We start from the raw sequence: 72,089 nt of genomic DNA on the forward strand, positions 1-72,089 counted from the left end.
CCATGGTACCATCCCATAGGTCAGACCTGCAACATGCCTGGAGGAGGTGTAAGCAGGCTTGAGGCAGCAGCTGATTATCACTGGTTGAGCCAGCCTTACAGTTCATATCAGTAGCTGGTACCCTTAAAACTGATGGCACAGATTGGAAGAACATAGGACATAACAATGTAGTGCTTATGGGACCAGATTGGAAAAGAAAGCTTTAATTGGGAGAGAACTATGCTGGTGAAAAAATGCTAAAGAAAAATTGGAATGAGTGAAATGTGTTCAAACTAAAAAAAAAAGAGAAATGTTGCTTAACCCAGTGAAAGCTGTTTACACTGGTTCTGTGTGAATTAACTTGTTGGCTTTTGCAGACTGAGCATATTTTGTTTTAACACTGATCAAGATTGTCACTTTGAAAGATTGTGTATTAGCACAGATACTGACATCTGAACCTGGCTGAATAGAATAATAGATATCACAGCACTGAAGGCCAGTTGATCCATTCTGCTGGTGTGAGCTCTTCAACTTTAAGCATCTCCCCGTTACCATTTCTCTACCTTTTCCTCGTACCCCTTTATACTCTTTCTTTTTAAGCACATATCCAATTTCCTTTTAAATTATATTATAGCCTGCCTCAATGATCACTTGTCGTAAAATATTCCATGTTCTAATAAACCTTCATGTGAAAAAAATCTTCTCGTGATAATCTTGAGAAGATGAAATAAACATTAAAAGGGAGTGTACTGAAATAAGTATGGCGAAAGGAGGAAAAATAAAAAAATACCGGAACAGACTTTTTATTCTCACTACTTTGATTCCATCTAGTGGCAACCACTGTCTGTTTATAAATGCATGGAAAAACACATAAGCTCTCCATTTACTTTCTTCTACTTTTGTGCTTTCAGTATTTGGAAGTTTTAGTTCTGAAGTTTCCTAATAGTTCCTGCTAACATAAGATATTTTAATGGGTTCCATCTGTTTTTGCAAAGCTGATGGAGAACCAGAATTAAAATAAAATTCAACTACAGTTGCCACATAATTGCAACAATTAATTTGCAATCAAATTTGTAGGAATCATTTGTTTATAGTAAGTGGTATTTGAAACTTGTTCTGAGGACAGCTGTTTGACAGTGGTAACGACAGAATTCTTTATTTGGAAGAAATAAACTTAGCATGCAGTATAGTGACCAGAAATTCAGTAAATGGATTACATATGAGAAAATACAACTAATTAAGTTAATTTAAGGTTTAGTTTTTTTTATTTTGTGATTTTTAAAAATTTTGTCCACCCTTTCAATACTGGCTCTTCGTTGATCATATACTAATTTCTGTGCTATTGTTGGAGTACTTTTAAACGTAATGATTGAATATTTGCCGAGAAAGCAAAATAAACAGAATGCATTTATTTGTATTAATACCAATGTTCGTGACAAACTTGAAACAAATTTTTAAAATTATTTTGTAGACTCTCAAATTTAGAGCTGAATCTATTCTGGTAATGTAGTGTTAAATTACTAGCATTTTCATCCTGCACAAATCAGGAAAAGATTTATTACACTGGTACGGTTAAGGGGAACATGAATTATCTCAAATTTAGAAATATGTTGGGTATTACTGAACCATTACTGTTGGGAAGATAATCTATAATACAATTTCAACTTCTGAAATAATAAATTGTGACCAAAACATTCACACATAATATTGGACTGATCTAAACTTCATTGAAAACCATCATTTGTCTTTAACGATAGCATAATTTAATCTTTCTGATAAATAACCACACTACTACAGTATGTTGAATGAAAGAGTGATACTGGTGAAAAGATGTGGCCGTGTTAATGTAATTAGTTTTCTTATTTATCAGGCAGGCCGATTTGGACAGTTAACATACATTCGAGTTTACCAGGGTATGCTGAAAAAGAGTGAGAACATCTACAACACACGAACTGGCAAGAAGATTAGAGTGCAGCGCTTAGTGCGATTGCACGCTGATCAGCTGGAGGTACGGCTTTTAACTGGATGTATTTTATATTCACATCCTCTTTCCATCCAGTAAACTTTGCAGGCAGATCTTTTTGCATCCATAGTCTGTCCATCCATCCCATATCAGTTATTTTGTGATAGCATTTCTAGATACAATGTAAGCATGTCAGAAAATGGGATCTGTTGTTCAGAAAGATGACTAAAACTTTGTGTGGAGTTTGGTCTTTGGGTGTAACTTGATGCAGATGTAGACATAACATTTTATTTATGAAGTTGTGATTTTTATTTATGAAGTTGTGATTTTTTTTAAAGTAAGGACTTCTGACTGGTACGTTATATTTGGATGTAATGCTCGGCATCCATCTTATAACCATGTGCGAAATTAAATGATGATGGATGGTTTATTCTTGTACTGGGAAACTGAAGTAAGGCCAATTGATGTTCATATCTTCAGTACAGTACATGCAAGTATTACTATTTGATCAAGTGATTGAATTAGAAGAATGTTGACAAAGCTAAAGCAAGATAGACCTTCATTTTTGTCACAAGCGATACCTCCAACAGTGCAGCATTCTCTCACTACAACAATGAAGCTGAATTTTATGCTTGCACCCATGGTGGGGCTTGAACCCACAACCTTCTAAATCAGCTGTGAAACTGCTACCAGCTAAGCCAAAATTTGAGTCATAGAAAAATTTTGATTTAAAGTGGATGGATAGGCATTACATTTAGCTTTATTTTAGTGGATGGGTATAAGGTGATCAATGATTAAGAAACTATTTCAGTTCATGTGAAAAATGTTACTATTTTTTTTGTCTTCCGCAGGACGTTGATGAAGTTTTTGCTGGTGATATTTGTGCTTTGTTTGGCATTGATTGTGCCAGTGGTGATACATTTACTGCAAGAACAAACAGCGACCTTTCAATGGTAAGAAAGAAACATTTAACAAAATCTTAAAGTATTTACAGTTTCTCCAACAGTAATAAAAAGTCTCCCTCTTTCCCAAGAAAGGCCCACTTATCTTTGAAACTTTATTTCAACCAAGCAGCATGGAAAAAGTAAGTGTCCAGGTGCATGAAAATGTGGGTGTACGAGTCTGCTGTCAGATCAAGCACCTCTCATCATGGATTTCTCTGTGACTGAATCTTTATTACCCACTGGAGCCCTATTGGCTGACATGGATCGGTACCTGACAATTCCAAATGGGAATGACTGACACACTGAGGTTGTTCTCATGGAACATGGACACCACATTGGCCTGTGTACAATCTACCTCTCTGTTGCCCAGTGACTCCCTCATAATGATTGTCTGTGCCTCACTAGTTTCTTTCACCATCCTACCTTGGTGATTTATTTGTTTTGAGTCCCTTGAGCTTGTCTAAGAAGTCACCTCATTCATATTGATATTACTTTGGGGAGGATATGTTGCTCATGTCTTCTTCCTTTGTGAATACTTAAAGTAATATTTCAGCTTTGTACTCATCCTCAGTTTCAACCATGTTTGCATCATTTATGGTTCTCACATTTTCTCTGACTTTTTATTGCTGTAGCACTGAAAGAGTTCTTCATTATTATGCTCCTAGAATTCATGTACAAACAATTTATTGTAGATTTGCTACCTTTCATGTCTGCCAGAGTTTGCTTTTGCCTAGTATGTATGTCAGGATTTCTGTGGTCACACCCACCTGTTTGATGACCTTCTGCCTATGGTCTACCTCATCTGGGACCTGGCTTTCTTCCTGCCCCTTCCCCTACTTGTCTCGTTTAAATGATTTTTAGTTGCTGCCTCAATGTTCCTCAAGTGTCTTTGTTCCTACGTGATTTGGGTGCAGCCTTTTCCTCCTGTACCAGTCCTTTTTACTCAAAATTATTCCTAGTTTAAAATGAAAGTAGCATTGTTTGTTGAATCAGCAAGTTGCAGCCCATCAATTCTGTTTCAGTTAAAAGCTTCATTTGGGGAAATTGTTAAGAATTTATGTTGCAGAAACTGTTAATTTATAGTTTTTTAGCATCAAACAATTCATACACATTTAATTGAAATTTATAGTTGTACCTTTCTTCTGCTAACACGTAACCAGATGGAAAACTGCTCACATTGTAGGGTAATAAAATCTGGCAACTATTAAGAAAATAAATTTATTTTGCGTCTCCCCACAGCTGTTCACTCTCCTAGTAAGCTAGCTCTATGACAGTGAAACTCAACAAGATTATTTTGATTGACAGGAGAACCCAGTACTGTATTACAAAGTGCACTTTATATTCTTCTGATCTTGAAAACTATGATATTAGGAAGGCCAAGTTTGATGCTTTTAAATCATAGTATTTTAAAATATTAGCTCTTGTGGACAATGCAGCAACAAAATAGTTAAAAGATTCAGGGCAGCAATGTGATAAAATAACATGGAAATATAAGAATGTCATATGTGAAATAGTATATATTTATGCTAATTGTTCTGCTTTTAAATACAATACAGGAATCTATTCATGTCCCTGAACCTGTGATATCAGTAGCAATAAAACCTGTCAACAAGGTACGTGTATCTGGATTCTACCTCCTGAAATGTATTTTTCTCCTCCTTGGGTTCCATCCTATACATTATATTTTGACCAATGAGGCAGGCAACACTATGTTTCCAGACCTTTTCAGTGTTACTGTTGAGCTAATTGTTAGAAATGCACGAGAGTGTAAAATTTAAAAGATTTGCATTTATTTGTCATATCACAACTCTGAAACTTCTCAAAATGCTTCACGTGATGAATTACCTTTTGAAGTCTTGTAAAGTGCCAGTGCGCCACACCCTCAATATTTCCTCCCACTTTACTGTAAAATCATGCCGAACCTATCCTTGGTGCTCTCCTGATTATACAACTAAAGGCAGGCATTCATCACGTAGGAACTCGTGTGAACTCCTATCACTCGCACCCACCCTGACACATCACCATGATGTACACTGCAGTGACCAAGATATTCCGTGATTTGATTGAAATATTAAAATTGGGGAGATAGAAATTATACTATTTAGATTTTGTACTGTTTGGTATTTTTTATGCAATACCCTTTGGCATAGATTGAGAAATTCAGATTGAAATCTCTACCTCCCATAATTTTTGCATTCTGAATCTAAATGAAAGATTGAGAAGCTCTTTCCTCAACAGGGTGCCTCTGTTGAGGTACCTGAAAGGAGAAGGGGCGTACTTTAAATTGGGAGTCAGAGAAGGAGGCAGAAATAAATAATAATATACAGAATCTGTACTCAAATTAATAGTTTGTCGTCTGAAGACCCTGAAGGCAGATACAGTTGCCAAAATAATTTGAAATTAGAGCTATAATGTAAAAAAAACATGGGCAAATAAGATGTGAATTAGGACCTGTTTTCGAGAGTGAGCTGAAGTAATAATTTAAGTTGAAGAAGTACTCTAGCAATATATTTACTGAGGATTTTACCCTTTTTTGTTGGGAACACATATCTGTTGTGATTAAAAATATATATTTGTTTCAAATATGATCTAAAATATTTGTTTCAAATATGATCTAAAATATTTGTTTCAAATATTGGAGTCACCCAAAGGTGATTTGCATCAGAAAAGATGATTGTAGTGAAGCAATGAACATTGTTAATAAGTGGTTTTTCATGGTTTCATGATTTTTAAGAAATTAAATAAAATTCATAGATAGCTTCCCAAGTTCATAGATGCAAAACTCTCAAAGCATTTCCCTGCATCTCACTACAAATCTCTCATGGTTGTTCAGGAATACAAATCACACATTTCCAGATGTAGCAGCTATGTTGAGATTATAAATGTACTGTTTTGACGGAATGAAAATATTTTTCCATGTAAGATGTTAAGAAAAACACTTCAAAGTGTACTATATATTCTGTTTCAGAATGATTTGGATAAATTTTCCAAAGGAATTGGCAGATTTACGCGAGAGGATCCCACTTTCAGGGTTACTTATGATCCTGAGAGCAGAGAGACAATTGTATCCGGAATGGGAGAATTACACTTAGAAATTTATGCACAGGTATTTAACCGATTGTAACTTAATTTTATTTTTATGGTTTGAATTTTGGTGTAGTTCATTAAGTGTTTGGTGAACATTAGGGCCTAGAAATTCACTATGGCCCCGCCAGCTGGCTAGCGCCCAAAAGTTAGCGCTGGGCGCGGAGCCAGTTGCGACCGTCAGATATTCAGTTTTTGCGCCCCAAGTCGGAACCGGGCGCTATTCCAGGGTGTGCCCGCCCCCGCTTGGGGCACTGAAACTGAATTTCAGCGCTCTAGGCGCCGCTGCGCCACCCACTGCGGAGCGGCAGGCTGCGGTACTGCAGGCCTCCTCCTCTTAAGGGGGAGGTGCCTGCCACAGGGAGATCGCCGCTGGATAGTGCCGGCAAATGAGCCCGGCACCACGGAGAAGTGCCGGGTTCGCGGAAAGCAGCTGGCAATGCCGTGGGGGGGGGGGTGGAGGAGGCCGGGGAAGGAGGTGCGGGCAGGCGGCCGCCAAAAAAGCGGCCGGCCGCACCTCCACCTTAAAGCGCCCCACTAAGGCTACAGTACGGCCCCGTTTAATGGTCGCTGTTTGCGGCCGCTGCGGAAGAGGCGGCTGCAACTAAATATGGGGATCGGGGCGGAACCGGGGCACTGCGCATACCGATGACGTCATCGGTGCCGGCGCAGCGCTAACGGCTACCGCCGCCATTACCGCTGCGCTGAATATCCGCGCAGACTCCTGTATTGGCGCAGAAGCCCTCTTTAGGCGGTAACTGGCCGCAAAGCTGCCGGCGCCTTAATGAATTTCTAGGCCTAGGTTTCAATATGTATGCATTTCAAGTACCTTTCAGATTGAGCACAAATGTTTATTTTGCCATTTGAATAGTGATGTTAATACATGAATTCATTGAATTAAAGTCATCTGTTGAGGGAATGCTCCAGACTCAAACTATATTTAATGCACAAAACTCCCAATAACTGCAGAAAGGCTCTGCCAACAATGATTTATTTGCTGTAGTCCTGTTTAAATTCTATCTGTTGCACATCTTTGACAAGTTATTTCACTTTTTTTTAAACTTAAAAATAGCTACCAGCTTAAGTTCAATTACAAAATATTGGGCATTGCTTTCTCTCTCCCACTCTGCCCAAACCTCCTTGTTGCTGCAGCAACAGTTAAGTGGAAACATAAACCGTCTGCCATAATCACTGCATGTGTAATATACATTTCTACACCTGTTTTTTAAGGTGTTAGATATTGGAATATTGATGGTAAAATCCACTGCATAAATTACACCATCCTATAGATTTTTATGGCATGCTAATATATGGTGCGATTTTATGTACTGGTATGATTTATCTTGACACCAACCTGCCTCATGTAAAGCAAGGCAGTGCAACCTTCATACTTGTAAAACCATTATACTGGAATTTATAGTAGCTTTTCTGTTTTGCTAAGCTGGTTTTATGCACTGGAAAATAACCATTTTTACATTGGGTGAAGTTTGCTTCATTTAATTTGAACAAGTTGTATTGGGTTTGGCAAAATTATTAAGGTAATTGGTGAAGCGTAATTTCCTTAATTTTCTGTGATGGGGTTTTCTAAATCTGTTGAGTACCTACATGGCAGTTTTTAAAACAAAGGCTGCAATTTCCTGCATTTTCCATCAAAAGTATTTTGCGATTTTAGTACTGCCCTGAAATTTAACACACTGCTTTTTTATACTGATTCACAGATGTGTTTCAAGTCCAGCTTTACTTTTGCCTTGATTTTGTTTTTGTTCACCTATTAAATGCAGTTGTTTTGCACCTATAAGGGAATAGGTCCAATACCTGAGTTAGCCACTGAATTGTACCTTTAATACTGACAGCAACCAAATTGCATTTGTATAGTGCCTTTAAAGTAATAGTGTTCCAACGCATTTCAACGCAGGAGAGATGGATTGAGCAGTAGAAAATTTTGGAGAATTCGCTGAAAGCACAGTAAAAAAATATATATATATAGGTTTCAAGGTCTTTTTTTTTTAAAGGCAATGAGGGAAGTAGCAAGGCTAAGAGCTTTACGGTGGGGCCAAAATAGCTAAAAGCTCTGCTAACAAGTGAGGATCCCTGGGAGAGAGAAACAGGAGCCCAGGGTTGAAGGACTACAGGATGTAGAGCTGAAGTTTGGAGAGATAAAGTGGAGGGATGTGTAAACAATGACCAGAATTTTGATTTTGGTGTGTTGAGAGTCAGGAGGCCAGTGGAGGTCAGCAGTGATGGTTGAGTGAGACCCAGTGAAGGTCAGGACGTGGGTAACGGAGTTTTGGACAAGTTGGAGTTTGTACAGGGAGAACTTCAGGAGATGGCAAGTCTTGAGGTAACGAGAGCAGGGTCAGGGTTCCAGCAGTGGAGGCAGTGAGATTGAAGCAAAGGCAAGCAATTTTGCTGTTATGAAATTTGGGTCTGTCTCTGGTTCATCAGCAGTGGACACTTCCCGAAGCAGTCCTCTCGCCTTACCTTTTAGAATTGCTTCCACCCCACCCAATATCTGATAGCATGATAGGAGAACCTGGAAGCATAACAATAGTGTACCTTGTGATCTTAACTGAATATAGTATCTTTCGCGTGTGCTTCTCCAATCTTTCAGTGGGCGAACTGAAAACACTTAAATGAGCAAGGCCAGATATAAATAGTTGAGCTGTTTTATCCTACAGACAGCAAGTAAATGTACAACGCGAGGGTCATAATGAAAATTTACCTCACTTAACTTCAAACTCCTCAGCTATAATCAGCTGTGCTGCCTTGGCCTGCGTTAGTGGGATGACTTGTACTTTAATCAGCTTAACATTGAAACTGGCCAAGGCGTACACTAGCTTGGTCGGCACTAGTCCTACAATAAACTACCTCAGCCTTTCTTGCCTTTTTCAGACCATACCAACTAATTGACTGACATTGAAAATTCTATTTCTTTTATCTTTTTGTTACTTCTGACCACAGGAAATGGATGGGCTGTCCCTCTGATGACTTCCCTGTTCAGTGATTCTCCAGTAGGCCTGTTCCTAAAACTAGCTACCTCCCTACCAAAAGTAGATTCTAACCAGACTACCTTGGCAACCATCCTTACTGAGTTTACATGATTTGGGCCAGCCCAACAATAATAGGGGTGGATGGTCGTTGGAATATCTAAATTAACTTCAGTTGTCTAAAGTATTCTGTTTCAGATCCTTTATCTGAATCCTACTCTACATTTCCTAGCTCTGCTATTTTGTGAATTTGACCCCTTGAGAGTTGTCTGTAATTAATAAAAGGTAACATTCTTAATATAAATCATACCAAGATACTTTCTGTAGTAAATTGTCAATAATCCCAGAATGTGACATTTGTCTTGGTGATGGATAGCTTATGGGGTTTGAAGCTCAACTCAAATACAACACTGAGGTCGTGCACTGTCTGGTTCAGCCTGTGTGAATAGCTTGGGAGAGAAATAGAATCAGGATCACGGGTAGGAGTCGAATAAGATAGCTTCAATTTTCCCAGTGTTCAACTGGAGGAAGCTCTGGCTCATTTGTGACTTGATGTCAGTTCGGCAGTCTGACAACATGGGACGTAATTGTGGAATTGAGTGTGATGGTGGGTAATTAGTGCTGGGTGTGTTTATAGGTATGGACACTGACCGCTTTTCTGCGGATAATATTTCCAAGGTACAGCATGTAAATGAGGAAAAAGAAGGAGCCCAGCAAACTTTGAGGTATTTTTAATGTAACCATGGGATGGGCGGAGAGCTGTTGCTAGAAATATGGTGGCTCTGTTGGAACAAGTAGGAATGAACCTGTTTCAGGGATGCCCCCCAAAGGTAGATTACAAATAATATGGTGGAGAAAAATGTAGTGATCAACTGCATCGAATGCTGCTGAACATTTGAGGAGGGATAGCAGACATACTGGATGCCATCAGTGACTGATTAATGCTGTCTCTGTGCAACGGGCAGGACAGAAACAAGATTATGTGGATTCAAACAAGAAACTTTGGGTGCGGGCAAAGAGGTGGCTAGCAATGATGCGTTCAAGGATCTTGGAGGGGGAATAAATACTGCCAAATTTGAAAACCTGATATTTTCACTGGGAAGACTGCTGACTAAGGTTTATAGAGGTTCTTAATTTAAAATGGGACAGCGCGCTCACCTGCTGATTCGTTTAGTGAAAGCATACAAATGAAAAGCCCCAGTTTGTTTCTGAATTTAGGCTGAGTTTGCTGATCTTAGCCAAAGTGGCAGTAGAGGTGTTACTGTGCTCCTGGGTGAGAGAGAAGGTACACTGGCCACTGCTCCTGCTCCAAATCACTATTCCTTGCTGGAAAATGCACCTGTATGGGCATCAGGTGAGGACAAGATCAGGCTTAGCTGTAACATTGCCCATAGAGAAATAGCATGCCAACAATAACATTCTCTGCTCACTAATGAAGAATGGCCAATCATGGGTGAGTTGCTGAAGAGCAATCACTGCATATAGATCCACACCTCAGCAGAATTCAGAAGAGGAGGAAAGGAATAAATTGGCAAAAAAATAACTCTTTAGGATTTCTGCCTGATGGCCCAGTTTAGGTGAGTTGATATTCATCCAACACATTTTGCTGTAATGCAACAAAATAATTGCCAACTTTTGATGAGAAAATATCTTGAAGGAGAAACCTGCCCTAGTTTTTGTTGACAATTGAAAGGCACTTGCAGGGTATAGTATGTCTTTGTATATAAAAAGGTATGGAGGGGGTACCCTTGATTATTTAGGTACGTTGTCAATGTTAAAACTGTATACCGATTAACAATGACAATACAATGAGCTAAAGTTAGGGTCTGCTGCCGTGTCTTCTGCTTGTCCAGCAGTATAGGTTTCTAATGCATGTTATTTATCTGTGGAATCATAGAAATGTCAATACAAAGTAATCCATTTGGCCTGTCATGCCTGTGCTGATGTTAGATTTCGTCCCCCCCCCCGCCAAAAAAAACAATTTCTTGTAATCCTGTTTCCTTAATACTTTTAATATTTCCCTTTCCAAGTGTTTAGCTGTGGAATCCTAGAAGCAAACACACACAAGTTAATATCCTGCATTTGTACAGGATTGCTGTTCAAAGCCAAAGTTCAAGGGTTATCTTGTATTTCCTGCAGTTTACCTATTGTATTGTCAAAATAAAAGCTAAGTTACTAAAATAAATTAAGCAAAGTTGCTGGTGTCATAAACTGATGATACCTAAGTTCTGAAATGAGGGTTTGAGCATTTTATTATCTTAGATACAAAATACTTTAGTGAAGGAATGTGAAATATTTTTATTATTGCCATTATCTATATTGTGATATTGGTGCAATTAAGAACTTAGTTCCGGATGCATGAATCCGCCTCTTTCTACAATATTGTGCAACTTGGTAACAACTGTAGATGTAATGCATTTGAACTTCAAGAAAATTATTGGCATTAATAGATTAGGAGCAAACGGTAAAACGCTGAAAATGGCACATAAGGAGAAGCTGGAAATGGCTATTTAGTCTATTCAGCTCGCTCTCATGACCGACAAAAAACAATTTTACTTTCTTCCTTACCTAATGCTAAGTCCATATTCTTCCACTCCACTTATTCTGAATCCTTCCCATTTCATTGTTAAATATTTCAACTGAGTGTACGTGCAGTGCAAAACATTATTCTTTACAGCAAAACTTGATTTTTGGTGAACACGGAGCTTGTTCCCATTTGTGGGGAAGAGCAAAACTAGAGGCCATCAATATAAGATAGTCACCAAGAAATCGAATAGGGAATTCAGAAGAAACTTCTTTACCTAGAGAGTGGTGAGAAGTGGAACTCGCTACCACAGGGAGTAGTTGAGGCAACTGGGATAGATGCATTTAAGGGGAGGTTAGATAAGCATATGAGGGAGAAGGGAATAGAGGGTTATGCTGATAGTTAGATGAGGAAGGATGGGAGGATGCTCGAGTGGAGCATTAATGCCAGCATGGACTGGTTAGGCCGAATGATCTGTTTTTGTGCTGTATATTCTATATAATTCTACATATAATTACATGGAATATACAGCACAAAAACAGTTTACCAAAGCACAAGATTGTATATATTGATACAGAAGTTGGCTGGGCAAGTCATTTGACAATGCACATTCACAGGGTATTGTTTTAAAATTAATACATCTTTTGATGAATTGTATTCATCACTTTGAAGCGAGTCAAGGCAGGAATGCAACAATTCTACTTTTGTAAACATAGCCCTTAGTTTGGAAAAATCTGTTCCAGGAATGGCTGGCTGCCCACAATGCACTGAGATGACTGTGCCCAATTTTGTAATATCAGTTTATTTTATTTGAAGAATTAGCAAGCTCCCAGCATAGCTCTGGCCTTGTACAGACAGCTGACCAAATGGATGATGCTCAGAATCTGGCCAAACTGCAGGAAATTGCAGCTCATCTAGGTCTGGATGTCAGACAAGCAGGCTGGCAATACAGAGGCATGGGAAATGTGGTAGAGATGTAGTGTTGGATGTCATCAGCATACATGTGGAACCTGATGTTTTATACACTTAATGAGTGAGCTACAGTTATACCTGCCCTCAAGAACTGCTCTTCCTCCTCCAAATCTAGGAGTGCCCATTTGCTGCAAGTGAATACAGGTAGACTATCCTTTATCCGCACTTCCGAAAACCTCTAAAAACCGAAAGTTTTTTTGTGGAGCATAAGTCGTGCGCACGACATGACCCGAGTGGCGCCAAACATGACCGGAGTGGTCCGGGAGCTCTGCCTTTCCCTGTGAGCAGGGCAGAGGGTCACAGAGTTCCCTCCTGGGTAGGAGATTGCAGGCCGAGCCGGGCAGTGTGAAGGAGGTACCGGGAGAGTGAACCCAATAATACAGCGGCCCGTCCGATAGTCTTTTGTTCCCCCCCCCGACCCCGACCTGATTTGCGGGCCAGCTTAGTGTAGGAGTCAGCCGATATCTGGCTTTCCCACAACTGGCGGCAGCAGTCAAGCCCCAGACCCCCGCTAAGTCAAGGAATTCAGATACGGAGCAGGGGGAGCCGGAAACCTCGATCTAACGGCAGAAATCAGCAGCCATTTTGTTAGGTTTATTTTCTTCCCCTAGCATTTTTTTTCTTCCCCCTAGCATTTTTTTAAACAGTCAGGCTGTGGAAAGAGTCTCTGTAGCTTAGCAACAGCTTCAGAGACACTCCCAAGGCAGGGCCCGAGTGTTTACAAGCTGTTGCTAAGCAACAGTGTTTGTTGTCAGATACGGAGATGAAAACCTTCTGAAATCCGAAAAATTCCGAAAACCGAAACACAGCTGGTCCCAAGGTTTTCGGATAAAGGATAGTCTACCTGTAGTAGCTGGATCAAGGCAATTATTTTTTTTTTAATTGGAAATAACAGTTTTGCAGTGCATAAAATCAGACCTAAGCAGAGTGAAGACCCATGTAAGTACTGAACAGACAAAACTTCAAGCATTTTATGGAAAGGCTATTTAGTAATCAATAACAATGATACAAGTCAACAACACTTCACCTTCTACTGTATATGTACCCTCTTTTCCTCTGCACAGCCTTCTGGGTTTTGCTGTCTATGCCCAATTTCCCCCTCTCCTCCTTCAGGGTTGGGAGGAGCCCCAACTCCACCTTACCACAAGATCATTACAACAAATATTAAAGCACAACTGAAAATGCATATAAATCAGTATAATAAGTTAAAGAAAAACTTCCAAACCATAAAAAAACTAACCGTTAGTTTGTAAAAGGCTACTTGTGCAGGCTTAGGCTATCCACACACTTTCGGTGCCAGCAGGAAAGCAATGAGAAAGCTGCAAAATCCATCAGGGGACACATTTACATTTTTTTTTAAAACCTGTATTGAGGTTTGTGCAGACCATTGAAATTTGCCTCAAAATCCCAGCACTATTTTTCTCTACAATTTAAGGCTCCCTGCAAATTGGCCACACTAGCCTGTGTGGCTGATTTCGTGAACCGCACTCCTGACCACCAAGGTTCAGGGCTACCAGCGGGGTGTTGTAAAATCAACTTTTAAGTGTCATGATTGAGCACTCACAAGTCGGTCATAGAGTGGCCAAATGAAAAATGAAGCTCCTTCAATTTTTTTCAACAATATGCCTCTGCCCCAATTTCAGAAGTACTTAATGCACCAACATTGGAGAAATTCCAAAGTCGTCATTATAACCTGTCTGAGACTTATTTGTGCTCTGGGCCAGTTTGTCCTATATGCTAAGGCCTTATAGGAACTTCGTTGAAACTGCCCAAACTCGTTTCATCTCAGTCCTATGGGCAGCCATGAAAGCAGGTTTTCTTTCCATCAGTACTGGAGTGTAACGAGCACTAAAGCTGAACTTTTTTTTAAATTAAATGTCAGCTCTCAGTTAAGCAGTAACAGCTGAGTTGATAAAAATCACATCCAAGCTATTTTATGAAGTGCCTTTGTTCTGTCAGAAAGCATGAGCGAGCTCTCATTATATTAGAGCAGACCTAAGCTGAGCAAAGAAGCTGGTTAAAGCTTAAGCTGTTGCCGTAGTGATACAATTGGCTTTGCAATGCCCAAGATGGCAACAGAATACTGGTGCACTGCAGTCTTTGCAACAAGACATGATTTTCTTTTGAAAATAGTATGTTTAAACTCCCGAAATGTTAAAACTATGTATTTCTGTTTTGTTAGTATCTCTCTATCTTTTTACGCCAGAACTTCTATTTTGCAAGTCATAAATTTGCAAATATGCCCCTGTATTGCTTCACTTGAGTGTAAATTTATATGTTTGTTTTGTTTGTGGTAGTTCCATTACTTCAGTAATAAGTACATTTGGTGCACTTATTACGTTATATTCTCTCTCTTACAAATTTTCATTGCCATTAATTGACTCCTGTAAAGAGGAATCTTGACAAGCTGCTAAAATATGCTGAATGGGCCCGTTTGCTGTCACTAATTCTTGTTGGCCAGCATGTGTCTCAAGCATAAAGTTTTAATTCTGAACATCAATGGAAAGCATCTATTTGTTTTGCTGTTGTTTTGTTGTGAGCACAACTCAGCTCATACTGGTTGAGAAAATGAGCTGAAACGAATGAATCTTGGCTGTACACATCTCTGCATGTAACATTTTATAAGCTGCTTTTATACCGGCATTATTTTCATTCAGATTCCAAAAGAACAGCATCCTATGAGCCTTGAAAAATTGAGCTGGCGAGTCTGCTTCCAGGATAAATGAACTGATGAAGTAGTGTAAATGCTAGGACTCAACTTATGAATACCGGTCTCCCAGAATCAGAACTAAAACAGGGCCAGTATAAAAGTGACTATAGAGGACTTACGGTAGGCCCTGTGTGACACCTTGAAAGAGGTCATAGATGGTGTTTAATTATTTTATCTTTTGTTCATTATTTAGAGACTAGAGAGAGAATACAATTGTCCCTGTGTAATGGGAAAACCTAAAGTTGCCTTCAGAGAAACTATCTCTACATATGTTCCGTAAGTAAAGTTTCATAACTATCAATTTACTAGACTTATGTTTCATTAACCACTTAGCAATTTAAGCTGTATTACATTTTTGAAATAAGTGAAGATCAAGAGATTTGATTTTCACATTTTGCCTGAGTTCCACATTCAGTGCTTAACATTTTTACTTGAAGTCCTTTTTAGAGAGCAATTCTTTTTATTAACCAAATCTTCCCAATCCTTCATGTGGCACTAAACAGCAAGGGAACATAGGAGCAGAGGTGTGCAATTTAGCCCCGAGAACTCATTCCACCATTCAGTGAGTCATGGCTAATCTGTATCCTAACTCCATCCACCCAGCTTGGCTCCATATCCCTTAATACCCATGGCTAGCAAAAATCTAGCGATCTCCAATTTGAAATTAATAATTGAGCTAGCATCTACTGCTTTTTGTGGGAGAGGGTTCCACACTTCTACCACCCTTTGTGTGAAGAAGTGTTTCCTAACTTCTCTCCTGAATGGCCTGGCTCTGGTTTTAAGGTTATGTCCCCTTGTCCTAGACTCCCCCACCAGTGGAAAAAAGTTTTTCTCTCTCTACCCTATCAATTCCTTTCAAAATCCTAAAAACCTCAATCATATAACCCCTTAACCGTCTATATTCCAGGGAATACAATCTCAGTTTATGGAATCCTCCGAATCTAACCCCTGAAGCCCTGGTAACATTCTGATCAATCTGTGCTACACTCCTTCCAAGGCCAATATATCCTTTCTAAGGTGCAGTGCCCAGAATTTTACACAGTGCTCCAGATGTGGTCTAACCAGGGCTTTGTATAGCTGTAGCAAAACCTCCTCCCTTTTATATTCTAGCCCTCTAGTTATAATGGGCATTCTGGAATTTGATTAGTGTAGCACCACATTAACATGCTGATTTTTAATAATCATGATTTGTTCAGTTGGTGGAAAAATGGATCTTGATACTGGGAAATACATAGGCTAAACATACCAGTGAAATCTTTACTTTGCAAAAAGCTTCAGTTAAGTGGCAGTGCAGGGGCACTGTGCATTCCAGCACTAACACCTAATGCCCCGGATTTTGCGGTTGTAATGACGACGAAACTGTCAACGTTCGTTACTCTCTGAAACTGACGGCAACTTCTGGCACCCGCACATGTGCAGTTAAACGCGGAAATCTAGAAGTTGCTGTCATTGATTCCCCTTTCCTTCGCAGGGTGCGCTGTTAAAGGCCTCGCAGATGGAAATCTTACAAATCACTTGAATTGATGTGAACTTCCATTTTTTACGCTCTAATCTCGCTGTAAAAATCCCATAAAAAGTTGAACCTTGTTGAATGAGGTGGAACTGGGTTTTTAACGGCATACTAAGTCGTAATTAATTCTGAAAAACCTCTCTGGCCCTAAAAAAAAAAACCTAAATTTTTATTTGTGAAATGTCAAATTTCTCCATTTATGATCAAAATTCATAGATTCTTTTTAAAAATTAAAGCCCGTATTTTCCGATCGGAGGCTTCCTGCGTGCGGAGGCCTCCGATCTGGAAAAAATCTACGCCCTTACCTGAGGGCTCCAGAGATCCGGCCATTTCTGCTCCTGGACCTCTGCTCTATGAAATGCGCAGGGCCTACGTATCCCAGGGGCGCATGCAGTTCGCAAGCATCCCTGGGATCACGTGGGCCATGGGGAACCAATGAAAGAAGGGAATCTCCCTTCATACTTTTGACCGCTTAGAACTGTCAAAAGTATGAATGGCGATCACTCCAAAAACACATCAAAACATTAAATAAATTTTTTTAAATCACGTTTTTAAAAATAGTTTAAATTACATTCAATTAAATATTTTAAACATTTAATTTTTTGAAAAAAATTGAAGTTTTTTACGGGGCTAAAAATAAACTTGCCTTTTTTTAAAGTATTTTAAAATTATAAATGAGTGGGAATATTTTTTTACTTTTTTAAACTCTTATACTGGCCTTACGCCTACTTTAAACCAGGCGTAAGATTTTTAAGGGATTTCAGTGGGCGGAGGTTCTGCAGAAAGCAGAACTCTCCACCCGCAGAGGCCCTTCTCCAGGGCAGGTGTGCGATCTGTCAAGAGGATTCTTGATAGTTCAGAAGTGCCTGTTTTCAGCGCATGCGCTTCACATTCCTGAAACCAGCACTTGCGAGGTCCCTACAGGTGTGGACACACCCGTAGGGATCGGAAAATACGGGCCTTAAAGTTTGTTTGATATTTCAGATTCTGCCGTAATCCCATGTGTATGTCCCAATCCTTATTTCTCTCTGTAAAATGATTAAAAAGTGTAGGATTGTCGGTGCTTTTTACTTCCTCGTTTGCTATCTGTGCGAATTCTTCATCGTGATTGGCTGCTTAGCCTGCTTGATTATATCACTGTTGCTGGACGCCAGAGATCCCCTGTTAGCGGCATCCGAATGAAATTAACATCAGCAAAAGTGAAATCCATGCCAGAGATCGCTAAATCTTTGGGCAGCTTTCTTCAAGGTCAGCGGCGAGCGCTGTCACTTCGCCGCTGACTGCAAAATCCTGGCCAATGCCACAGATAAAAGGATGCAGGTTTGATGCGGGCTTAGTTCTAGCCGTGCTGTGTGAGGATGTGCTGAATGAAGATTGTTATACATTGTGCACATACTCCATGAATAATGCTGAAGTAGCCAAGGATAAAGTTGAAGGAGATCGAGGGATGCTGGTAGACTTGGCATTTGCAGTATCGGGTTAATGTGGAGCAACAAAGAACAGAGCCAATTAAATGTTGAATTATATAGCCAAATCATTAGAATACAACTCAGAAGATGACCTGCTAAAATTGTGCAGTGCTCTCATCAGACTACGGCCGGAATTTTCTGTGCCTGGGCGGGTCGGATGCGGGTGGTCACCATGGCGTGTCACAACCCCGTTCTTCATACCATGCCACTCCTGAGATCGACTTTGTTGATGACCCCTATTAAGGTCGCCCTGCGCGTTTCCTGACCCTATTAAAAGTTCAGGTCTGATGACTTCATCGATGACACGTTTTCAGCCGGGATATTTAAAGGCGCCATGACCATATTGCATTTGAAGGCTCATCCAGGAGTGTGCAGGCTGCACACTGCACAATTGGACTACTGCAAAAAGTGCACCGAAACAGAGGGCTGCACCCAGGTTCTCAGATGATTCCCTCCATATTCTTGTGAAGGGAGTGAGAACACATAGGAAGGTCCTCTTCCCTTCTAATGGGCAGAAGAGACCTCCCCAGGAGACAAAACGAGCCTGGCTCCAAATAGCAGAGGAGGTCAACAGCAGGGATGTGGTCAGGAGGACCTGGCTGCCGTGCCGGAAACGTTTCAATGATCTCACTAGATCAGGAAAGGTGAGTGCAAAACCATACTCAACTTCATCCTGCTGCGCCTCACATCACATTCCCATCACTCTGCTTTCCCAACCCTGTTCCTGCACATCCTTACTCATACCTTGCACGTCCACCCATCCTCTCTATCTACATTATCACACCCCCATCTGACTAGCCACCCCTCACACTCACCCTCATCCTAATGCAATCATACCAACTAACAAAACACAAGGAGGCCACTTGGCATTGGCACCCCATTCCATCATAGTCACCCTCTAAAGATGTAACCCATCCATTCCTTACACTCATTCCATCACTCTCACTCAACCTTCTCTTCATTCCCTCCTTGCAGGAAAAGAGAGCCCACAATGAGAGGGAGAGAACCGGAGGTGGCACTCCATCATTGGCCACCCTACCATCAGCAGAGGAGGCTGCCTTGGAAGTGTCTGGAGGTGGGAGATGGAGAGAGGGGGACATCTCAGCAACCTGGTGACAGAATTACATATCATACAGCGACATGGCATGCAGCAGTCACTCATATGGAGACTGAAGGCAGCAGCCAGTGAATGTTCATCATGTGCATTGTGGTATCTGTACCCATTCTTCATATAACATATCTAATTCATCCCACAGGTTCATCAAGAGCCCCCCCCCCCCCCCCCCCACTGTCCAGGAGGAAGAAAAAGACGACCCCTCAGAACAGCGTCCAGCCTCTGAAGGCGCACCGTCACCAGACATAAACACCCAGCACCAGCACAGATACTTACACATTGGTGAGTCCCACGTGAGAGAAGAGTAGTGTTGTCACCTGGTGTCTCACAAGTCACAAGTGAGCAAGAGTAGCTGGTGGAGACGGGGACAGCAGTGGAGACTCCTTCCTGGAGGGCGCAGGATTCTCCCAGCTCTGCTCAACTGCATGCAGACGCTGAGCCTCTGGGACCATCCAGAAAAAGGACGTTACCGGAGGTGCAGCAAGAAGTGCAGGAGGCTTTGACAGGTTTTGCGACTGCAATGTCTACAAATGTCCAGAGAATGGAGGAGTCCATCTCCAACATGAGCACCACTGTGTTGCAGGCGGTGGCGACTGTAGGCTCTTCCATGGATAGGATGGCTACCTGCATGGAGCAGCTAATGCGCCACTCATAGGAGCACATGGCCTCTATGGAGAATAGATGGATTAGGCTCATAGATGTCCTCTCTAGGAGGGATGTTGATGTCAAAGTGGATCCTCGTGGCCCTACTGCTGTGCAGCAAGGTGCTCTCTAACTCCTTGCTAGCAGGGAAGTGCAGGTGGCCCATGAGAGGGATGATGGTGAGCGGGGACATGGAAGTGGGGGCTCCTCTCAGGCTCACACTTCTCCCCCGTTGCCCGGTTGACACAGACTCCTGGGTGATGATGAAGTGTCCTGGTGCATGCAGGAATCCGGCACTTCCATCGGGCCTACGGGTGAGTACCCCGTGCGTACTCACCCGTGGAGACCCGAATTTCTGGGCCAATAATTTAAATTAGCTCGCCCACCTCTGCCGTTCGGGTCGCTGCCGCGCAGGCAAACACACCCGAGAGAAAGGCGCATGGGGGCGGGATGACGACAAGTTCCTGACCCGCTGCAAGATATTTCAAATTTTCCGTGCGTGCACGAACTCCAGAAAATTCCGGCCTACATCTTGAGTATTATGTTTAGTTTTGGCCGTCAAGATATAACGGAGATATTCAAATCCAGGAGATGGTGGAGAGAAGACTGGTGAAGCTGATCTCTAGCTGGTGAGGACTGAGTTTTGAGGATAGACTTGAGTAGGCAACTGAGCAGGAACCAAACAGTATAGAAAAAGCAAAGCTAGAACACTGCTTCAAGTTAAACCATGACATTAGGACAAGAGGGCATCAGATCAAACTGGGGAAAGTAAAATTTAGGACTGATGTAAAAATGTTTCTCAAAACAACGATCAACACAGGGAATGGACTTTTGTACAGGATATAGGATGCAAAACAACACTGAAATCATTCACAGTACAGTATATGAGATGAGAATTTACATCCCTGTTTGACACCAAACGTGTGCGCAGGCCTATGGTATTTTTCCAAATGCAGATAACATGAAGGAATCTGGGTAGGTGGTAGTCAGAAGACAGCAACCATAGTGAGCCAACTCAGAATTGTAACTCTGGCAACTTAAGCTGGCACCAAAATTAAGTTACATTGCTCCAGATTTTGCTCTCGGCGGTGACGGAAAGGCGCTTGCAGTTTACCTTGCTGACAGCTGCCCACAGACTTTGCGGGCTTGTCAGTGGAGATTTCCTCTAATCCGGCGTTTTTTCCAGCATGGTACCCTCTACAGAGGACCCGTGGTGTGTGTGAGCAGGTTAAGGAACAGCAAGGCTCTTCAACCAATCACACTGAAGAATTCTCACTGAGACGTGCAGAGTCCAAACCAGGAAGTATAAAGCAGGAAATATAAATTAGATTTAAATGATGTACAGAAAGTGGAATAAAGATTTGGAAATACAGATGGGATTAAGGGAGAGAGATAGGAGATGGACAAAAAAAGTTTAAAAAAAAAAAAATCTCCAACACTAATTTTCTTCTGAGAGAATGAGACTTCACACTTATGAAATAAATTTTTCAGGACCAGAGGTTGTTCGGCAGCAATAATTACTGATCAGCCCTAACTTTTTCAGCCATTTTTAGTGCTGAACTAGTGAGCAAGTTCACACCGTAGCAGTCATTTCATTGCTGAGTCTATTGGCAAGGACTGCAACAGCGCACCCTGGGGAGGAGCAGGGTATCTCTGACAGCAACTTCTGGATTTCCACATTTAACTGCACATGTGTGTACTCCAGAAGTCGCTGTCATTTCCTCCATTATAACGGTGAGTGCTGATAGACTCCTTTTATTCTCGTTGCAAATTCTGGACCATTATGTTATAAGGACATAAGAAATAGTAGCAGGAGTAGGCCATTTGGCCCCTCAAGCCTGCTCCATCATTCAATAAGATCACGGCAGATCTTCTACCTCAACTCCACTTCCCTGCACTATCCCCATATCCCTTGATTCCCTTAATATCCAAAAATCTATCGATCTCTGTCTTGAATATACTCAACGACTGAGCTGCCACAGCCCTCTGGGGTAGAGAATTCCAAAGATTCATTACCCTCTGAGTGAAGAAATTTCTCCTCATCTCAGTCCTAAATGACCGACACTTTATTCTGAGACTGTGACCCCTAGTTCCAGACTCCCCAGCCAGGTGAAACATCCTCCCTGCTGCAACCATTTTAAGCCCTGCAAGAATTTTGTATGTTTCAATGAGATCACCTCTCATTCTTCTAAACTCTAGAGAATATAGGCCTAGTCTACTCGATCTCTCCTCATAGGACAATCCCCCCATTCCAGAAATCAGAACCTTTGTTGCACTCCCTCTATGGCAAGTATATCTTTCCTTGGGTAAGGAGACCAAAACTGTACACAATACTCCAGGTGTGGTCTCACCAGGGTCCTATAAACTTGCAGTAAGATGCCTTTACTCTTATACTCAAATCCTCTTGTAATAAAGGCCAACATACTATTTGCTTTCTTAATTGCTTGCTGTACCTGCATGTTAATTTTCAGTGATTCATGTACAAGGACACCCAGATCCATGGATTTCATCCTGATACTATTCTAATTTAGAGATGCATACCCGAGGATGATCGTTGGATTGTATTCCTTTTGTCTCTGTCTCCCTCTCTGCCTCTGCCTGTGTCTCTGGCACACACACAGTCATACTCTCATTGGAGTGCTTGGAAAGAATTTTCTTGTATTACGCTGGTCTGCTCTGTTGCTATTTCCTGTAAATTAAGGAAACAAAAATTGAGGCCTTGCATGTAGCATGGGGTGGGAGAAATGATGAGGCTATTGTAAGGAGGAAAGTCTTCAAAGGTGGCAGGGCTCTGTATACCAGTTTTGGATGATTTAATTCACTGAAAAGAATTCGGCCTCATCAGACAAAGAACGACGAGGAGCGTATCAAAGATAAATAATCCAACTTTCCAGTTTGTGCAGTTTTATAAATGCGGTCACAAAAAATGTGTGTTTCAGTGAGCATTCTTTATTAATAGATAGCAGTGCCACTTTCACTGATGGAACAAATTGTTGAGATTATCAGTGGTTTTATTAATCTGACATTAAGGTAGTTCACTGGCTTGAGTGCGGCTTCAGTCTCGTGTACCATTTAAATATGTTTTTTATGGCAGTAGTGGAAAATATAATTGGAAAATTTTAAGACAACATTTGAAGCAGCAGTGTTGCATTCATTGTTAGCTGCAAGTTTCAGTTAACTTATGTGCTACAAGTACATTGGGAAATATAAATGTGACTAGTCCTATATGGGTGGTTAGCACTCAGTTCATGGAAAAACCTTCCATAGCTGACCCTTCAACTGTTTCAAATGCTGATCCTTCAAGTCTTTCAGATTCTGATTCTTTGTATCTTCCAAATCCTGATCCTTCGAGTCTTCCAAATTCTGATTCTTCACGTCTTCCAAATCCTGATCCTTCGAGTCTTCCAAATTCTGATTCTTCACGTCTTCCAAATCCTGATCCTTCGAGTCTTCCAAATTCTGATTCTTCACGTCTTCCAAATCCTGATCCTTCGAGTCTTCCAAATTCTGATTCTTCACGTCTTCCAAATCCTGATCCTTCGAGTCTTCCAAATTCTGACTCTTCACGTCTTCCAAATCCTGATCCTTCGAGTCTTCCAAATTCTGACTCTTTAGAAAAACTTTCCCATGGAGGAGGCAAGCAAAAGTATTTCACAGTCACTGATTGTTGGGGGTTCCACATCACCCACATATGGCAAGTGATTATTTCCTGTTTAGGGCAGAAAAAAATAGCATTACTTGCCAGAACATGTAATTGATGTGCTGGCACTGATCATTGTGAAAGGGATTGGAATAGTCTCTAGATATAATCAGTTTATTTCTTTGATTAATTTACCTGGGTTGGCAACTCGTGGAGAAGAACTGTATAGGTAAATTGAAGAAATTTGTCTGCCCTTACCTGGAAAAAGAGTTGTTTAGTTATTAAAACATTTAATGAAAATGCCACTTTACAGATATGTTCAGTGATGAGAAGATATTTATTTTGATTTCTTACCCATTGATTAACTTTCTGTATTTGAGCCATGTCATACTTGAAGATTTCAGTGGATTTTTCCCACATGATGTAGCTGGCACTAACTTTTGCCAGGTGCCAGATTGGCATCATTTTAGGGTCTACAAATCCAAAATTATCTGAGATGCAGGGAGATAAAAAGGCAGTTTTTGAAAAAAAATTGAAAATCATATTAAGGGTTCTTCTTGAATATTTTGTAATTCTGAAAATCAACTTGATAACTTTAATTAAACTGTTAAGTGACATGGCTAGCTGAAACTTCATACCCGGAATATTGTAGCCAACCATGGGGTTCCTCTGCTTTTTCAAATTGAGGTAAAATTTATTATCTTTCTTGAAGCTGTCTTTCTTAAGGTCTTTCAGATTGCACTTTAGAGTTGTGTCTGGATTTTTTTTCTTGTTGTGGAAGAGTACATTAGCTATACAGATGCCAGTACCCTGTGGTGAGAAACAGTTATTATAATTTTGAGTTTAGTTCTTTGAATATTACTTGCATCCTGTTTATTCATTCAAGACAAGGGTAACTGGTCATTTTAGTTTAGCTACTTATATTTAAATGGACAATGAAAGATACTGTAACTCTGTCACTTAATTCTCTGTTGCCAAAAATACATTATCAAAAGCAGAAGATATAAAAGACAGAAGGCCTAGAAATTGGGTTGAGGCGCCAAGTTCGCCTGAGCGCAGGATTTAGTGCAGCGTCCGAGTCTTCAGCGATCGTCCGATATTCAGTTTCATTGCCCCCTAGAGGGAGACGGGGCGAGGCTCGAGGCGCTCCGCGTCCCTCTTAGGGCGCTGAAACTGAATATCGCAGTGCAACGTGCCGCAGCGCCACACGCTGCGGCACGGCACGCTGCGGTACTGCAGGCCTTCCTCCCATTGTTAAGGGGGAGGGGCCTGCAACAGCGCGATCCCCGATCGCGAATGCCGGCAAAAGAGCCTGGCACCGAGGAGAAGTGCCGGGCTCTCGGGGTAACAGCCGGCAATGCCGCGGGGGGGGGGGGGCGGTCAGGAGGCCGGGGACGGAGGTGCTGGCAGGCGGCCGCCCCGCACCTCCACCTTAACTTGTGCCGCTGCCGGCACAGTAAGGCCCCGTGAACCGGGCGCGGGTAGCGAACGGCGCAACTGCGGCGTTCGCAACTAAATATCGTGAATGGGGCGCTGCGCACACCAATGACGTCATCGGTGGCGGCGCAGCGCAAAAGGCTAACGCCACCATTATCGCCCCAAATCAGTATCGCGGGAGGCGCAGCCAGTGGCGCTACAGCCACTGCCTGCCTCTTTAGGTGCTAACAAGTGGCGCTACTCACCCAATTTCTCCCCCAGAAGAGTTTAGTTGTGGGTTGTTTTGGACAGTGAATGTTGCTTATAAGACATGACCCTGTTATCACTATTCTACTTACATTTGAAGAGCTTTCTTCATTTTTCACTTCAAATTCAAGGTGGTACTTGTGTCCTATATTTGAAGTCACCTGGAGAGAGAAATATTTTGTTGGTGTGGGTTTATGTTAAGTCAGTCTTGATATTAACAGTAATGTGCACAATCCAGTATGCATTAGTCACAACAGTAAAAGGAACAAACATAGCTGAAGAGAAAACCAGCAAGTAGGGAAGGGGCATGTCTTTATAGTTTGTATAGTTATAGCTGCTGTTTTATTTATGTTTATGCTTGAGAATTCCGTCATTGTTCAATAGCAAGTTCTGGCAGGACTCTACCATCATTTTAATTTGAAGTGCGGGTGTGAAAACACATTGCACAGATTTTTGATAAAGAAGGAAAGAGGCAAATTAATTTACTCTCTTCCTGAGCGTGTATATTTTTTGCTGTTTACTATAAAAACCCACTGAACAGATGCAAAGTAGGGGCAAATAGTCGCACTTCCCATCTTGTACTCAAATTACTCATTTAACTGCTCCCAGTCAGAATTTTGTTTCTATGAATCAAGCAAAACAAATGTTTGTGGGAGATCTCCTACAACTTCTTTCAGTGCAGATCAGCACCTCATCCTCATTTTCACATCTCTACCCCACCTTGTACCATAACCTCTGACTCGCACCCTAAAATATTTCAAGATTATGAGCATATCAGAGTTCCAGTAAAAGCTTCTGAACTTCTTTTATGGTTTATAAATGTGTTTGAATCTCTTGGTAAGATTGCATTCTAATTACTCCTGATAATTTTTATCAGTTGTGAAACAAATTCAGAACGACAAAGAAAACAGTGTGGAATAATTTTTGTATTCTATACAGTTGACCACGAGGCTGTCCCAATATCCTGACTACGGTAGATAGCATGGATGATTGGATATTCATTTGGTTATTAAAATACAAGGGAATAATATGACGGTAGTAAAGTTTAAACAGACAAATTGATATAAAGAAGACTTGTTGAAAAATTGGCATTAAAGCTTAAGAAAATTTGTGCAATGTTTGAGCTGGAACAATGGACATATACTGTAACATTTGGTTTCATCACTTAGATTTATAAGATGGAACTTTAAACAATATTTAAGGGTTGAAAATATGTGAGAAAGTTCATAGTTTCTAAGTGCCATGAATTAGAATACAAAATGTTTTTTGTTCTGTTAAACAGCCCAGCCCACCCTGACCTTTGCAGGATAGAGGGGTTTTGGCTTTTCTCCAGTTATTGGTACCAGCAAAACTCTTGGTTTAAGCGTAGATTTTTTTAAAAACTGATTATATGTACTATTTTAGAATGGAATAAATTGAAACTGTTAAAATCTGAAAGCTCCAAATCTACCACCTATCTTTCATAAATTACAAAATACGCAAGCTAAAGTCGCTGATATAAACTAGCAAGCATAATGTAAGCTGCTTTTGCTAAAAATTGATTATTGGAAATTTAGATATGGTCGGCTCCTGCATTACCGTGTTATTAAAATGAATGTATCTAGCTTTCTTGCGTACAGGTTCCAATTCAGCAACTTTCCAATAAACAAAGGCATTTTCCATCTCCCTGTTCATGTGCTTTGCATTTTAATTCTGTCCTTCTAGTTTGTAACTGGAATATGTTGTACGAAACATATAACTAATACTTGTTTTTCAGTTTAGCAGCAGCAGCACATTTGCATTAATTTTCTATTTAAATTTTTATAGCATGCAAAAGCATGTATTAAGGACACCAAAAAGCTCTCTTGCTTTCTGAACTTTCTTCTAATTGTAAGTTTTTAAAATTTCTTTTACTTGTACTGTCTTCCTATTTTTAAAAAAAAAAAAAAAAAAAAAAAATCTTACCTCAGTAAAGACTTTCTTCAGCTTATGTAGTCCATAAACTGTGTTTGGGGATCCATAACGATAGTTTAAATAATGGACAGCCACACTTGCGGCTTGTTGAGCAAGACGATCTTCTGTAGGAATTTCAACAGCAGTAACTGTAAGGTCTAAACGATTTGCTGTTTTTGGCATTCCATACAGTAATGGTAGGAAACAAACAACGAAGCATAGAATTGAGTACATGTTTGAGCAAACCCAACTATGAACTAAACTTTGAGCCCTTACTTGTGTGGAAGATATAGCTTCAGTTGCGTCAGGATCACCGCACCCTCACGACCTTAATGATTACGTATTCAAGTAATAAATGCTAATGTTTCATGGACTTTGTTAGTCTCACGTTTGCTTCCAACATACTTGCACTTTTGCCTTTATTCAGGACCTAACTTTACTGCATTTGATTGATAATATACTTTGGAATTAAATGCTGACTTCATTCTGTTAATCCTGTTTTTAACAAAAAGCGATTTGCTCTAACTTTTGAACTTGAGCCAAAGTTCATGTTCAGAGTCTAGATCCTTTGAAGGGCTTTTCCCCATTCATTTATCAGTATTGAGGGGAAGGAATATTATTTTGTGACTATGTCAATGTCCACTACTTTTAGCTGTACTAGTTACACACACGCAAGCATAATCGTTGCAATTTTTTTAAATTGACCTTTTGTCATGCATGTTCAGTGTAGTGAGTAAAGAGAACCATTTTAAAAGGCTTGTGAAAAATCTTGAGTTTAGCAATTATTTCAAGGAATTGGCATAGTTTACAGGTTGCCTATCTGATATTCCTGTTCTGTGCTAGTTTAGAAATCCATAACTAATTTCAAAAAGAAATGATTAGACTTGCTAATTTCTTGTGATGTCAAAAAGATAAAGAATGTCAGAAATTGAGAGCGTGCAATGATCACAAGGCAGTAATCTGATGGGTTCAATGGACATTTTACACCATGTATCCAATGCTCAACCAATGGCCCAGAAATTCCGTTTGCAGGCCTCCCGCAGACAGGGCTGCGATCTGGAAAAATCTGCGCTTAGACCGGAGGGCTCCCGGGAGGCGCAGAGTTCCATTACTGGGCCTCCCCAAACTGCTGGTGCGCAGGGCACACGTATCCCAGAGGTGCACACAGTGTCCCTGGGATCACGTGGGCCATGGGGAGCCAATCAGAGAAGGGAATCTCCATTCATAGATTTGACAGGAAGACCTGTCAAATATATGAATAGAGATCACCCCCAAAACATAGTAAAACTTCAAATAATTTTTTTAATCACATTTTTAAAATGACCATAAATTACATACATTAACTATTTTAAACAAAAATTTTATTTTTTGGAAAAAAAATTAAAGTTTTCACAGGGCTAAAAATAAACTTACCTTTAAAGTATTTTTAAACGATAAATCGGTGGAAATTTTTAAAAAACTTTTTTCAACTCTTATCCTGGTAAAAGCATGCAAGTGTTTTCTGCGGGCGGAGGGTCTCCAAAAAACAGAACTCTCCACCCGCAGAGTCCCTGCTCCAGCGCAGCCGGAGGATCTGTCGAGAGCTTTCTTGACAGATCGGAAATGCCAGTTTCCAGCGTATGCCTAAAACCGGCATTTCTGTTGGCCCTACGGGTGAGTACACAGCGCGTACACACCCGTTGGGACTGGAATTTCTGCCTCAATGTATCTGAATCCTAAATTTCAATGGAAGGCATAACTTTGTTTTGGGTTAGTTTATCTGCTGACTGTATCTTTGTGGATATGAGTGGGTATTGTGCTCCAACTCAGTGAGTGATCGGCACCCACACTGAAGAATTAACTTTCACTTAATCGCTCTATATTGATCAAGAATTTTGCAGTTGATTATTATGGAATTTATGTTACAACATGATTATTTAAATTGCTCACCAGATAAATTGAAATAAGTGGAGGTGAACTTGTGTTAAGAGGATCAGGAACTATATTGTTGGGCTGGAGCTCATGTTTTCTGCCTGGAACCTGTTAGCTCATGGATATGCCAGTGGTCATGCACTAGAGCACTTTTGATTTGGAATTCTGCATTTGATTGGTCACATTGGGGCTTCTCTTCGGATATTTGGTTATCTGAGCCAGATGCATAGCAATATTGAGAAGGAAATGGTGAAAACTTATCTAGGAGTAATTCTTGTAACTGATGGTTGACTTTATAATGAGAATTTCCAAATGTTATCCTACTCTTGACTCCAAATCAGCAGTGATGTGGGAGAGATCCATGTTTTCAGTTGTTTTCCATCTCTAGCCACTCACCATTTCTTTCTCCCATTCTTTACTTGGTTTGCATGGAGTGTTGGACATGGTCTTATCAGAAAAAATTAATTAATTTTAATAAAGCAGCAGGTGAGCAAGAAAGTGACATGAAGACTACAACCGTGCACAGCAGTGCAAAGCATAACTCCATTTCATTGATTGAAATGTACTGTTTAAAAAGATTGCATCCCTCCTTAAGTCGCTGTCTTTTGATGAGGTGTGGTTCCATGCATGCTGATCACTCTCTAGATTTTTTAGAAATCGCTAGATTTTTTAAGTCTAGTTAACCAGAAGATCTGTTGTTTACTGAGTCTTTCTGGAACTAGCAGCCGTTTTGGTAGCAACATAATGAGGCAATTTTATCATGCGTGCAACTGTTCTCCACAGTGACCTCATTAGGCAACTTCGCGGCTCCAGTATTTCGTGCATGCACACTGTCTAATAGATCGCAGCTCTGTGGAATAGCGAGGCTCACCGTGTAGCCGGTTTAGAGGAAGACTATACTATGAAGACAGTACTTTGCACAATTAAATACAGGAGAGTAGTACAGCTGTCTCACTTTCTCAGGACCTGGCTGCAGGATAAAATCAATCAAAGATGGTTCATCTTCAGGCTCAGATATTACCACTGTATAATATTCAATAGAAAACAAGTCCTGTATTTGCACCTATCTCATAATAGGTAACCTAACCCATAATAGGTAACCTAACCATAATAGGTAACCTAACCATGTTACATAACCTTTTTTCAAAAACTGTAACCATATTCCTTCTAACCGTTTATAGTTGCTGTACAGATTATGTACAGAATTATTTTTCAACTTATGTTTTTTCAATCTTTTTTCCAGCTTTGAATTTACTCACAAGAAGCAGTCTGGTGGTGCAGGCCAGTATGGCAAGGTTATTGGTTTATTAGAACCTCTGGAGCCTGAAAACTACACCAAGTTAGAATTTGCTGACAGAACTATTGGAACAAATGTACCAAAGCAGTTTATACCAGCCATTGAGAAGGTAATGGATCTGATTATCTCCTTACCTCACCCCCTTTTCCTCCATCTCCTATTGACTTCTGTTTTTCTTGCTTTGCTTCAAGCAATATTATCAAGTACCCTAATTATTGTACTTGGAAACTTGACTTATAGTGGGGGGGAAACTAAAATTTGAAGATTTTATAATTTTTTCAAGAGAAACTGAATCTGAATAATTGCTACCCACATGGCACTACCACAAAACTAAACTTGTGAAGTTTGTTGATAGAACATGGAGGAAGCCTGTCCTCAACTGCTTCACACTTAACAGGAAAATGGAGACTATAATTATCTAAATCTGGGATAGAACACATATTTATGGCACTAAAAATATTAGCTGGGTAAAACCAAAGTAATAAACCACATTCAGTGTTTTAGCCTGTTCCTGGGACTAGGGACAGGGTCACTGGCAAGGCTTGGAAGCTAAGCAGAGCCAGGCCTGGTTAGTACCTGGAGGGGTGACCACCAGGGAAGACCAGGTGCAGAAGGTCACGGAAGGAGCCCCGAGGAGGGGCGGTTGGTGAGCAGGCCCGGGCATTGGGCTGAAGAGTGTCGGACAGGAGGAATGGTGGAAATGGAATGGCGGCGCGCACAGACGCAGCGGCTTTGCTTCTCCCAGGACGGTGCTATTTATGTTAATGTTATTTGTACTGGACTCATGGGAGCTTGCAAGATCACATTTCGTTGTTCATGTACTTGTGCATTGTACAATGACAATAAAGTTGAATTATTATTATTATTAATTTAGGGATAAGCTCGGGGGCACGGTCAAACTCTTCTTACCGAACTGAGTGTTCAAATCCACCCAAACTGATGGGATGAGAATAGTCTGCATCCACAGTCTCTGAGTGTGGGCATTGACAATCCAATTCCTAAGGAAAACACAAAACGAAGCTTTTCATTTATTACTAATTTGGTGTTGTTGCTCAGACCACATGGATGACTGATGTGAGAAACGGAAAATATTCATACTGGTGTAGATGTACCTGGTACTATTCAGAGGGTGGTTACATTGATAGCACATTGTGGAGGAAACATTACCCTTCAGCTAATCTGCCCTGGGTGAGCCGTATCTTGGTATAAAGAACAAAAAGTGAAAAAGTATCTTATTCCTCAGTAATCCTTCCTTTGAGTGTACAATATGGACATAGGGTAATAAAAATGTGTAAAATCTTTTATATTTGGTACTTAATCCAAAAATCCACTTCATTAAAAAAGATTGAAAAGGCATAGCTTCTAATTCAATTTGGGTGTCTGAAAGCCAGTGCCCTGCTTGGCATCATCAACCCATCCTCAGCTCAATGAAACTACATAGAACTAACCATTTTATTTGTTCTATATTCATCCCCACTGGTAAGAAAGTAAGAAATAGTTGTATTACAGAAATCAATCCATGGCTTGGAGCTCATTTAAGGCGGTCATGTATCTCAGGGATGAGATGACATCAAGAACCCACTGGAGTTGTCCTTTTGCAGGTTATGACATCATCTCAACCCTTGATGTGTTGCAGCCTTTAAACCGTTGCAAGCCACTGCTATTGAGATTGTAATGCAGATTGTAAGTTGTAAATTATTTGTATGTTAAAAATTATAAAACAAATAGTCTGGCAAATGTACTGAGTGAGATGGTGTTGCAGAAATTTGTGGATTTATTTTATTGACCAATTATATACGGTTAGATGGAATATGGTTACAGTTTTGCCATAATCAGTGTATCTGACTGTTTTATCCTGGGCCTGTATTAGTTACAGAACATCTATTGAATTGTTTTTTTAAATTAACTTTTTCATATTTTGCCTGCCTTTATTTAACTTTTACTATTTTTAGTGTGTGACACTGAGGCTGATTATAATGCCTGCGCAGTTTCTCTGGCTGAGATTTGCTGTTTAAGCACAGGAAAGGGACTGAAGTGGGACCTTTTGATCTGTATGGCTCCAAGAAAGCTGATTATTAAATTATTTTTATAAATTAAATGGTAAATATAAAATATTCAGGTTCAAAGACAAATTAAGCCCATCCTCATATATCCTCCTTCATATCACCACTGGTTAAATTCAGTGAAGTTCTGGTTCAATTTGATTTATGTTTAAAGCTTTAGTCATACAATCAAAAACATGTTTAAATGTCATAATGTGCTGTGTGTTATTTTGGCAGGGATTTCTTGAAGCTTGTGAAAAGGGTCCTCTTACAGCTCATAAAATCTCTGGGATACGATTTGTACTGGAAGATGGTGCTCATCACATGGTGGATTCCAATGAAATTTCTTTCATCAGAGCTGGAGAGGGTGCTGTCAAACAGGGTTTGTAAAGCTAATAGAAAACAGAAATACAAAATGCTAACATATTCTCAATGTCCTCCCCACTTCCTTAGAAAATAATGTGTTAATGGAGCTTTTGTGTAACTCCTCTTAAATAAAATTATAAATCGGATTTTTAAAAATCAAATTTACTAAAACCTTTGTTTCTGGACAACGGGTGTCTGTTGAAGCAAAAATACAAGTGATTTCCTTTCAACTGACACCGATTTAGTTTTGCAGATTGCCATACTGGACCTGTATGTCTTTGTCATGAATGGAGAATTGGCATCCTGGTAACTTCAAAACTGTACATTGGACTTTCTATCAAACAAATCCCACAAATGACTTTCCTAGATCCTTTTCACAATGGGAACCTATATGTACATTTGTAGATGGAAGATAATTTGCAATGAAAAATGCCATTTAATTACAAAAATCATTTTTATTTTAATTTCCTATTATATATGTTGCATATTATTACTTTCACTCCAATTGCATATAATGTTTATGTACAAGCATTGTGGAATCCTGAAAATAATGTTTTGCCACATGGCAGGAGAAAACCAGCTGGTCCACCTGCCCCAAACTCATGATGCCTGGAGCATCCTGACTAGACCCTTCCTAACTCCCCGCAGGTATGTAATCTCCTGGGAGAAGCGAAAACCCAGGGCAAATTGGTGAGGGGGGAGAGAATCAGGGAAATTCCTCTTCGATCCCCTCAGGCGATCAAAACTAGCTCAGGAGATCGCATTATCCATGCACGCATTAACTGTAAATGCACTTTACCTTATATGTGATGCGACCTCTGCCCTAGCCAAGAACTGGTCCACATCCCTCTTGAAGTTTTGAATAAACAGGTATTTCACAGAAATAATTACTTGCTTTCTATTTGTTTCCATTGTTCAGCTATGGAGAAGATCGGCGTGGTTATTCTGGAGCCCATTATGTCAGTGGAGGTTGTAGCGCCAAATGAGTTTCAGGGAACTGTAATTGCTGGAGTTAATCGTCGACATGGTGTTATCACTGGCCAGGATGGAGCAGAGGGATACTTTACACTTTATGCTGATGTATGTATAATGCATTGCTTAGTTTTATTTCACGGAAAGTTGCTGATATTGTTATTGAGTAACCGTGGTCACATTTTTCCTTATGTAGATAATTATCTGTTTTATTAGTCTCTTCACTGTACATTAGTGACTATATGCCTGCAAAAATAAATAATGGTTCAGCAGAAGATACTACTTTTGTAGAACATGGTGAAAGGGATGTGGAGCATTGTGGAATGAAACATTTCTTTTTGTAGTGGTAGCATTAGCATTCCCTGATCATGCGAAGCAGCGGGTGAATGATATCCGTGTCCCTCTTGCATTCCAAATTTTTTTTTATAATACTGCCCTGTAGGTTTTGGAATTTTTTAATCCCATTTGAAGGATGGGTTTTATTCATTCCTTGCTTGTGTCTATTTCTACCTGAGGGGAATTTACTTGTTTGAGCAAATAACAGAACATTTGATTGGACATGGACTGAATAGAATAGTTTCCACATTATGGTATATTCACTTTTAGTGACAATTGATGGAAAAGCCCTAATGGCATCACATAAATAGTCACCAGTGTTGATGCCAAGCTTTGTTTTTGTTTCAGTAATAAGTAGAATTAAATAGGTGGGAATTTTATGTTATTGGTATACGGTACTTTGCTGTTGTGTTGGTAGAATGCAACTTAATTCCACTCGATACCAATAGGTCTGATATCCTAGCGCTAAATTCTACAATAATCTTCACAGGAGACCTTTATGATTGTTCTGTCAAAATATTTGTTAAAAAGCCAAATATTGGATATATTCACTTCCTTGTCACAATTGTTCTTTTGTCAGTTTTTGTGGTTTGCTTTGCTTTTGTCAAGTTATGAAATAGCTAATCTTTAACTGAATGAGGGGAAAACAAACTGACATGAAGGGCCAGTTATTGTCAATATTGGCATCATGTAAGATTTGAAAAATGTTGTTTGTTGTTTTACAGGTACCACTGAATGACATGTTTGGCTATGCCACAGAACTGCGGTCTTGCACAGAGGTACATCACCAAACACTTAATTGTGCCTAATGTTTACCTGGCCTTCAATTTCATCTCTTGCTCCCCTGAGGCAACTCATTCTCTTTTCCTAAAATAAATGCTTGATGTAGCAGTAAGAATGGAAGAGGCTGAAGATTAGTTATTAGTGATAAATAAATCTTTTAGACTTCATTTTTTACATTTTGTACTTTATATAATGATAAATTAAGAATTGATCAAGTAATCTGAGTCTTTGACCTGATCAGAATTACTGTAAGCAAATGGGTGAACAGTTTAAAGGGTTTAGCAAGCTTTGTTACAACCTTTTTAACTATGTTTTCCAGGGTAAAGGTGAATACACTATGGACTACAGCAGATACCAGCCATGTCTGCCCAGTGTACAGGAAGAGCTGGCCAATAAATACCTAGAAGCAACCGGTCAACTGCCAATTAAAAAGGGAAAAGCCAAGAACTAAATGCCATCTCATTATCAGTTGATTTTACAAGATGTTGCCATCACTTTACACAGCTTGATAACTGTTTCAAGAACACATACACTGGTGCCTCTGTTGGAAGTGTTTTTTGTTGGCGACACCTACACAAGAATTCCTTAAGACTGTTCCTTTGACAGGGCATACAGCAATCGTTGCATGTCATGAACTGGCAGAACACAATGTCACTTTGCATTTATCAAACCGTTGTCTTATTTTGAAGCAGTCTGCTTATCACAAGGTGACACGCTGACGTTTATTTCTTCCTGCTGTAGCTCTGAAAGCAGCTGATTTTTTTTTAATGATTATCACAGATGGAAATTAACTTTTATGCCCTTTTGGAAAGGGTGTGTTATCTGGTAATGTTGATTTCTGAGAGAAAGAAATGTTTTCAATTTTTTTTCTTAAGATAAGCAATCCCAGCCTTGTTCCCATTGTACATTTTTCCTGATCCAGGCATCATCTGTTGAAGTACAAAATCCTGATCTAAGGCATAAAATTTCCCCCAATTACCACTTAACTTAATTGCTGTACTCAGAATTAAAATATAACTTTCACTTGGATCCAGCATTGGATTTTAGAAATCTAATTAGTTTTGTCTTTATATTTCTGTTAATTTAAAGGGGCACTACATCTACAAGAGAGTTTGGGGAAGGAGAAGGGCCATGTTTCGGTCCGATGAGGTCATGTGCCAGTTATGCAGTGCTGTGTTTATTTACTAAGATTATTTACCACATTCTGTTTTAACCAACAAAAAAGTTTCCTGAACAGTTTTTCATAAAGACTGTGCCCTTTTAATTATGCTGTCATATAAAAGTCAGATATTTTTATCTGGTGTTGATGATTCTAGCTTCTCAAAGTGAACAATATCCCTGTGCTTTTGGCTTTTGGAAACAGAACATTTTTATAAAATGTGGACCTTTGGATTTACTGGCATTCAATCATGAAACTAGAAGGAAAAATAACGTAGATGGTGAACTTTGTGTTTCTTAAATGAAAAGGTTCTTTTGTTTGTGATTATTCCCTTTGATTACTTAAAGGTCTTTGTTTCTTGCAAGCTGCTTATTGTCTCCTCTGCCTACTCCATGTACTGCCCACCAGCTGAAAGTGCACAGGTGGCCTGTTTTCCAATCTCCTAACACTGCTATTCTGTACCTGCTGGTAAAACTCAACATAGTAGGAAACACTGACAATGCATATTGGTGCATCGGGAGGCACTGCATTATGCCTTGATGGCCTCAGCGGCTTAATAAATCGCCCACTCTGTCATATCTGCAGAAATTGTTTCCCCTCCATTTGTACATTTGAATTCTATAAATGAATGGCCTCCTTCTGTGCTGTACTATCTATGATTCTATATCTTTTGAGGTAAGATGGCGAGAAAACTAAAACAAAAACATTCTCTTGATTTTTGTTTGAGAGTGTGCTCTATACTAAATATTTGAAGTTCAGCGTATCAAGAAAGCAATGTTTTCTTTGAACACTGAAATGTATTGTTAGATGTCCCTTGTATTTACTGAATTTGGTTTCCTCTATTTAAACCTGAAATATTTGAAGTTTAAACAGCATAAATATTTTATGTCTGATAGCACTGTTCATAAACTCTATCAGAATGTCAGAACTGCACAAAGACAGAGGTTTTGTATTCAGTCAAATGCCCACTTGTCTGTTTTTGTTTATTTTTGTGTTCCATTTCTCATTTATATTAAAACCTTAAATATTTTCTAAAAATGTCTCTCTACACGTTGAACGTTCTTGCAGAATAACCAGATTTAAATGTGATGGTATAGAATGGTTTTTAATTAGCCCCTAAAGAAAAAGCTAAAGGACCAGTTAGGGGAAAAATGGCAGAAAAGTTTTGTATTCAGTCAAATGCCCACTTGTCTGTTTTTTGTTTATTTTAGTTTGATGTAATAGACCACCACCACCCAGTGGTAGGACCCAGGTTTACAACTGCAACTCCCACAGAATGACTTTCTGATTATTGCTGCACAGTAATACGGAGGCCACAGAGAGAAATTGGAGAGCAAATCAACCTTAATCTGCATGTGCATTCCCTTTTATATTAATGTCGGCCTTGAATCAGTGGTAGCACTCTTGTCTCTGAGTCAAAAGGTCGTGGGTTCAAGCCCCACTGCAGAGACTTGAGCTCGTAATCTAGGCTGACACTTCAGTGCAGTACTGGGGGAGTACTGCACTGTTGGAGGTGCCGTCTTTCAGATGAGAGATAATAATCTGCCTTCCTGTTTTTGCCACCAAAGTGGATAACCTCGCATTTATCCACATTATACTGCATCTGCCATGCTCCTGCCCAATCACTCAACCTGTCCAAATCATACTGGAGTTTCTCGGCATCCTCCTCACAGCACACACGCCCACCCAGCTTTGTGTCGTCTGCAAACTTGGAGATATTACATCTAGTTCCCTCATCTAGATCATCATTTATATATAATGTGAATAGCTGGGGTCCTAGGACCAATCCCTGCGGTACCCCACTATCACTGCCTGCCACTCGGAAAAAGAGCCGTTTATTCCAACTCTTTGCTTCCTGTCTGCCAACCAGTTCTTTATCCAAGTCAGTACCTTGCCCCCAATCCCATGTGCCTTAACTTTACACGCTAATCTCTTATGCGGGACCTTATCGAAAGCCTTCTGAAAGTCCAAATACACTACATCCACTGGTACTCCCTTATCTATTCTACCAGTTACATCCTCAAATAATTCCAGTACATTAGTTGAGCACGATTTACCTTTTGTAAATCCATATTGACTTTGTCCGATCCTGTCACTGTTTTCCAAGTGCTCTGCTATTACATCTTTTATAATGGACTCTAGCATTTTCCCAACTACCGATGTCAGGCTTACCGGCCTATAATTCCCCGTTTTCTCTCTACCACCTTTTTTGAATAGTGAGGTAACATTAGCTACCCTCCAATCCATGGGAACAGTTCCAGAGTCTATTGAATTTTGGAAGATGACCAGCAATGCATCTACTATTTCTAGGGCCACTTCCTTAAGTACCCTAGGATGTAGATCATCAGGCCCTGGAGATTTATCCGCCTTCAATCCCGTCAATTTCCCTAACACCATTTCCCTACAAATACTGATTTCTTTCAGTTCCTCCCTCTCATTAGACCCCATGTTCCTCGACATCTCTGGGAGGTTATTTGTGTCCTCCTTTGTGAAGACAGAACCAAAGTATGTATTTAATTGGTCTGACATTTCTTTGTTCCCCATTATAAATTCCCCTGATTCTGACTGCAAGGGACCTACGCTTGACTTCGCCAATCTTTTTCTCTTCACATATCTATAAAAGCTTTTACAGTCAGTTTTTATGCTCCCTGCAAGCTTATTTTCCCCCTCTTAATTAATCCCTTTGTCCTCCTTTGTTGAATCCTAAACTGCTCCCAATACTCAGGTTTACTGCTTTTTCTGGCCAATTTATGTGTCTTGTTGGATCTTATGCTATCCCTAATTTCCCTTGTTAGCCACGGTTGAGTCACCTTTTTTGATTTATTTTTATACCAAACCAAGATGAACAAATTCTGTAGTTCATCCATGCGATCTTTGAATGTTTGCCATTGCCTATCCACCGCCAACCCTTTGAGTAACATTCCCCAATCAATCCTACCCAACTCGCACCTCATACCATTGTAGTTTCCTTTGTTTAAATTCAGGACCCTAGTCTCTGAGTCAACTACTTCACTCTCCATCTTAATGAAGAATTCTATCATATTAAGACACTATATAAATGCAAGTTTTTTCCTTACTGAACCACAATGACATTTCATTTGTGCTGAATTATTGTTTTATATTGTGGGGCAACAAGAGGAACTCTTGTACATGCAGAGATTCTGCCTGTGCAGCTGCACCAGAGTATAGCACTTCTTTGCATGCGTGAACTTTTCTGTGCAGTTAGTGCAACTTTATAGATCTGTCTTGGATGTTGGGGTGGGAGCTGTTGAAATGCTAAAAGCACATTGCTTGCATCGAAGCTTGAACCAAGAAGTCAGCCTGTCTATAACCAGCCCCAAGTGGTGGATTTAACACCAAATACTTTTGTTGGGAGTTATTTAACTTTGGCAGTGGAAGCAGGGACTCTGCTCCTACTCCAGGAGTGATTTATTATTGGAAGCAAACTTTTGGTGTAAAGGGCGTATTTGGTAGCCAGTCATAGAGCCTTGAGAACAGCTCCAATGGAAGGTGAGGAGAGAAATAAACGCAGAACTGGGAGATGGACATTTTGTATTTAGACAAGCGATAGCAGCAGGTCCGGTAGTATCTGTGGAGAAGGACACAGATTTAACGTTTCAGCTCCTACTACTTGTGGCTTCCAAATTAATGAAAAAATTATTCCATGGTTAAGCCTACAGTAATGTGACTAGTCTGTTTTCACACCCTCCTATCCCCGAGTGACTCTTTGGCTAACATATTGATATCCTACTAGATCACAAAAAAAAATCTATAACTGAATGGGAACTTAATATTTATAATTATGATTTGAAATTGAGTTCTGTATTAGCTTCCAAAATGTAAAATTGTAAAAACTAGCATAGTTTACAATAAAACATACTCCTGGATAAACCTGCCAAATATTTGGGATGTTCTGTTATAAAGCAGAAAGTTTTCATTAAATTCATCATCAAATTGTATCATTTTGTTTATAAAGTTCCAAACAGCCTAAAGTGTTTTGTCTACTTTGAGTGCTTTCAATGGATCAGATACCTGACTGAAGTAGCGAAGATCAAACTTGCTTTTATGTAGGCCCTGATCATGTCTTCAGAACATCTCAAAATGCATGACCGTCAAAATGCATGACAGTAAATCAAATACATTTTGAAGAGCAGTCACTGTTACGTAGGAAAATGTGGCAGCCAATGTGTGCACAGCAAGGTCCAACAAACAGTAAGTGAGATGAAGGAGCAATGAATTAGTGTTTGAACATAAGTAAGAGCAGGAGTAGGCCATACGGCCCCTCGCCTGCTCTGCCATTCAATAAGATTTGGTGGGGTTGGTTGTGGGGAGACTGTTGAGTTGGACACTGCGTTCTTTAACATCCATCATAGAGGCAGATAAGGGTGCTGGTGTAAAGTCTCATCCAAGGATAACATATCTAACAATGCAGTGATGCTTCTTGACTGCAGTGAATATCAGATCTAGAATCAGAATGGTTACAGCATGGAAGAAAGCCATTCGGCCCGCCGAGCCCATGCCGACTTGCAGCTTGTCCCACTCCTCTGCCCTTTCCCCGTAGCCCTGCAAATTTTTTTCCTTCAGATACTTATCCAACTCCCTTTTGAAAGATAAGATTGAGTCTGCCTCCACCACCCTTTCAGGCAGTGCATTCCAGATCTTAACCACTCGCTGCGTAAAAATGTTTTTTCTTACGTCGCCTTTGGTTCTTTTGCCAATCGCCTTAAATCTGTGTCCTCTGGTTCTTGACCCTTTTGCCAATGGGAACAGTTTCTCGATCTACTCTGTCCAGACCCCTCATGATTTTGAACACCGCTATCAAATCTCCTCTCAATCTTCTCTGCTCCAAGGAGAACAACCCCAGCTTCTCCAGTCTATCAACGTAACTGAAGTCCCTCATTCCTGGAATAATTCTCGTAAATCTTTTCTGCACTTTCTCCTGAGGCCTTCACATCCTTCTTAAAGGGTGGTGCCCAGAATTGGACACAGTACTCCAGTTGGGGCCGAACCAGTGTTTTATACAGGTGGTTCATCATTTTCACACTTTTGTACTCTACCTCTATTTATGAAGTCCAGGATCCTGTAAGCCTTTTTAACTGCTTTCTCAACCTGCCCTGCCACCTTCAACGATTTGTGCACACATACCCCCAGGTGTCTCTATTTGTGCACCCACTTTAGGATTGTACCATTTAGTTTATATGTCCTCTCATTCTACCAAAATGTATCACTTTGCACTTTTCTGCATTAAATTTCATCTGCCACGTGTCTGCCCAATTCACATGCCTATGTCTTCCTGAAGTCTATCACTATCCTCCTCACTGTTCACGATACTTCCAAGTTTTGTGTCATCTGCAAATTTTGAAATGGTGCCCTGTACACCCACGTCCAAGTCGTTAATATAAGAACATAACATAAGAAATAGGAGCAGAAGTAGGCCATTCAGTCCTTTAAGCCTGCTCCGCCATTCAATGAGATCATAGCTGATCTGCCTCAATTCCATTCACCGGCCTTATCCCCATATCCCTTGATGCCCTTACTAGTCAGAAATCTATCGACTTCTGTTTTGAATATACCCAATGACTGAGCCTCCACCTCCCTCTGGGGTAGAGAATTCCAAAGATTCACCACCCTCTGTGTGAAGAAATTTCTTCTCATCTCAGTCCTGAATGTCCTACCCTTTATCCTGAGACTGTGGCCCCTGGTTCTAGATTCCCCAGCCAAGAGAAACATTCTCCCAGCATCCACCCTATCGAGCCCTGTAATAATTTTGTATGCTTCAATGAGATCCCCTCTCATTCTTCTGAATTCAAGAGAATACAGGCCTAGTTTACTCAATCTCTTCTCATATGGCAGTCCCGCTATCCCAGGAATCAATCTCGTGAACCTTTGTTGCACTCCCTCTATGGCAAGTATATCCTTCCTTCGGTAAGGAGACCAAAATTGTACACAGTACTCCCTGATTATTGTTTCTAAAAGCGTCCCCACTACTGAGGTTAAACTGACTGGCCTGTAGTTGCTGGGTTTACCTTTACACCCTTCTTTGAACAATGGTGTAACATTTGCAATTCTCCAGTCCTCTGGCACCACCCTCGTATCTATTGAGGATTGGAATATTATGACCAGTACATCCATGATTTCCGTCCTCAGCATCCTAGGATGCATCCTATCCGCTCACGGTGATTTATCTACTATAAGTACAGCCAGCCTTTCTAATACCTCTTTCTAAATGTTTATCCTATCAAATGTCTCCACTACCACCTCCTTCACTAGGTCTATGGTAGCATCCTCTTCCTTGGTGAAGATGGATGCAAAGTACTCATTTAGTACCTCAGCCATACCCTCTGCCTCCATGCATAGGTCTCCTTTTTGGTCCCTAATTGGCCCCACCCCTCTTACTACCTTTTTACTATTTATATGCCTATAGAAGGCTTTTGGATTATCTTTTATGTTGGCTACCATCCTATTCTCATACCCTTTCTTTGCCCCTCTTATTTTTTTTCACTTCTCTGACATTTCTATATATATCCTTATTCTCAGATGTATTTGCAATCTGACATCTGTCATACGTGCTTTTTTTTGTGCTTCATCATATTCTTTACCTGTTTTATCATCCAGGGAGCCCTGCCTTTAGTTGCCCTGCCTTTCCCCCTAGTGGGAATGTACCTCAACTGTCCCTGAACTATTGCCTCTTTAAAGGCAGCCCATTGTTCCATTACAGTTTTGCCAGCCAATCTTTGATTCCAGTTTACCCGGGCCAGATCTGTTCTCATCCCACTGAAATTGGCCTTCCCCCAGTTAAACATTTTTACTCCAGATTGCTCCCTGTCCATTTCCATAGCTAATCTAAACCTTATGATACTTTGATCACTGTTCCCTAAATGTTCACCTATGACACTTGCTCCACTTGACCCACCTCATTCCCCAGAACCAGATCCAGCAATGCCTCCTCATTGGGCCGGAAACATACTGATCAAGAAAGTTCTCCTGAACACGTTTCAGAAATTCTTCCCCTTCTCTGCCCTTAACACTATTATGATCCCAGTCTATATTAGGATAGTTGTGTGGTGTATGTGCCTTTAAGAGCCCCTGTGTACTGTAATGCCGGTAATGGCCACTCGGGCTATATAAGCCTGTATAGTGTCTTGTATCTGTTAGTTCACCTCCAGACTTTGTTCAGTAAACACCTGTAAACCAACTCCTGCATTCCGTGTCTTCATTAACACACGGATACAAGAAGTTGAAGTCCCCCATTATTTCTACTCTATAGTTCATAAGAAATAGGAGCAGGAGTCGGCCATACGGCCCCTCAAGCCTGTTCAATAAGATCATGGCTGATCTTCGACCACAATTCCACTTTCCCGCCCGATCTCCATGTGCCTTGATTCCCCCAGAGTCCAAAAATCTATCTATCTCAGCCTTGAATATATTCAAAGACTCAGCATCCACAGCCCTCTGGGGCAGAGAATTCCAAAGATTCACAACCCCCTGAGTGAAGAAATTCCTCCTCATCTCGGTCTTAAATGGCTTAACCCTTATCCTGAGACTATGCCCCCTAGTTCTAGACACTCCAGCCAGGGAAAACAACCTCTCAGCATCTACCCTGTCAATTCCCTTCGCAATCTTGTATGTTTCAATGAGATCACCTCTTATTCTTCTAAACTCCAGAGCGTATAGGCCCATTCTACACAATCTCTCATCATAGGACAGCCCTTTCATCCCAACAATCAATCCAGTGAACCTTTGTTGCACCGCCTCCAAGGCAAATATATCCTTCCTCAGATAAGAAGACCAAAACTGTGCACAGTACTCAGAATTGTCTCACCAAGGCCCTGTACAATTGTAGCAAGACTTCCTTACTCTTGTACTCCAACCCCCTTGCAATAAAGGCCAACATGCCATTTGCCTTTCTTATTGCTTGCTGTACCTGCATGCTAGCTTTCTGTGTTTCTTGCACAGACACCCAAATCTCTCTGAACGCCAACATTTAAAAATTTCTCACCATCTAAAAATTATTCTGTTTTTCTATTCTTCCTACCAAAGTGAATAACCTCCCATTTCCCTACATTATACTCCATCTGCCACCTTACTGCCCACTCACTTAGTTCATCTATATCCCTTTGCAGACTCTCTGTTCTCCTCACAGCTTACTGTCCCGCCTAGCTTTGTATCGTCAGCAAACTTGGATACATTACTGTAAAGTCTGTGAGTTGTTTAGTTAATTAATACACAGACTACCAGAGTAACTTAAAACAGGACTTTACTATTCGAAGGTCAGGGCGAATCTGCCAAATAAATCCTGACACAGCACTTATATACCGGTGTGGTCACCGTCGGTATTACAGTATACAGAAGCCAACAAAGTAGTGCCACACCTAAAATAGTTCTCTTAAAGGTGAACGGTTACATACAATGGTTTTCTTAAAGGTAGACGGATACATACACTACAATCCTCCCTTTTTAGCTTACAACATACTTAGTCCCCATTAAACATAACATATATTCAACTTCATGTAAAACAATTCACAGGTATAATCTATGCGGGAAACAGTTTACAGATTCAGTCTCTGCGGGAACAGTTCACAGATTCAGTCTCTGGTCTTGACTCGGTCCGAACAACATCTCTGTGGTGTAGCTGGTTCACATTGCTAGCGTGACTCATCCAATAGTCTTTCCCTTGACTTAACAGCTTGAACTTCCGTCCTGCTGAACCAGCAGTGCTGACTTTTACAAACAGCTGGACTGCCTTGGTAATTTTTCCTACTTGCCAACTGATTTGGCTCCCTTCGTACGGCCCACGTACATGATCTGGTAGAAGTGATAATGATTTAGATGGTTATCACCTTCTGCTTCGTCTTTTTCTTTTCTGCTTCTTGGAGACTCTCGGGGCTCCCTTATCAGCTGCCAGCTGTAGCGCCACCATCTCCCTATGTTCCTTAGACTTTAAGTGCTTCATCCTGATTTCTGCACTTTGGGAGTTTTCATCACAAGCTGGGCAGACCAAGTCCTCGTAATATTCTGTGTCACTCAACAGGTCATGGTAATATTCGGTGTCGTCCTGAACTAGTCTAGCGAGAGGGCCTGCTACTTCTTCCTTACCCAACTGGACGTTAGCCGACTGTTGTTCCCTCCCTAGACATCTTTCCTGAAGAGACTTCTTCATGCGTTCATATTCATCCCGCTCTTCCTGGGTTTCCTGCAAATCTTTCACTAATGACCTCATTTGTGATTTCAATACTTCCCCTTCCATCGGGGATTGATTGATCGGGCTATTCAATCCTTCTACTGGAGCAGCTGTTTCAACATTCTGTTGTTCACATAGACGTGATTCAGCGTACTTTTGGGATCCCAGTAAAATCTGTGTTGCAACCTCAGCTATTTCCATAACTTTTGAGAGCTCCGAACTCCTTCCCTTTGAAGATTGAAGCTCGTGTTCAGATTGTTCCCATTGCAGAGTCTTGTCCCTCAGCATATGAAGGAGTTGGCTGACCGTTAACTCCTCCACGGGAACACTGTGGATCAGCGTCTTCTCCATTTCATCCACCTTTTCCTCCAATGCTTTCACCTTCTTTTCCTCTTGTACTTTGGCTTTCAGCGCTCTGAGAAGTTGCGCCTTGATGCTCTCTAGCTCATGTTCAGGGGCCATTCTTACAGTCTCTGTGTTTCTTACAGTTTCCTTTTCTTCCACTGAAAGGATTCCCAGTTGAATCTGTTCTTCAAGTTGTTGAACCTCGGTCATTGCCGCCTCATATTTGTCTTGGGTTTCCTTCAATATTTTTATGAGTTCTTGGACATCTTGTCTTTCATGTTCTGCCATGTCTTTCACCTCTAATTTCTCATCTATGGATGGAACTTCTACCGATGAGTCTGTCTTGGCCTTGAGCTCATCAAGAATTTCCTGCAGCCTTTGGACTTCTTGCTCATGTTCAACCTTTAGTTGCTCATATGCTTCTACTGAAACTAGCTTTTTGGAGGTTGCTGAGTTAATCCCCTCCAGGATTGTAGCCTGGGCCTGTTCATACTGTTCCTTCAACTTCTCAAACTCTGCTTGTAAGGAGTCGTAGAGAAGAACGGGAATAAAATCCTGGCTTCCTGAAGATTCCTCTTCATTTGCTCCTTCCTGCAAATATTCTAACTCCTGAACAGCATAAGGGAGATGTGATCGGTAATTGGTCACAATGGCTCTATGGTCGCTCTCTGCTTGAGCTAGCTGCTTCTGTTGTCTTTCCAGATTCTCCCATTCGGTGTCATAGAACTTTTTCATTGTTTTCATCTCTTGTTCGAGACGGTAACTCACTTGTTCTACTTGCTGTCATAATTTGAAATAAAGTTGAGTCCGAGCTCGGTGTTCGTCAGTCATGGATATGTCCGTAAACTGAACAGACTCAGAATTCTCTGTCAAACTATGTTGTCGTTGTTCGGTGGAGTTCTGTTCTGAAACTTTGTTCTTCTCTGGAGCATAAGCCTTTATGCATGCCTTCGTTCTTCCAACCTTAGTCGGCAAGTCCATTTTAGCCTTGTCTTTCATATTTGGGTTGGTCTTATCGGCATCCGTTTCAGAATCTGAGCTGATTGTCTGCACCGAGTCCTCACTCGTTATGGCTTTTAGATAGTGCCATTCCATGTCTATTTTCTTGATCCACTCCCATCCCAGAAGTGGTGGTCCTCCCTCAGGTAGTACGTATAAGTTCATTCTTGGGTGTTCTTTACCCCCATCTCTCACCTTGACTCTTATCTTCCCCATGGGGTATACGTTATGCCCCGTGTATGTCTGCAATACGAACTTGGTATCTCTTAAGGGTATATGTGAGAATAGCCGGTGGTAATCCCTTCGATTTATGACTGATAGAGCTGATCCAGTGTCCAACTCCATTTTCACTTGGACTCCAGCTATTTTTAGCATGACCCAGATAGTTTGTAGGTCAGCTTCCTTACTCACATTGTGAATTCTCAGACTGCCCAGCTCCTGGCCGTTTGGGTCTGAGTCCGAATTCTGTTCGTCTGAACTCTTCTCAGCCACCTTGTGTACCTTGTTGTACTTTCCCTGTGATGGCTTCCTTTGGTTGTTGGTCTTCTTCCCTGACCGGCATACCTTAGCTATGTGACCCAGTTTGCCACATTTCCTACATTCCTGGTTCTTAAACCAGCATTGGTTTTGGTCGTGTGTTGTCTTCCCACAACGATAGCATTTTGTTGTACTCGAGGTAATTTGATCCACACTGAGTGCCGCTGCATTTCCGCAGTTCCCTTCGCTGCGGCTTCGTGCGATGCTGCAATAAGGACAGCCCTGTCAAGTGTAAGGTCGTTCTCTTCGAGTAGTCGCTTTTGCGTTCCTTCCTTTGACAACCCGCACACGAACTTGTCTCGCAATGCCTCTGTCAGATTCCCTCCAAACTGGCAGTGTTTCGCTAGTCTATGCAGTTCGACCAAGTATTCTGCGTTGCTTTCGTCTTTCCTTTGCGTTCTCGCATAGAATTTGAATCGTTCCGCCAACATCAACGGTGTGGGGTTCAAGTGATCCTTCAGAACAGTCACAATATCATCGAAAGTCTGATCCGCCGGTTTAGCTGGTGCTAGTAGATGCTTCAAGAGCCCGTATGTCTTCGCGCCCATCGAGTTTAGCAAGGTTATAGCTTTGTCATCTTCTATTTTATTGGCCTCACAATAGATCTCAATGCGTTCCACATACGTGGCCCAGTCTTCTACCTCGGAATTAAAATCGTTGATGTTACCACGCTTAGGCATCTTCCTCTCTTCCTGATAACACCACGAATTATTTCTTTAAATTTTCTTTTATTTATTAATTAATTTTTTCCAAGATGGCGGTTCCCGCGAAAATGGCGGTTTCCCGCGCTTATCTTCTCTCCCCGCCCACTTCAATGGCGGTTTCCCGCTTCTGTCTTCTTCCCCGCCTAATGGCGGCTTCCCGCGTTTCTTCCCTAGCGGGAGGGGTACACTTTCCCCACGGGCGACGGCCGCTGGCTTTCAGGTTCACAGCCTGTGCGTCGGCTTCAGGGCTTTCCCTTTTCTCGGCAGGGCAACCGGCACTGGGTACACCCCGTTGATGGCGAACAGTTTCAGCCGCTGGGCTGGCTCTCGCTCAGTTCCCCTTGCTCGGGCTCTGTCTCTCTCCCGCTCGCTCGGCTCTACCGGCGCTGGGTACACCCCGTTGACGGAGAACAGTTTCAGCCGCTGGACTGGCTCTCGCTCAGTTCCCCCTTGGTTGGCTCTGCCTCTCCCACTCACTCGGCTCCCAATCGCGCCTCCCAGCCCTCTCGCAGTCCGGTGCTTCCCTCCCCGGCTGCGGCTGAGTTTATCTCTTCCCGCGCCTACGCTCCCGGTCGCAGCGCTTCGTGGCTTCAGTCGCTGCCCGGCCTTTTTCGCCGGTCGCGGTCTAGCTGTCTCACAACGCCGTTGCGTCCCCCAGCCTGTCTGTACCGCGGCTTCCTTGCTCCACGCTGCCCCAGTCTCAGCGCCTCTGGACCCGACTTCTGTCCGGCTCCTTTCCCCCTCGACCGTGGTCGAGTGCACCGCCCTTATCCTCCGGTTATTCTTTTTACTTTCCCTTACTCACAGTCACCGTGGCCGCCTTGCTTCTCGTGCTGATCGGCTCACTCCTCACCGTGGCAGAAGGGACAGTCAGTGCCTGTTGCTGATGGAAGTCTTTGTCTCTAACTTCTTCTTCCTTTCTAGTTCTGCAACCTCGAGTTTTCTCCCAGCAGAACGACGAGGGCGGTTGCCTCTTCTCGACGCTCGTTAACTGCTTCGGAAGTATTGTTGCCGCAGGGTACGATCGGACTCGTCGCCACTGTAAAGTCTGTGAGTTGTTTAGTTAATTAATACACAGACTACCAGAGTAACTTAAAACAGGACTTTACTATTCGAAGGTCAGGGCGAATCTGCCAAATAAATCCTGACACAGCACTTATATACCGGTGTGGTCACCGTCGGTATTACAGTATACAGAAGCCAACAAAGTAGTGCCACACCTAAAATTATTCTCTTAAAGGTGAACGGTTACATACAATGGTTTTCTTAAAGGTAGACGGATACATACACTAGAATTACAGTCAGTCCCTTCATCTAGATCATTAATATAGATTGTAAATAGCTGATGCCCCAGCATTGATCCTTGCGGCACCCCACTAGTTATAGCCTGCCAACCTGAAAAAAGATGTTTATCCCTACTCTTTTTCTGTCTGTTAACCAATCCTCTATCCATGCTACTTTATTATGCCCAATCCCATGAACTCTTATCTTGTATAATAACCTTTTATGTGGCACCTTATAGAATGCCTTTTGGAAATTCAAATATACTATATCCACTGGTTCCCCTTTATCTACCCTGCTAGTTACATCCGCACAAAACTCTAATAAATTTGTCAAACACGATTTCCCTTTCATAAAACCATGCTGACTCTGCCTAATCATATGATTTTCTAAGTGTGCTGATACCACGTACTTAACAATAGATTCCAGCATTTTCCCGATGACTGATGTCAGGCTAACTGGCCTGTAGTTCTCTCTCCCTCCTTTCTTGAATAGCGGTGTTACATTTGCTACCTTCCAATCTGCTGGGACCATTCTACAATCTAGGGAATTTTGGAAGATCAAAACCAATGCATCCACGATCTCTGCAGCCATCTCTTTTAGAACTCGGATGTAGGCCGTCTGGCCCAGGGGTTTGTCGGCTTTTAGTCCCATTAGGTTTCTCTAGTACTTTTTCTCTACTTATATTCATTATGTTAAGTTCTTCACCCTCATTAGACCCTTAGTCCCCCACCATTTTTGGTATGCTTTTTGTGTCTTCTACTGTGAAGACACATGCAAAATATTTGTTTAACGTTTCTGCCATTTGGCCATCTGGGAAGGCGCCGAACACCTCGAGTCTCTTCGCTGGGAGCAAGCAGAAGCCAAGCGCAAGCAGCGCATGTCAACCCAAGCACCCCACCCACCCACCCCTTTAACCACCGTCTGCCCCACCTGTGACAGAGACTGTAGGTCCCGCATTGGACTCATCAGTCACCTGAGAACTAATTTTTAATGTGGAAGCAAGTCATCCTCGTTTCCGAGGGACTGTCTAAGAAGAAGATTCCCCATAATAATTTCTCCTGTCTCAGCCTCAAAGGGACCAACTTTTACTTTTGCTACTCTCTTCCTTTTGGCATACTTATAGAAGCTCTTACAATCCATTTTTATATTTCTTGCTAGTTTTCTCTCATTCTATTTTTTCCCTTTTGATCAATTTTTTGGTCATCCTTTGCTGGTTTCTGAAACTCTCCCAATCCTCAGGCTTACTACTATTCTTCGCAACATTATAAGCTTCTTCTTTCAATTTAATGCTATCCTTAACTTCTTTAGTTAGCCACGGATGGATCACTTTTCCCGTGGAGTTTTTGTTTCTCAATGGAATGTATTTTTGTTGAGAATTATGATATATTTCTTTAAATGCTAGCCACTGCTTATCTACTGCCATACCTATTTTTCCAATCTACCTTAGCCAACTTACCTCTCATACCTATGTAATTGGCTTTATTTAAGTTTAAGACTCTGGTTTCGGACGTAGGCAAGTCACTCTCAAACTTAGAATTTCACATTATCATATTATGTTCACTCTGCCCCAAAGGATCCTTTACTATGAGATTGCTAATGAACCCTGTCTCATTACACAATACAAGATCTAAAATAGCCTGTTCCCTGATTGGTTCCATGACGTATTGTTCTAGGAAACTGTCCCGAATGCATTCCATGAACTCATCCTCCAGACTACCTTTGCCAATTTGATTTGTCCAGTCTGTATGAGGATTAAAGTCACCCACAATTATTGTACAGGTAGACTATCCTTTATCCGAAAACCTCGGGACCAGCCGAGTTTCGGATAAAGGAGAATTTCGGATTTCGGAAGGTGGGTCGGCGGGGGTCCGCGGGGGTCCGCGGGGGGGGGGGTCGGCGGGGGGTCGTGCGCACAACTTACGCTGACGCTCAGCGTAAGTCAGTCGGGGCGGGGGGGATCGGCGGTTGTCGGGGCCGGCGGGATCGGCGGTTGTCGGGGCTGGCGGGGTCGGCGGTTGTCGGGGCTGGCGGGGTCCCCGGGGGGGTCGGCGGTTGTCGGGGCTGGCGGGGTCGGCGGTTGTCGGGGCGGGGGGGTCGGCGGTTGTCGGGGCTGGCGGGGTCGGCGGTTGTCGGGGCCGGCGGGGGGGTCGGGGCTGTCTGGGCTGGCGGGGTCGGTGGTTGTCGGGGCCAGCGGGGGGTCGTGCGCACAACTTACCCTTTATCCGAACTTCCGAAACCGGAACCCTCTAAAAACCGAAGGTTTTTTCGTTCAGCGTAAGTCGTACGCACGACTTACACTGAACGAAAAAACCTTCGGTTTTTAGAGGGTTTCGGTTTTCGGAAGTCCGGATAAAGGGTAGTCTACCTGTATTACCTTTGTTACAAGCTCCTACTATTTCTTGATTAATATTCTGTCCAACGGTATAGCTACTGTTAGGGGGCCTATATACTACTCCCACCAATGTTTTCTGTCCCTTGTTATTCCTTATCTCCTCCCATACTGATTCTACTTCCTGATCTTCTGAACCGAGATCCTTTCTCTCTACTGTCCTTATGTCATCCTTTATTATCAAGGCTACCCCCTCCCCCTTTTCCATTCTGCCTGTCTCTTCGAAACGCCAAGCACCCTGGAACATTTAGTTCCCAAACTTAGTCAGCTTGCAACCGCGTCTCTGTACTGGCTGTTAGATCAAACCCATTTATCTCTGTGCCACTAATTCATCTATCTTGTTACGAATGCTTCATGCATTCAGATAAAAAGCCTTTACTTTAAATTTGTTACCATTATTCCCTGCTTTGACCTTGTTCTCTGCTGCACTGCTACCATTAAACTTTCTGTCCCTTCCTGCTACACTGCTCTCTTGCTTGACATTTCTCTTTAGATTTCTAAATTTCCCCTCACCTGACCCCTCCCCCCCCCCTTTTTTTTAGTTTAAACCCCTATCTATAGTTCTTGCACCTCTCTGTAATTTCTCTGCAAATTTGCTCCTCCATATCTTTCTCACTATTTGGTGGTCTTTAGAATACACCTAGTAGTGTAATGGCACCTCTTATTTTTTAACTCTAGCCATATAGATTCTGTCCTTGACCCCTCCAGGACATCCTTCCTCTCCAGCACCGAAACATTTTCCTTAACCAATACTGCCACACCACCTCCTATCTTTCCTGAACACCTAATTGTAGTGTATGTACCTTTAAGGGGAGAACTACTTTTTACAGCTCCTGTATACTGTAGTACCGGCAGTGACCACACCTGTATATAAACCCTGAGTAGGGATCTGTACTGTTAGTTTTAGAGTAACCCTCATCCAGTAAACACCTGTTGATTGTTCCTCTGCAGTCTCTGTCTATTTATTGAAGGACACCATACATCAAAATTCATGGATTTAACACTTATAACCAGGAATATTTAATACCCAATCCTGCCCTTTTTTGAGCCCGATCTCAGTTATTGCCACAACATCATATTCCCATGTGGTTATTTGTGCCTTCAGCTCACTTACCTTGTTTACTACGCTTTGTGCGTTCACATACATACACTGTAAACTCATCTTAGACCATCCTGTATTCTCTCCTAATTTGGCCCCGCCTAATACCTTACTATTTCTTACTTTAGTGCACTCCCAATCCTTTGAGCACTTTATTTCCCCTTTCTAATGTTACATCCTGGTGCCCGTCCCCTTGCCAAATTAGTTTAAACCCTCCCCAACAGCACCAGCAAACCTCCCTGCGAGGATATTGGTTCCAGCCCTGTTGAGGTGCAACCCGTCCTGCCTGTACAGGTCCCACCTCCCCCAGAAGCAGTTCCAATGCCCCAGGAATCTGAAGCTCTCCCTCTTGCACCATCTCTCCAGCCACGCATTCATCTGCTCTATCCTTCTATTTCTATATACTCACTCGAGTGTGGCACCGGGAGTAATCCGGAGATTACTACTTTTGAGGTCCTGCTTTTTAATCTCTTTCCTAGCTCCCTAAAGTCTGCCTACAGGACCTCATCCCTCTTTTTACCTATGTCGTTGGTACCAATATGGACCACGGCCTCCAGCTGTTCACCCTCCCCCCTTAGAATGTTCTGCAGCTGCTCAGAGACATCCTTAACCCTGACACCAGGGAGGCAACATACCATCCTGGAATCACGTCTGTGGCCACAGAAATGCTTGTCTGCTCCCCAAACTAACGAATCCCCTACCACTAGTGTGCTCTCACTCTTATTCCTCCCCCCTTGTACAGCTGAGCCACCTGTGGTGCCATGGACTTGGCTCTGGCTGTACTCCCCAGAGGAATCATTGCCCTCACCAGTACACAGAACTGAATATTGGTTGGAGAGCGAGATGCACTCAGGACTCCTGCACTATCTGCCTGGTCCTCCTCTTCTGTCCAGCGGTCACCCATTCCCTCTCTGCCTGCACACTCCTTAGCTGTGGGGTGACCACCTCCTGAAACATGCTATCCACGAAGCTCTCCGCCTCATGGATGCACCGCAGTGATGCCAGCTGCTGCTCAAGCTCCGAAACCCGGAGCTTGAGCTCCTCCAGCTGATGACACCTCCTGCACATGTGTTTGTCCAGGACATGGGAAGCATCCTGGATTTCCCACATGTGTAGGGGGTGGTGTGTGCCCAGTCAGCTCTGCCCCTGACTGTCTCTGAGCAGTTCGAATCGCTCCCACACCCCTGGGTTCTAGACACCGGACTTAGGTACAGGCAGCGATACAGAAAATAGAGTAGACAACTGGTTTGGTACAAGAAAACCATAATTTTAAAAAGGCACAACAATATAATCACAACACTGAAGATTACTAGAATAATTACAGGCATATAAAAATACACTTATTTGAGAATGGGGAACACACAGTACAACGAGGGAAACAAACACATTAAAAAACCCCTACCCTTGTCCCACCCCCAATACCTAACTAGATTAAGCTACGAGGGGCCAGGGATTCATGCTCACCAATGGGGTTCCTTTTACGGTTCGAAACCTGTCGATTAAGCCGGTTGTGGTTTTGGGTTTCACTCTTGTTGTCCTTGGGGCCTGCCGTTGTCACGTGGTCCCAGGGCACGGTGGTGGAGTCGTCTGTGTAAAGTACCTTCCTTTTCCTCCATTAGAGAACAGGGAGTAAAGTCTTTGTTGAGTACTTTACCTTGCAGAAATGGTTGTTCTTCTGGTGGTGGTTTGGTCGCCGACGGTTTTGTTGCGTTTGGGGTTCAGTTGGCGGTTTATATTGTTAGCTTGATTTTCCTACCCATGCTTCAAACGCCAGCTTATAACTGGACCGGGGTGCGTGCCTGCTCGTCCCCAACGCTTCTTTTCGCTGCCCTTCTCTGCTTATCGTTTTTTGCCGTTTGTCTCGTCTCGCCTGCCCGTTTGTGGCCCCGTGTGTCCTGTGCATGTTTGATTCGGGTTCCGTTCTCCTCCCGCGTTTGGCCCCCGGTGTTGTAATGGGCGCCCTCGGTGTCGAGCAGCACGGGGAGGGAGAATAGAGCCAGCCAAGAGGCAAGAGACCTTGGCTACCGGTGGGCCTACAATTATACCTGGTTCTTCACCCCTTATCTGCGCGCCAAATCATGCCAGTTCTTTGTCTAATTACAGTCATTCACTTTAGCGGGTTTTGGGGCGGTTGTCTCCTTGTTTAATGACTTCAATATCCTGGCTGATTGTTAGTTATGAAATTTAATCATCTTTTCCTGGCTTGGTAGCTATCTTGAGCTGTTACCGATTATTTATGCAAAAAGTTAATGGCCTCAAGATTAGGTCCATCCTGAGTTGATCTGTTTCAAGATGAAGAATGCATATTCTGTGTTTACCTAGCTGTCTGGCTTTAGAAAAGGACAAAGTCTTTCACAGATCCATGCATGTTAGGTTTCATTTCAGGATTTGAATGGGCCTGCCTTCTGCAGGGCCTTGTTTTTAAAATCCTGTAGACCTTTGTCACGAGGTTTCAGAAGCCATTTTGGGTACCCTTAATAATAACTGGTCCATACAGGGTCCCTTTATCCATAACTTTTGGGGAATGTGGGAATTTTGAGAACCCTACACTCCCCCCTGTTGATACTAAACTCGCTTTAAGTATCATCCTGACAAGGTGAGCAAAATTCCCGACCCTCCATAGTCAATCTTCCCCTGTAATTACCTATCTATGATCCCACGACACATGCATTGACCATTCTGTGAAAATGTAGTATACATAAGCATACATAGACAGAATACAGTCGTTTACACACATCCAAGCATGGAGGGGTCCAACACCCCTGCACCACTTGGTACTCATACATCTTTATTAAAAGTAACAAAACAAAATCTTTATTAAAAATAACAAACACAAAGAAACAACAATCTTTATTCAGAAATATAAAAAAATTCAAACAGGTGTATCTCCCTCCACCTTAACATAATGTTCCTTCCAGGTCCTTTGGTTTCGGAATTCTAGTATTTGGCCTTTACCCTTGCACTGAGTGTACACTAGGTACAATACTATTCCCAGCTGGCAAACCACGAGGATGTGGGAGGCCAGTCTAATTCATGAAGGGACCTCTATATTTTCAAAAATGTCCCACCAGGGTGGAACTACAATGTCCAGTATCCTGGCCCCTATCTCTACCGTCTTCTGCTCCAGAGTGTAGAAATGTTTCTGTGAGACGATTACTGCTTTGAGTATTTTGGTAAGGTGTTTTGGGAGAGGGGCGATTTCATAGCCGAAATGTGCTACATACTTTTGCAGGTTGGTGAAATTCTCTTTTACAGTGAGGTGAACAGTGGAGGGTTCAGGAATGGGGACAATTTGTTCCTGGGCCACTTGAACTTCTGCCTCGGGTTTAAAGCAGAAACTGCTGTCACTTACTGGACACCAGCTATGCTGTCCATGCTGGTAGTGGGGCGCGCCTGCGGTGGCACAATATGTCCCACCTCCTATATATGCTACCTGTGGGGGAACATGGTCTTGTGCCATTACCTCCATGGTACTGTTTATAGGTTTTGCGCCAGCAGCTTTAAACCCGCACTGTGGTTTTGAATAGGCATTCAAGTGCTGGGGACACTCTATTATGTGTGCTCCCCGGCTCCAGCACCCCGAGAGGTCAGTACCTGTCATAGCGTGCTCCCACTTTATGACCTAAGGTGGGACCGCTGTGAAATGGATTTGTGCACCCCCTTGAATAACTCCAATGTTCTCTACCCTGTATACCGGCGGGGGTCAGGCTGTCCCACCCATGACCGGCATCCTTACTACTATACCCATGATAGTATGGTTTGAACGTTCACAATCTACTGGGACTGGGTAGGCCTCAGGAGCTAGCCGGAGTTGACACGGGCTCAATGCATTCTCAAATGGATGGAGGGCTGCGAGGTGCTTGTTGCTGATCCAGGAGGGGACTAAACCCTGCATCCTCTGAGGGAGCAGCGTCAGCAGAAATGAGCGCACCCAGCACCAGCGTAGAGACGCACACCTCGGTGGAGCTAAGAAACAACAAATAAAAACAGTAGAGAGAAAGGATCTTGGCTCGGAAATACAAAATGTAGAATCAGCTTGGGTGGAGCTAAGAAATAACAAGGGACAGAAAACACTAGTGGGTGTTGTCTCTCGGCCCCCTAACAGTGGCTGTCGTGCGAGATAGAGTAGTATTGTCACCTGGTGTATCACAATGCACAAGTGAGCAAGAGCAGATGGTGTAGACAGGGACAGCAGTGGAGAGTCCTCGTCAGAGGCCGCAGAGTGCTCCTAGCTCTGCTCAGCTACATGTAGACGCTGAGCTTCGGGGGCCATCCAGAAAGAGAGCTGGAGTTTCAGGAACATGTGCAGAAAATGGAGGCGTCCGTCTCAAACATGAGTAATGCCTTGGTGCACGCAATGGCGAATGTAGGTTCTGCCATGGAAAGGATGGCAACCTCCATGAAGGGCATAAATTGCCAAACTCAAATAAACATGGTGACTCTTCTAAATAGATGGTCAGCTATGGAGGATAGATGGGCATGTATAATGGAGAGGAACCAGAGGTCCATGGACGTCCCTGTTATGAGGACTGTCAGTACAGAGACGGGTCCACATGGCCCCACTGATGTGCAGCAAAGTACTCTCCAGCTACTTGCCAGCAGAGAAGTGCGGGTGGCCCATGATTTCCCTTTCATAAACCTGTGTTGACTCTATCCAAACCTATTATTTTCTAAGTGCCCTGTTACCACGTACTTAATAAAAGATTCTAGCATTTTCCCTACTACTGATGTCAGGCTAACTGGTCTGTAGTTCCCTGTTTTCTCTCTAACTCCTTTCTTAAATAGTGGGGTTACATTTGCTACCTTCCAATCCCCGGAAAAAGATCTAAAATCTATGGAACTTTGGAAGATGACAACCTCTGCATCCACTATCTCTATAGCCACCTCTTTCAAACCCCTAGGATGTAGCCCATCAGGTCCAGGGGATTTATTGGCTTTCAGTCACATTAATTTCTCTAGTACTATTTTTTTTACTAATACTAATTTCTTTCAGTTCCTCATTTTCACTAGACCATTGGTTCTCCAGTATTTCCAGGAGGTTTTTTGCATCTTCTTCCGTGAAGACAGATGCAAAGTATTTGTTTAATTTCTCTGCCATTTCCTTATTCCCCATTATAATTTCTCCTGTCTCAGCCTGTAAGGGACCCACATTTACTTTTGCTAACCTTTTCCTTTTTAAATACCTATAGAAGCTTTTACAGTCTGTTTTTATGTCTCTTGTTAGTTTACTCTCATATTCTGTTTTCCCTTTCTTTATCAATTTCTTGGTCCTCCTTTGCTGAATTCTAAAACCCTCCCAATCCTTAGGCTTACTACTCTTGGTGAAAATTATAAGCCTCTTCCTTAATCTAATACTATCTTTAATTTATCTTGGTAACACGGTTGGACCATTTTTCCTGTGGTGTTTTTATTCCTTAGGGGAATGTATATTCGTTGTGAATGATGAATTATTTCTTTAAATGTTTGCCATTGCTTTTCTACTGTCATATCTTTTAATCTAGTTTCCGAACCTACCTTAGCCAACTCGCCTCTCATACCTATGTAGTTTGCTTTGTTTAGGTTTAGGACCCTAGTTTCGGACTTAACTAAATCACGCTCAAAAATTCTATCATATTATGATCACTGCTCCCCAGTGGCTCCTTTACTACAAGGTTATTAATTAATCCTGTCTCATTGCACAGTACTAGATCTAAAATCGCCAATTCCCTCATAGGTTCCTTGACATACTGATCTAGGAAAAACTATCTTGAATACATTCCATGAACTCTTCCTCTGCACTATTTCTGCAAATTTGGTTTGCCCAGTCGATATGAAAGTTAAAGTCCGCCCATGATTACTATATTACCCTTGCTACATGCATCTCTTAATTTCCTGACTTATACTGTGCCTGACACTACAACCACTGTTAGGGGGCCGATAGTCAACACCCACTAGTGTTTTCTGCCCGTTGTTGTTTCTTAGCTCCACCCAAGCTGATTCTACATTTTGTATTTCCGAGCCAAGATCCTCTCTCTCTACTGTCTTTATTTCCTCCTTTATTATCAGGGCTACCCCTCCTCATTTTCCATTCTGTCTGTCTCTTCTAAAAGGCAAATATCCTGGAATATTTAGTTCCCAACCTTGGTCACTCTGCAACCACGTCTCTCTAATGGCTGTTAAATCAAATCTATTAATTTCTATCTGCGCTATTAATTCATCTAATTTTTTGCGAATGCTTCATGCATTCAGAAATAGCACCTTTAGCTTTAACTTTTTCCTATTTTTCCCTGATGTCACTTTAGTTACTATTACCTTTATTAATCTTTCTGTCCTTTCCTGACCCACTCTGCTTATCTTTACCCAGATCACTACTCTGCTCTACAGCCTTGACATTTCTCTTACTGCTTTTGAATTTACCCTTTCCTGAATCCTCCACCCACCCTTCATTAGTTTAAAGCCCTGTCTACTGCCCTAGTTATTTGATTCGCCATGACGCTGGTCCCAGCCCGGTTTAAGTGGAACCCGTCCCCACGGAACAGCTCCCTTTTTCCCCAGTACTGGTGCCAGTGCCCCATGAATTGATTGTTGATTTCCGTGAGATCAGTGGGATGGGGGTGGAGGGGGAGGGGAGAATGTGAAAATCTTTGTTATAACTCCAAGAAACTAATATCCGGTCAGGTAGGTGCTTAGCTTTTGTGCCTCACTTTAATTTAAGCTTCATGAAAATTGAATCCAAATAGACTTCCCTTTATTTTAACGAGGACCTTTAATGTACTCATTATAAAGCCATCGTCCACTGTTGTGAAATCTTCAAATGTGTGATTTGAAAGACAGTATTATTAGCAGCATTAGTTTGGCCCACAGGAATAGTGAACTGCAAGCTTTAGTTGTAGTTCAGCCTGATTTGATTTGGCATGGATATGGAGTCGTTCTTGGACTCAGCCAACATTTCTTACCACGGTGGTCTCATAGTTTTATTTGGGGCTGGAGATTGTTCCCATTTTATCTACCTCCACATCAATCAGATGAGGATCATCGGTTTTACTGTGTTAATGTGCACTGAGTGCTTTGTTTTAATGTTCACTGAACTCAGAATTTTAGGATGCTATTTTAGGTAATTGGATGATGAAGCAGAGTACAACAAAATGGGTAATGGAGCAGATTCTCCATTGCACCATTTGGCTGGTAAATGTCGCAGAAGTCCATGTTAAAGACCATTCTGCTTGTTCCACACCTACTTGAGCTTCTCTTCAGTTTTCATTGATGACAGTGTCTAATGCAGCAATGTAGAGTACTTCACATGTTTACCAGACAGCACTGCTTAAATTGGCGACAACTCAGGAAAATGTATTTTGCAGATTTTTCAACAGCAGGGATTGGGATGTCCCAGGTAGAACCACCCTGCTTCCAAATTGTTACTTTCGAATAGTTCCTAGGGTGTGAGAGAGATGCCTGAATAACAAAGAAAGTAGGATTACCTACCTTATAGGATCTTTGTCATTCTTCAAATGATAACATTCCTCACACACCACAATCCTCACTGACCATTCCCACTAGCCCTTTATGTAGGGCAGGAGTCAGAGTAACATCATTGGGGAACATGCCTGATGACATCAGAACAGAAAAGCCATGATTCACCTGAACCAATTAAGATTATACAAGTTCCTATGATGTATAATGGATGCTATCAGTGAAAGAATAAGTCTGTACAAGTTAGGGAAACTTGCTTTACCCTTCAGTGGATCCAGTAAAACTTCGATAGAACACTGTGCACAAAGACACAGGGGGGAAAATTGAGTCACGCCCCCTTTGGGGCGCTAACTTCGGCAGCGCCCCGAAAAAATTAGCGCCCCCGCGGCCAAAATTGCGTGGTAGTGCCCCGCCTCCCTCTTGGGGCGCTGCAAGGGAATATCGTGGCGCTACGTGCCGCGGTACTGCAGGCCTTCCTCCCCTTCTTAAAGGGGAGGGGCCTTGCGCAGCGTGACCCAGGGCCCAGCTAGTCCACCGAGATCGGAGTGCCGGCAAAAGAGCCCGGCACTCGAGAAGTGCCGGGCTCATGGAGCGCAGCTCGCACTCTGCGGGTGGAGGGGGGGTGGGCGGTGCTCAGGAGGCTGGGGACGGCAGCGGAGGCAGGTGCTGGCAGGCGGCCAGCAACAAAAATGGCCACCCGGCGCCTCGCCTTTAAATAGCGCCGTCCCAGCCGCAGGTAGGCCCCCCTAACCCTGTCGGACATAGCGTCCGGCGGTAAGTCAGGAGGCGCTACTACAGAATGCGGCCAGGGCACGAGCAGGGCGCTGTGCACAGTGATGACGTCATTGCCGGCGGCGCAGGGCACTAACAGTTACCGCCGCTGCTAACCTCCCGCTGAATTTTGTGGGAGGCGTTGGCACCATCACACCCGGGCGCTAGTTGCTTTTAGGGCACTAACGGGAGGCGCAAACCAACCGAATTTTCCCCTGATAGAATTTACAGCACAGAAACAAGCCATTCGGCCCAACTGGTCTGTGCTGGTGTCTATACCCCACAGGAACTGCTACCTCCAACTCTACTTCATCTAACCCTGCATATCCTTCTATTTCTTTCGCCCTCATTTACTTATCTAGCTTTTCTTTAAAGGTATTTATGCTATTCGCCTCAACTAACCACTCTCTGGGTAAAGAAGTATCTCCTGAATTCTTTATTGGATTTATTAGTGACTATCTTTTGTTTATGGCCCCTAATTTTGGACTCGCCCACAAGTGGAAACATCTTCTCTATGTTTACATTATCAAACCTTTTCATAATTTTAAAGACCTCTATTAGGTCACCCCTTAGCCTTCTCTTTTCTCAATCAAAGAGCCCCAGCCTATTCAGTCTTGCCTGATAGTTATAATGTCTCAGTTCTGGCATCATCCTTTAAAATCTTTTTTGCACCGTCTCCCATGCCTCTGTATCCTTTTGTAATATGGAAATGCACACAGTACTATAAGTGTGCTCTAACCAAGATTCTATACAAGTTTAACATAGCCTCCTTGCTTTTCAATTCTATTCCACTAGAAATGAACCCCAGTGCTTTGTTTGCATTTTTTTTATGGTCTTGTTAACTTGCGTTGCTGCTTTTAATGATTTGTGAACCCCGAGATCCCTTTGCTCCTCTACTCCACTTAGACTCTTACTTCTTCATGACTTGATGTCAGATAAAGACTCAGGACAGCACAGCAGTTGTCTTGGAGTTGGGGTGGTGGCAGAGAGTTGGTGCTGGGTATACCCTCTCACATTTGTGAACCCCGAATATTGATTCCTTGGTGTTTTCTGTGATTATTTTGTAACTAAAATATCTCAGATGGTAAAATTGATCATGCATGCATGTGCGCACACACAATTAATAATTAATAATTAAGACTGGTTGTAAGAATATTCATGTCTGAGGCACAGACACTCAGCGTTAGAATAAGCTATGAACTACTCGAGGTTTGCTCAACCCAATTCAAATATTTAAAAGCCATTAAAGTAACATTTGCAGATTATTGGTTGGTATCTGTGATGATGTTTAGTTTGATCTCAGCAATCAAGGATTCTGGATAGTTCATTAGTATTAAGTACTAAGAGCGGAAGAGAAATTGAGCAGTTCTTTCAGAGAAATAAAATCACATTAATATTTTGATGAATACTGTCCATTTACTTCAACAGCAAATAGCACCATCTGTGTATAGGGTCACACCGACACAATTGATGCAACAGAAAAATATGAATTTACATTACTTCCTTGTTCCTACGCAGTCCCTCGAATGTCTAAATGGAAGATTGCCAGTAGCTACATGGTAAAATGTGACTCCAATACTCCACAGATCAACAATTGCACCATACATTTACTGCTGAGGCTTTCTCAACACTGCTTGTTCATACATATCTGAATGCTAATCAGATTTAGTTATTTTTCTTGTCTGATGTTCTTTGGTAGATTGGGGAACACATCTACTTATAAATGACAATAGTCTTTGCTTACCCTTGATGACTAATTCCATAAATTTGAATTCATCAATTGTGAAGTTATTTTTGTTACAGATATAAAAAATTCACATTTAATCATTTCCAATTTCTTCAACAGTCACAGAAAATTCATAGGTTGCATGCTGGGAAACACAATTCTTTGTAATTATATTCCTTTAGAGCTTCATCCCTTCCCTGAGGTTTACTAGTCCATAGGGCTACCCTGCAGTGAAAAACTCTGCAAATTGACAGCTGTTTCAAATGCCAGTTTCATCAGACAATGAGAGCCTCACTCATGCTACAAGCAACATGACAATTAATCAAAGAATGTTGAAATCTCAAAAGAATCAGCTTCAATCTTCCATCAAAGCAACTCGCAACATGTTGAATTAAATCAATTTCAAGTTAGATTAATATCAAGTGACAGATATTAGACTCTTTCCCCACTTGTAATGTTTTCCTGTTGAGTCCAATCCCTGATATAATGTAGTATTGATTTGGATCTCAAAATTTGCCACCACACCATATAGATACTGAAGTAAATGTTGGTATTTACAAAACCATATTTCTTGTGTGTTTATTTTTAGAATCCCATCATAAATTTTTGACCCTCCTGAAGAGTATGGTTCTACAAGTGTCAGTAACCCTCACTACCTCATACAATGAGTCAGTGAACGCGTCAACAGAGTACTGGACTGCAGGGGACATCAGAGCCAAACCCAATCTGTCCTCACCCAACATTCACATCCCTACTGCTATTATAGAAACATAGAAACATCGAAGCTAGGAGCAGGAGTAGGCCATTCGGCCCTTCGAGCCTGCTCCGCCATTCAATGAGATCATGGCTGATCATCCAAATTCAATACCCTGTCCCTGCCTTCTCCCCATATCCCTTGATCCCTTTAGCCTTAAGAAATATATCCAACTCTTTCTTGAATATATTTAATGAACTGGCCTCCACCGCCCTCTGTGGCAGAGAATTCCACAGGTTCACCACTCTTTGGGTGAAGAAATTCCTCCTCATTTCAGTCCGAAATGGCTTACCCCTTATCCTTAGACTATGACCCCTGGTTCTGGACTCCCCGGCCATCAGAAACACCCTTCCTGCATCTAGTCTGTCCAGGCCTGACAGAATTTTATAGGTTTCGATGAGATTCCCTCTCAATCTTCTAGACTCCAGTGAGTATAAGCCCAATCGGCACAATCTCTCCTCATACGTCAGCCTGGTGAATCTTCGCTGCACTCCTTCCATGGCAAGAACGTCCTTCCTCAGGTAAGGTGACCAAAACTGCACACAATACTCAAGGTGCGGTCTTACCAAGGCCCTGTACAACTGTAGCAAAACATCCTTGTTCCTGTACTCGAACCCTCTTGCTACGAAGGCCAACATACCATTTGCCTTCTTAACCGCCTGCTGCACCTGCATGCTTACCTTCAGCGACTGGTGCACAAGAACACCCAGGTCTCTTTGCACTTCCCCTTCTCCCAATCTATTGCCATTCAAATAATAATCTGCCTTCCTGTTTTTGCCACCAAAGTGGATAACCTCACATTTATCCACATTATAGTGCATTTGCCATGTTTCTGCCCAATCACCCAACCTGTCCAAATCGTACTGGAGTTTCACGACATCCTCCTCACAGCATACCCTCCCACCCAGCTTTGTGTCGTCTGCAAATTTGGAGATATTACATCCAATTCCCTCGTCCAGATCATTAATATATATTGTGAACAGCTGGGGTCCTAGGACCGATCCTTGCAGTACCTCACTAGTCACTGCCTGCCACTCGGAAAACGACCCGTTTATTCCAACTCTTTGCTTTCTGTCCGCCAACCAGTTCTCTATCCAAGTCAATACCTTGCCCCCAATCCCATGTGCCTTAATTTTGCACGCTAACCTCTTATGCGGGACCTTATCGAAAGCCTTTCTGAAAGTCCAAATACACCACATCCACTGGTTCTCCCTTATCTATTTTACCAGTTACATCCTCAAAAAATTCCAGTAGATTAGTCAAGCATGATTTACCTTTTGTAAATCCATGTTGACTTTGTCCGATCCTGTCACTGCTTTCCAAGTGCTCTGCTATTACATCTTTTATAATGGACTCTAGCATTTTCCCCACTACCGATGTCAGGCTTACCGGTCTATAATTCCTCGCTTTTTCTCTACCACCTTTTTTGAATAGTGGGGTAACATTAGCTACCCTCCAATCCATGGGTACTGTTCCAGAGTCTATCGAGTTCTGGAAGATGACCAGCAATGCATCTACTATTTCTAGGGCCACTTCCTTAAGTACCCTAGGATGTAGATTATCAGGCCCTGGGGATTTATCGGCCTTCAGTCCCATCAATTTTCCTAACACCATTTCCCTACAAATGCTGATTTCTTTCAGTTCCACCCTTTCATCAGACCCTATGTTCCCCGGCATCTCTGGGAGGTTATTTGTGTCCTCCTTTGTGAAGACAGAACCAAAATATGTATTTAGTTGGTCAGCCATTTCTTTGTTCCCCATTATAAATTCCCCTGATTCTGACTGCAAGGGACCTACGCTTGACTTCACCAATCTTTTTCTCTTCACATACCTATAAAAGCTTTTACAGTCAGTTTTTATGTTCCCTGCAAGCTTACACTCATATTCTATTTTCCCTTTCTTAATTAATCCCTTTGTCCTCCTTTGTTGAATCCTAAACTGCTCCCAATCCTCAGGATTATTGCTTTTTCTGGCCAATTTATATGTCCTCTCCTTGGATCTTATGCTATCCCTAATTTCCCTTGTTAGCCACGGTTGAGTCACCTTTTTTGTTTTATTTTTATGCCAAACTGGGATGAACAAATTCTGTAGCTCATCCATTCGGTCTTTGAATGTTTGCCATTGCCTATCCACCATCAACCCTTTGAGTGCCATTCCCCAATCAATCCTACCGAACTCGCTCCTCAGACTATCATAGTTTCCTTTATTTAAATTCAGGACCCTAGTCTCTGAGTCAACTACTTCATTCTCCATCTTAATGAAGAATTTGATCATATTATGATCACTCCGACCCAAGGGGCCTCGTAGAACAAGATTGCTAATTAATCCTTTCTCGTTACATAATACCCAGTCTAAGATGGCCTGATCTCTGGTTGGTTCCTCGACATATTGGTCCAGGAAACCATCCCGTAAACACTCCAGGAAGACCTCAGCTAGCTCAACAGAAGCCCCAGTTCCCAAACTGGGGAGACATCAAGCAGAAGCATTTCTTTACTGGGGGAGGTAAAAACTGATCTGGGTGGCATCTCATGGGGAGGGGGCGGGGTGGTGCAGCTAATGAGAGCAGTGGCAAGGTCTACAAACAGGCTACCTACTTGGCTTCTAGATGGCAGAAGAGCAGGACTCAAAATCTAGGGTATATCCAAAAAAGAACAGGCAAATCTGACATAATGACTTGAAATTGCAACCCACAGGTTTGGAATCCAACTGTTGACTCAAATATAAATAGCTGAATTCCTGAAATATAAAGACTGGTTCTTACTAAATACTCCTCATTCCATAAAGTACACAAACTGTTCATTGTCCTCCAACTCTCTGGTTGCTCCAAAATCGGTGAGTTTGTAAACTGATTGTCCATCCTCCCATATCATGCACATGATATTTCCAGGCTTGCTGTCTCTGGGCTATTCCATTCTCTTGTAGGTGGCTCATGCTGGCCATTGTTGGAAGAACACTGAAATTGAAGTCTAGTTCAGAAGCAGAGATTACTGTCTGCAGTCACCACCATCACACACATATTGAAATCAAAGAGGTTCACTGTACTTATTACAAGATTAAGTTTTTAATACGTAGAACCACTTAGGAAATATGTCCTTGTTACTATACAATTAATTTCAAACCTCACAAACATGAACAGTATCTGTTATGATAAAAAAAAAATTTACCCAAGCAGAAAAAAAATTATATGTAAACCCAAAGCAAAAAAAGCTATCTAGTATAACTGAAATATTCAGAAAAATTGTTTACATTTTATTCACTCATGAGATGATAACAGTATTTTACCTAACAAAGAAAGAAAAAGAAAGATTTGCATTTATATAGCGCCCTTCACGGCCACCAGACGTTCCGAAGTGCTTAACAGCCAATTAAGTACTTTTTGAAGTGTAGTCACGACTGGAAATATCACACAGTTGTGTGTTTTTTTTGTTGTTTTATGCCACCAGAGGGCTCACTTTAGGCTTTGTTGTGGCATTTTTTGTGAAGCTTGGAAGGACTCCTTCGGCAATGAGTGTATGCAACTTGGATTGATAACAGTTGAAATAGTTGATCTACAGTAGAATTTGCTTTGTACCCCGGGCTATAAAAGGGGAATATCAATCAGGATTGCCATTCCCGACTCCTGTCCTGTAACCCTGCCAAAGGATGCATGTCAGGTTAAGATTAATTTGGCCGAGTTCTGATGCTCCTACAAATAGCTGACACTCATTGTCCTAGTTTCTCCGTGATGAGTGGTTACATGAGTGGGGTATGTGTGGAACCATACAGCAGCTTGTACCAGTGTCCTTGTAAGAGGAAATAAAACTGGGGGCTACACTTTCTCGTGTTGTGATCAACATTAGTAAATAGCAAAGTGGGTAATAAACCCAGTCTTCTTCGAACAAAGCAAATGTATGTGAGTGCTGTGCAAAAATTATCTCTTAGTGAGCGATGTATCTCAGTGCTGATATATTGCATGATTTGCCTATTGATGAAGGAACATTAACTGGAAACTATTGTGTAGGTACGTAATATAATCCAAAATTTTGATCTGCCACACATAGCAACAACTGTTTACTTTGAACAGTTCTCCACCCTCCCAAGGTCTACCTACACAAACTCCAGCTTGTCCTGACCTCTGCTGCTCCTATCCTATCTTGCAGCCCTATCTTCACCAACCTCCATTGGCACCTTATCCAAGCATGCTTTCAACCACCTTCCCTAATTCCCTCTCTGTTTCTTTGTCAATGCCCCGCCCACCCCCCGCCCCCAGAAGTAAAGAAAGAAAGGGAGACAAAAAGGATAGGAAAATCCCAGTGTGAGTACTTTTTCCAAAATCAGCAATTGAGTGTGATTGCCAAATTCTGAGCATTTTTGCGGTAGAATTAAGCCCATTAAGAGTAGATTGAGATTGGCCAAACTTGTTTTGGCACAGGAAGGTTAGTTATCTAAACGTGGAGATTTCCATTCAGTCTGCCCTATCTAGTTTGAAACTTAGATCATAGAGGAGTATAGATAGTGCTCTAACAAATCCCATCACCTGGTCCTCTGTTGTGCCAGTTTCCTTGTTAGAGCCCATATGGTGAGATTGTCATTTTTAGTTGATACCATTGTAACTTCTTGCACATTAAGCCTTGCCAATGTTCATGAACACTTTCATTTGAAATGAGGTCAAACTACAGTACTTTCTATTTGTACTTTGTATATTTTATAAGCCTGCTAGCAGAATGTAATGACTATTATGTCTGACAGGTTCAGCATCTGGATAAGTGCAGCAAATGTTGACTTTATCACAGAAGCGCGGGATATATATCAGTTTAGTGTGCGTTCATTGTGAATTTGTAGTGAATTTGGTTTCTGATCATTACTTTTACATGGATACTGGAACAACATCCTGGGAAATCTTTCTGAACTATGAGCAACTGTTATAGATTAAAACAAACATATCACAATTTATTTCTAATTTATTATATTTCTGAACCTACAGGATTATAGCTAAGCAAAGGTTAAGCATAAAATGATATTTACCTTTTTTGAATTGATCTCTTTGTACGTAGCATTGCCCATTTAAAGTCAGGCAATGCTGTTTGAAAAAACAATACAAAATGGCCCAGAAATTCAGGTCGGGGGCTTCCCGCGGGTACAAGCCCCCGATCTGCACTCACCTTGCGCGCCGGCCGTTGAGCTGTGGGCTCCCGTGGAATTCCGATCCGGGGCCTGGTCCAGCTGCCGGTGCGCAGTGCTTGCGTATCCCAGGGGCACAGTTAGTTCGATGCGTCCCCTGGGATCATGTGGGCCATGGGGAGCCAATCGGAGCAGGGAATGCTTCATTCATAAGATTGACAGGAAGAGCTGTCAAGACTTATAAATATTACAGCCCCAAAATAGCACTAGATCCTCAAATAAAAAGTTTTTAAAAATCACAATTTTTAAATAAACTATAAATTACATGAAATAACTATTTTAAAGAATAATTTAAATTTTTGAAAAAAATAATTTTATTTTCTAACGGGGCTAAAAATCAACTTACCTTGCTTTAAAGTATTTAAAAATAATAAACCTGTGGAAAAAATGTTTTAATTTTAATTAATTCACCACTTACCTTGTAAAAAGCAGGCCTTACGTCTGCTTTTTATATTTCTAAATTCTGCAGGCTTACCCTCCCGGGAAAACCTGTATAAAAAAAAAAAAAAAAGAAGTTCGATGCAACCTCCCCCGCGCACGTGTATGACCTCTGAACCCCTTCGTTCAGAGGAACGGAAGTGCCGGTTTCCCGCGCATACGCAGTGCATGTAGGAAACCGGCACTTCCATTGGGCCTACAGGTGAGTACCCCGTGCGTACTCACCCGTGGAGACCCAAATTTCTGGGCCATTATCATATTGTATTCATTTCCCATAAGTCAACATTTACCTTGCATCAGGTGTAGATATTGTGAATGGGTATATATTTATAAATTTAATTACACTGCTCATTTTCAGTGAATTGCACCGGCAGTTTTTTTTAAGAATACAAATGATACATTTTCCACTTTGCACATAATACTCTCCCTATTCAAGGATTTCAATGATTTAACATTTCAGTTGCTAGGCAATATTGTTTTCTGCAAATGCAGCAATAAGTATTATTTCTGACTAACTAAATGTTGTTATTAAATTCAGAGTTCAGCATATGTTTAATTTATGTTCAGTTCTTTTGTGTATTGATGAGCAGGGACCCAGGCGATTAGATAGGACAGTTCACAAGCACTAAATTGATTCAAATTATCTGTTTATTTTAAGAGTGTCAGTCTATGCTCATAATTTCTCCCCAAGTGCAGACTTTGACAGTCAAACTGTGATTTGTGAGCAATTTGTAGTATTATTGACTGAGTTGTAAATAAATAGAGTTTCAGAACGTTGGAACTGTACTGGCTCGTGCTAACATCCTTTTGACTTTCTTAATATTAAGTATATCTGGAAGTTTGCTAGTTTAATTGAAAAAGAAAAGAGAAAGGATATAAATACAATACTTCAACAATATTTTCCTCCAGGAATTTGTAGATTTAAATGGAAGCAGTGCATGGGGCTTACAGGAACAAGAGTAGGCCATTCAGCCCCTCGCGCCTGTTCTGCCATTCAGTTAGATCATGGCCGATCTGCATCTCAACTCCATTTTCCCACCTTTGCTCCATATCCTGTGATACCTTTTAGCTAACCAAATTCTCTCTCTCTCAGTCTTGAAAGCTCCGATTGTCCCAGCATCCACTGCCATTTGGGGAGAGAATGCAAGATTTTTACTGCCCTTTGTGTGAAAAGTGCTTTGTGATTTTGTTCTTGAATGGCCTAACTCTAATTTTAAGATGATGTCCCCTTGTTCTTGATTACCCACAATAGGTTCTCCATATCTACCCTATCAAACCCCTTTAACATTTTAAACACCTCGATAAAATCATCCCTCAATCTCATGTACTCAAGGGAATATTATTTTTTAAACTGACAGCCCAGTATCCAGAATACACAAGTCAGTCCCATGGAATTCTATTTCAACCATATGAACAGCAGCAATTAGATTTTATTCTCCTGCTTAGACCTGGATATATTGATGAAGGTCCAATTCAGCCCTTTGCTATCAATTTAGCACAACAGGCAGTGAGTTACAGCAGATATTTCCTCATGATTCAGCTGGTCAAGGCAATTGGTGGCTGAGTCATGCAGACCAGGAAAGTGCTACATTCAATTCCTAATCTGTACTAACTGAGATGATATCCACTGGTATAGTAGTAAAGGCACCCATTGGCATCCATGGGGTATCGAGGGACAAAAATCAGATTGGGTTCCTGCTCTTGATCACTATCCAGGAACACTGTTGTAGATGCGCGTGTGGATATTGGATGAGGACAGGATCAGGCTCAGCCATAATACCCTCCAAGGACAAACAACTTGTTGACACTTGCTGTCTGGGCTCACACATAAAGAACAGCAGAATTATACTAACCCTGCACAATAATACTAAACACTGCATAATAATACTAACCATGCACAATAATATTATTCCCTGCACAATACTACTAACAATGCAGAATAATGCTAACCCTGCAAAATATTACTAAACCCTGCAAAATATTACTAACCCTGCAGAATAATACTAACCCTGCAGAATAATACTAACCCTGTAGAATTATACAATACCCTGCTGAAAGTTGAATGGGTGTGAGGAGTGATGTGATGGAGAACACTTAGCAAGACAGAGTGAAGGGGGGGGGTGCTTAAAGCACAGGGTGTAGTTGAATCAACAAATGTACTCACTTTTCATGACCTAGTTAGGTCATTAAACCGCTTTCTACATTGCATCCATGACCTGGGCACAACGCTCCTGCCGCTCACCTCCTCAGCTACCTCCAACCATGCCTTCTTGGTGAGAGCAGAAGGTTTCTTCCTCCCATTGCTAGGGAAATGTATGTTCCTCCCCCTCCTCCTGACTGCAGCAGCACTGACAAAATTTAATTGGAATGGAGACGGTATTTAGTTAATTTTTGAGGACCTTATTTTTAAAAAGCGTCCTCCTACAACTGTTTTGCATTTCTAATCACTGCAAGTTCCATGCAAAAACCCATAGAAAGTCTGCGAACAAGTGTAAGGGTAATGAATGGCTGGCGCTGTTCGTTCACAGCTGACCACACAATCTGAGCAAATGCCTTCTGGAAAGGAGAAAGAGAGGGGAGGGAATTGGTGGGAAAAGGAGTAACAAAACTTGTAATTAAGGAACACAAATTATGATTTAAGAATGTATCTAAGTGCATTATCTCCAGGTGATTTCTAACGAGACTGGACTAGTTTAATTTTTTGAACAATTTTGTAAACAGTAGATGACTACAGTTACAATACAACATAACACAGCGAAGAAATAGGGTATCTTTCCTGGTAATAGTTTATTCAGTACTGACTCATTCAAAGGTTATTTTTAACTGCAGAAAATGGTTTTGTTTTAATTAATTTATGTAACTTTTTTCTTCTATTTAAAAAAAAAAAAAAAAATAACCATTGACACTAACACAATCTTTTCATCACAGATATATACAGGTAAGAGGATGATTGATTTCTGGTTGCCAGACAACTGAATCATGAGTTGATCTGGATACCTAATCTCGCACTGGAGAGAAGTTCCTAAGTGATCCAGGCAGCGCTTTACCACTAAATAATTTTCGTTGTCAAATTCAATCTACACCTTGATCTGGAGAATGGAGATCTCAAGTACACCTGACAGACTGAAAACAAGTTGGAAGCTATTTATAGAAACTGATGTCTTGTGACAAAGTACTGTGGAAATCAAAACATGTAACCTAATTTGGATTTTTTTTAAATCATAGAGTCATAGG

General features: G+C 41.7%; 2 protein-coding genes across 2 annotated transcripts; one reads left to right on the forward strand and one right to left on the reverse strand.

Annotated features, from left to right (window-relative positions):
* The first annotated feature begins 1,300 nt into the window (after positions 1 to 1,300).
* On the forward strand, positions 1,301 to 37,057 carry LOC147115838 (elongation factor G, mitochondrial-like). Its single transcript, XM_085990449.1, has 10 exons — positions 1,301 to 1,987; positions 2,794 to 2,895; positions 4,443 to 4,499; positions 5,855 to 5,992; positions 15,357 to 15,439; positions 30,308 to 30,470; positions 32,641 to 32,785; positions 33,689 to 33,849; positions 34,803 to 34,856; positions 35,180 to 37,057. Exons 1-10 carry the CDS (start codon positions 1,778 to 1,780, stop codon positions 35,309 to 35,311), a joined length of 1,245 nt encoding a protein of 414 aa, XP_085846575.1. The 5' UTR covers positions 1,301 to 1,777; the 3' UTR covers positions 35,312 to 37,057.
* Positions 22,828 to 27,422, reverse strand: lxn (latexin). The gene is made up of 6 exons (XM_085990450.1): positions 27,166 to 27,422; positions 25,314 to 25,382; positions 24,177 to 24,348; positions 23,893 to 24,029; positions 23,734 to 23,796; positions 22,828 to 23,607 (listed from the first exon to the last, which is right to left on the reverse strand). The coding sequence occupies exons 1-6, from the start codon at positions 27,385 to 27,387 to the stop codon at positions 23,140 to 23,142; spliced, it is 1,131 nt and encodes a 376-aa protein (XP_085846576.1). The 5' UTR covers positions 27,388 to 27,422; the 3' UTR covers positions 22,828 to 23,139.
* Positions 37,058 to 72,089: the final 35,032 nt, after the last annotated feature.

The sequence above is a fragment of the Somniosus microcephalus genome, chromosome 6 (genome assembly GCF_052327205.1).
Source record: "Somniosus microcephalus isolate GS21.2 chromosome 6, FLI_Smic_1.0, whole genome shotgun sequence".
In the NCBI taxonomy this organism is placed as follows: Eukaryota; Metazoa; Chordata; class Chondrichthyes; order Squaliformes; family Somniosidae; genus Somniosus; species Somniosus microcephalus.

Bases quoted from the DNA above. Each gene is read 5' to 3' on its own strand.
- LOC147115838 (XM_085990449.1), top strand. From the start codon at position 1,778: ATGTTGAATGAAAGAGTGATACTGGTGAAAAGATGTGGCCGTGTTAAT. The intron at 15,440-30,307 runs GTAAGTAAAGTT...TCTTTTTTCCAG, and splicing joins ACTATCTCTACATATGTTCC to CTTTGAATTTACTCACAAGA. The intron at 30,471-32,640 runs GTAATGGATCTG...TTATTTTGGCAG, and splicing joins TTATACCAGCCATTGAGAAG to GGATTTCTTGAAGCTTGTGA.
- lxn (XM_085990450.1), bottom strand. From the start codon at position 27,387: ATGTACTCAATTCTATGCTTCGTTGTTTGTTTCCTACCATTACTGTAT. The intron at 24,349-25,313 runs GTAAGTAGAATA...TTCTCACCACAG, and splicing joins ATGAAGAAAGCTCTTCAAAT to GGTACTGGCATCTGTATAGC. The intron at 24,030-24,176 runs GTATGAAGTTTC...CCTGCATCTCAG, and splicing joins GGTTGGCTACAATATTCCGG to ATAATTTTGGATTTGTAGAC.